The sequence below is a fragment of the Heterodontus francisci genome, chromosome 14, assembly GCF_036365525.1.
Source record: "Heterodontus francisci isolate sHetFra1 chromosome 14, sHetFra1.hap1, whole genome shotgun sequence".
Lineage (NCBI taxonomy): Eukaryota > Metazoa > Chordata > Chondrichthyes > Heterodontiformes > Heterodontidae > Heterodontus > Heterodontus francisci.
The window spans coordinates 102,156,262-102,228,350 of NC_090384.1; the positions used below are offsets into that span (position 1 = coordinate 102,156,262).

The window sequence follows — 72,089 nt, forward strand, 5'->3', positions numbered from 1 at the left end:
TCTTCCAGATGCTAATGAGGGGCCCACTGTTACCTCCATTCCAAAAACTGGACTGCCCCAAGCAGAAAGCTGTTATCACACCTGCCCGATTCAGGTATTCCAGGCAGATATGGCCTAGCGAGCAGCCACCATCAATAGAGATAGGCAGAGGTTTCAATCTAAAGCTGTTATCAAGCCAGTATCATAGAATGGTTACAGCACAGAAGGAGACTATTTGGTCCACTGTGTCTGTGCTGGCTCTCTGTAAGAGTAACTCAGCTAGTTCCACTCCCTCGCTTTTCCCCATAGCTCTGCAATTTTGTCTCTTCAGATAATTATCCAGGATGTTCCTGAATGTAAGGGTAATCCTCCCAGCTCTACAGTATTTCTGAGGGCAGCTGTTAACCCTGCCCCACTCATCCCCACCCCCATCATCCCAAGTTGTCCCCTAGCCCCCAACCCCCATCTTTGTGCTTTAACTCTGAGCCAGTGCCTGTGAGGCAAGCGGCCCAAAATCCTCCCGCTGAATTGGTGAACGGCCCATGGAGGTGTGACAGATGCTGCCGAAATTTCTGAAGTGAGGCAGAAAGCCCGATTTCGAATCAGACGGTGAAGGACCTCCCAGTTGCCGATTCTGGGCCCAATGCTGGAGTCGGAAAACTTTCATACCATATGAACATACTCCGCCAAAACCCTTAGTAGGAAACGCAGATTTTTTTTTTTCCAATTTTAGACTAGGGTTGCCAACAGCACGCTTTCTACTGATGAGGTTTGATAGGGGTTAATGCCACTCAATTAAATGATCACAGTCAGCTGAGGCCACACTAGAAGTAACACAAATCAGTGCTGTGCTTCACCCACCAACAGAGCGTCCTTGCTGCAGGCTGCACTCAGCATTCAGACGGCATGTTACTGAATGTGCTGCTTCAGTGCTAGTTCTGATTAGCTGCTGTCATTCAGCTTAATCACGGAGTGGATGGCTGCTTTGTTCAATACGTTCCATTCCATTTATTGTAGAACCTCAAACCGATGACAACTGGGAGATATTACAGCCCTTTGTTAAAACATACATAGGCTGTCAAAATTCATTCCCATTGTCTATGATAACCTTTTGTTCTTTGCCCTTTAAGAAAACAAATGTTTTCCTTCCCTCCTCACCCTCACTCTGAAAAAATTGCTATTAGAGAATAGTTTTGCCCAGATGTTAATTGGATGCAGTTGGACCATAGCATTTCTGTGTTGACCTGCAGGTCAGACATTGGAACTTTCAATCCCCTATGACAGTCGAGCCCGCCGAGGCTCATTTAGAAATCTGGAAGGGAAACTGTTGAATGTGGACGGGCACGTTATGTGGGCAAAGTAAAACACGCACAGCTGCCATGTCAGTCATGGCTCTCTGGGTAGCACTCCTGCCTCTGAGTCAGTAGATCATGATTTCAAGTCACACTCCAGAGGTTTGTGCCCATAATCCAGGTTAATGTTCCCAGTGCAGTACTGAGGGAGTGCAGAACTTTCAGAGGCCCCAATGTAGGGATAAACTGAGGCCATAACGATCCCATGGCACTATTCAAAGAGGAACAGAGTAGTTGTCCTGCTCAATATTTATCCCTCAACCAACATCACCAAAACAGATGATGGGAGCTTGCTGTGCATAAATTGGCTAAAGTGTGTCCTACATTACAACAGCGACTGGACTTCAAAAGGACTTCATTGGGTGTAAAGCGCTTTGGGACTTCCTTAGGTCACGAAAGGTGCTACATAAATGCAAGTTTTCTTTTCTTAAAATAAATAGATAATTTTTTAAAAATCTTTTATTTCTTTGCTCATGAGCCCAAGGATAAAGATACAAGAAGGACAATTCTTTTATCTGATGTCTTTCACAACCTCCGAGAATGTCCAAAAGCACTTAAAAAAGCCAACAGGTACTCTTTGATTAAACGTAGTCACTTCTACAATGTAGGGAAACTTTTCAGTATACTTAGTTAAAAAAAGAGTTGATTTGTAGTGAAGTCCAATCAGTCAAAGAATTTTACAGAGAAGAGTCATATATCCTTATCACAAAGATTGTTATCGAAATGGTTGAACAGTGAGATTGAGGGGTGCAGATACACAGTTGTTTCTTACAGCTGATATAGAGCAACAGCTATAATGGTGGTTAAACTGGATAATTGTTTCAGGAGTAGTGGAGTTTTTTTTAATTCTTTCATGGGATGTGAGCGTTGCTGGCTAGGCCAGCATGTATTGCCCACCCTTAATTACCCTTGAGAAGGTGGTGAGCCACCTTCATGAACTACTGCAGTCCATCTGGTGTTGGTACAGCCATAGTGCTGTTGGGAGGGAGTTCCATGATTTCTATCCAGTGAAGGAATGGCGATATAGCTCCAAGTCAGGATGGTGGGTGACTTGGAGGGGAACTTTCAGGTGGTGGTGTTCCCATGCATCTGCTGCCCTTGTCCTTCTAGGTTGGTAGAGGTTTGGAAAGTGCTGTCGAAGGAAGCGTGGTGAGTTGCTGCAGTGCATTTTGTAGATGGTACACACTGCTGCCACTGTGCGTCAGTGGTGGAGGGAGTGAATGCTTAAGGTGGTGGATGGGGTGCTCATCAAATGGGCCTTGTTGTGGATGATGTCAAGCTTCCTGAGTGTTGTTGGAGCTGCATTCATCCAGGCAAGTGGATTGTATTCCATCACACTCTTGACTTGTGCCTTGTAGATGGTGGACAGATTAGGGGGAGTCAGGAGGTGAGTTACACGCTGCAGAATTCCTAGTCTCTGAACTACTCTTGTAGCCACAGTATTTATATGGCTGCTGTTTCTGGTCAGTGGTAACTCCCAGGATGTTGATCATGGGGGAATTCAGTGATGGTAATGCTATTAAATGTCAAAGGGGAGATGGCTAGATTCTCTCTTATTGGAGATTATCATTGGCTGGCATGAATGTTTCTTGCCACTTATCAGCCCAAGACTGAATGTTGTCCAGGTCTTGCTGCATTTGGACATGGAATGCTTCAGTAGCTGAGGAGTTGCGCATGGTACTGAACATCATACAATCAGTGAACATCTCCACATCTGACCTTATAATTGAAGGAAGGTCATTGATGAAGCAGCTGAAGATGGTTGGGCCTAGGACACTACCTTGAGGAATTCCTGCAGTGATGTCCTGGGACTGAGATAATTGACCACCAACAACCTTTGTGCGTGGTATGACTCCAACCAGCGGAGAGTTTTCCCTGATTCCCATTGACTGCAGTTTTGCTAGGGTTGCTTGATGCGATGCTCGGTCAAATGCTGCCTTGATATCCAGGGCAGTCACTCTCACTGCACCAAGGCTTTAATGAAGTCAGGAGCTGAGTGGCCCTGGCAGAACCCAAACTGAGCATCTGTGAGCAGGTTCTCATTACCAATCCATCAGTGACAACCCATCGTTCATTATTAACCCTTCCATAACTTTGAAACCTTGCTTAACCATCATGCTCCACTTGCGTGTTTTTCCATTCAATGCTCATATATAAAACCCAGGATTATATTAGGTTTTTCTATCTACAAATGAACAGCTCATGAAAGAACTGATGCAGAAGATCCCTGACTCTGATCTTCCATGAAGATCATCAAGAGTAGACTGATGGGACAGTAATTGGTTGGGTTGGATTTGTCCTGCTTTTTGTGGCCAGGACATACCTGGGCAATTTTCCACATTATTGGGTAGGTGCCAGTGTTGCAGCTTTACTGCAACAGCTTGGCTAGGGGCACAGCTAGTTCTGCAGCACAAGTCTTCAGTACTACAGCTGGGATGTTGTCAGGTCCCATAGCCTTTGCAGTATCCAGTGTATTGCTGCGATATCTCCTGCATATTTGTGAATTAGGCATTGAGTTGTTAAATGCTTTATGGTTTGTTCTGGGTGACTCACAGTTGCACACAGGAGAGTTTTTTTTATTTTCCATTTGTGCATCAAGTATACTGATCTGCCATGGTTTGTGCGGATGCGGATTAGGGTTGGCTATGAGCTTCACAGAAGATCAGTCAGGGATCTTCTGTGTCAGGGCTTTCATGAGCTGTTCGTTTGCAGGTGGAAAAGCCTAATATAATCCTGGGTTTTATACATGAGCAATGAATGGAAAAACACGCAAGTGGAACAAGATGGTTAAGCAGGGTTTCAATTTATGGAAGGGTTAATAATGAACAATTGCTTTCACTGTTTCATTGGTAACAAGAAGGCATAGATTAATATCACTTGACGAACAGAAGCGAAAATTAGCAAAAATTAGCAAAATTATTATTTTTTAAATAGAATTTTATTGGGTTGTCGGAGGATTTACCACAAGCCCTGTTTGAGACAGCAAGGAGAATACCATTTGAAAGGAAATTTGATAAGTATTTGTAAAGGATGAATATAAAAGCTTATGGGAAAAGGGCAAGGAGATGGATTGGCATAGATAGCTCCAGTTGAAGAATTAGGAGAGGCAGAGGTACGATGGACTGAAGAGTTTCCTTCTCTGTTGCAACGTGCAACTGTTCCCTGCCTTCTGGTCCAAAGGTGGAAAACTGTAATCCTGAGAGGGGGGGAGAGGGAATGAGAAACTATCGCCCCTCACTGTAATGGAGTAGTGTCATTATTTCAAGTCATTAGTGGTCCATTGGGCACATATGGGCCAGGATTTTCCCCATGGGCTTCAGGACCCCGATGTCAGGGTCAAATGGGGATCAGACCCCACACTGTGTGGAAACAGTTACCCAGCTATGATTTTCCCTTAATTGGCCAATTAATGGCCAGAGGGCAGGCTCGCCATTCAATTCAGGACATCAGGTGTGTACTTGAAGCTAGAAGGCTAATAGGAGGCCCTGCAGCACTGAAGAAGCAGCTGGCTGCCTTTTCAGGTAAGTGAGAGAAAGAGAAACTCATTTTTGACGTTCTCCCTTCAACCTTTTAAAATGTTAAATAAAAAAAATCCCCAGCAGCCGAGCAACCATTGTGGAGGGGGAGCCCCTTCGCAGGGCGGCCTGCGACTGCAGCTACAACCAATCAGGTGGGGAGGGCCTCAAAGCCTACCTGGAGGGCTGACCCCCTCCCCCATCCCAAACCCCCCACCCAGTCTACCGCCGGGAGGCTGCCTATAGGGTACCTGGAGACTGACTGGAAAATTCCAGTTGGCCTCTGACAAAAGGCCTTCATAGACCTTTGAAGGGCCTCAACTGGCAACCCACCGCCAGCCCCTCCATCCCACCTCTGGAAAAATGGGCTGGGGGGCGGGATGGTGTTAGGAAGCTGGCACGCTGGTTGGAAGCACAAAATTCTGCTCCTATCTGCCTCTGTGCTCGCCCCCCCATCATGGCTGAAAAATTCAGCCCATGGCCTCTGTCATCCATTCTTCCCATGATGCAGCAGAATTTTGGATTTACCGGAGTTTCCAAACAGGCAGCCTAGGAATTTATTTTTTTTAGAGATACAGCACTGAAACAGGCACTTCGGCCCACCGAGTCTGTGCCAACCAACAACCACCCATTTATACGAATCCTACATTAATCCCATATTCCCTACTACATCCCCAACATTCTCCTACCACCTACCTACACTAGGGGCAATTTACAATGGCCAATTTACCTATCAACTTGTAAGTCTTTGGCTGTGGGAGGAAACCGGAGCACCCCGGCAGAAACCCACGCAGACACAGGGAGAACTTGCAAACTCCACAAAGGCAGTACCTGGAATTGAACCCGGGTCGCTGGAGCGGTGAGGCTGCGGTGCTAACCACTGCACCACTGTGCCGAAATTATCTTTCAATCTGGAAGCCAAGAGCTTTGTCTGGAACCTGTCCAGGAGGCAAGGGGTATGATTCAATTTAAATGGTTTTTTTTAAGCAATGTGCACACTGTCCATTCAGTAAGACATACAATACTTGTCTGCAACAGTATAAGGCAGGAAGATGCTGTCGCCCTCAATGTTCTCAGTGATACCGGATGCTGCGGGACCTGTTGCAGCTGACCCATGATGCTGAGAGCCAATTTTTTAGTCTTTCATGGGATGTGGGAGTTGCTGGCTATCCAACATTTGTTGCCCATCCCTAATTGCCCTTCACCTGTTCTTACTGTAACAGAATGGTATTTTTAAACACACTGTTTTTGGCTCCCCCTTGCTGAATCCTTATTCACCGCTTTCCAATTATAAGGCAAAGAAATTAGCACAAACAGGCTTTCTTAGGTTTAAAGAAGAAAGGTGAAATTTTATTAAACTTAAACTCTAATTCAGTTGATGCCTACGGATACACGACGTGCCCACGCTAGCATGCATACGCAATACACACATGCAAATAGAGTCAGAAAAGAGCAGAAGAAAAATAAAGAGGAAAGGTTTGAGGCAATATCTGAAGAGTAGTTGTTACGGTTCTTAGAGCTCACGGTAAAGGCCTGCTACCCGACCCGAACCCGACCGGACTCGACAACATGTGTTGGGTTCGGGTCAGGTCCTGGTCGGGCCAGACACACATGGTAAGTGCTCTGCTGGTAAGTATTGAAATTTAAAAAACTTACCTGAGCTGGGAGTTCGGGACGAAACCGAGTCTGCGCAGTGAGCGAGTGACGTCACTATGATGTCATCTCGCATGCGCTGCACCTTTGGTGTCAGAAAGGTAAGTAAAGGGATGGTCGGGTCAGGCTCAGGTCGAGTCGGGGTCGGGCTCAGGTCGGGTTGGGGCAAAATCGGAGGGACTCAGACCAGGTCAGCTCGGGACCGCTGTGGTTCGTTTGGGTTCGGGTCGTGTTCTTTTTCCTGACCTGAGCAGGCCTTTAGCTCACTGTAGAGTCCTTGATTGTAGGTAGATCTTGCTTTTCGTTGGGGCCCAGTATTCTTCTTAAACCTTATTCGCTGCAGGAGACTTTTCTCTCTTGGGGTTCATGTGTCATCAGTGGATTCAGAGACTGGTGAGAAAGAGATGGGAGCAGACAGGAGAGGCTGAGGTGAGCCAGCCAGGAGAGGTCTTTTCAATCCAGGAGGAAACTGCTTTCTGCCAGTTCAAACACTGTCTCTACAATTTAAAACTCCCCAAGTTGGCCAACAGGGTAGTCACATGACTGACTGGTATAACCACTTCTGGCTTTGTGTATTGTGTGTGTCAGGGAATGGTCCTTTGTCTACAAACACTGTCTGTTAATATGCAAAAAATGTCTTTCCAGCCAGGGGCCTGGTAACCCTTTGTTACAGGCCTTCTCTTCTTCCTAGCAACAATTTGAAATTTAATGTCCATATGGTGAAATTAATGTGCCTCATTCGAGGCAAGTGCGGGCCTGCATGATAATGGAGCTCAGAAAATGCAGGCATCCTTGTTCCACACTGGTTCTGCTCGACTTTCTTCTATTATGGGTCACCTTGTTTTGCAAGAGAGAGGGAAGAATGCCAATGTTTTTGTAACATACAAACATATAAATTCTGAGCAGGAGTAGGCCACTCGGCCCGTCGAGCCTGCTCCGCCACTCAATAAGTTCTTGGCTGAACTGATTACTCCACATTATCACCTACCCCTAATAACCTTTCACCCCCCTTGCTTATCAAGAATCTATCTACCTCTGCCTTAAAAATATTCAAAGACTCTGCTTCCACTGCCTTTTAAGGAAGAAAATTCCAAAGACTCACGACCTCTGAGAGAATAAATTTCTCCTCATCTCTGTCTTAAATGGGCGACCCCTTATTTTTAAACAGTGACCCCTAGTTCAAGATTCTCCCACAAGGGGAAACATCCATTCCACATCCACCCTGTCAAGACTCCTCAGGAGTCAATCAAGTCACCTCTTACTCTTCTAAATTTCAGCAGATACAAGCCTAACCTGTCCAATCTTTCTTCATAAGACAGCCCACCCATTCCAGGTATTAGTCTAGTAAACCTTCTCTGTACTGCCTCCAACGTATTTCCATCCTTCCTTAAATAAGGAAACCAGTACTGTACAGAGTACTCCAGATGTGGTCTCACCAATGCCCTGTATAACTGAAGCATGACCTCCCCACTTTTGTATTCAGTTCGTCTCTCGATAAACAATAACATTCTATTAGCTTTCCTAATTACGTGCTGTATCTGCATACTAACCTTTTGTGATTCATGCACGAGGACACCCAGATCCCTCAGCATCTCAGTGCTCAGCAATCTCTCACCATTTAAATAATATGCTTCTTTTTTATTCTTCCTGCCAAAATGGACAATTTCCCACATTATACTCCATTTGCCAGGTCTTTGCCCACTCACTTAACCTAGCTATATCCCTTTGTAGCCCCCTTATGTCCTCTTCACAAGTTACTCTCCTACCTATCTTTGTGTCATCAGCAAATTTAGCAACCATACCTTTGGTCCCTTAATCTAAGTGCCACATTTGGGTATATGCCTGCCACAACTGAATAGCTGGAGGTATGTGGAGGCTGCAAGAAGTGGGTGTGAGGCTAACAGCATTGGAAGATCAGTGAGGGTGAATATGTGAATGTTCGGCATGGGTCCTGAATGCCAGGGAGTGCTGTTGGGTGAATGATGGGCATGTGCGCAATGTGAGAGGTTGGTGATGTGTTGGGTAGGAGCCATCATGCAAAGATGCAGTCACTGACCTTGACTGTCTGTGTGAGGTCATTCGACATCCTGTGGCACTGCTGCCAGGTCCTCGAGTCCAGACTCTTGGAGTTGACTTTCCTGGCAACCTGCCCCTATTCCCTTCTGAGGTTGGCTCTTGAAGGTCTCCTGGCTGTCAGAGAAACTTCCAAACCTGTTTGTGAAGAAGACACTGAGACTAGGGTGCTTTGGTGGAGACTGTTTATTGCTTGCCACAGAACTTACTTCTCCGCTCCTAACAATCTCCAGCCAGTGCTGGCTGGCTGTTCTTTATAAATACATCTGAGAACAACTAACTAATCATCACCCAACACCTGTTCACCCTATTACCTTCAACTATTAGGTACTAAACATCCATCGACAGAACTTCTTCGACACGAACACTGGCTCCTCCTTTCTCGTGGGACCGCGGCATTTCCCCTCCTGCCAATTGCATCATTATGCCTCCAGTCCCGTCTCCATCAGTCTCAATCTCTCTAGTCTGCCCTTGTGTTCACTTTGCAAGAATTTCCATTGCAGCAATCCTTTTGTGCAACGTCCTTTTCAGAAGTACCACGCGGGATACGGGGCCTCCTGCGGTGTGTAGACCTTGCTGGCACTATCGAGAGGGAGAAAGCAGAATTGCAAGTGCACTGGCTAACACAGAAAACATTCAGATGAGGTAAAAGAAAAAAAATTTACATTTATATAGCACTTTGCACAACCACAGGATGTCTCAAAGCACTTTACAGCCAATGAAGGATTTTTGAAGTGTAGTCACTGTTGTAACATAGGAAACACGGCAATCAATTTGCACACAGCAAACACACACACAAGCAGCAATGTGACAATGAATAGATAATCTGTTTTTATGATGTTGATTGAGGGATAAATATTGGCCAGGACACCAGGGATAACTCCCCTGCTCTTCGAAACAGTGCCATAGGATCTTCTGCATCCACCCATGCAGGCAGATGGGGCCTTGGTTTAATGTCTCATCTAAAGGCCAACACCTCTGACAATGCTACATTTCCTCAAGATTGCAGTGAAGCGTCAGTGTAGATTTTTGCACTCAAGCCTTGGAGTGGGATGTGAACCCCGAACTTTGCGACTCAGATGTGAGAGTGCTCCCAGCTGAGCCATAGCTGAATGGGTGCAGGCAGGTTGCATTCGGGGCCCCAGTGCTGAAAAAGCAGGGCAAATGCATTTTGCACCCATAGTCTCACCATGCACATTGAGTTTTGTTATTGGACAGACCCAGGGTTTTCTCAGCATGAGCTGATCTGATCTGAAAGATTCTGTGGATGTTGACTGAAACCATGACACTTTGTGACGAGCAGCTCGATGGATGTAGTGGATGGTGCGAGAAGCAGGTGGTGCAAGTCAGAGATTGTCCCTATTGTGTCTAACTGGATGTGCCTTACCCCAAAGCTGGATGCAAGCATTAGCATTGTTATCCCAGACCATGAGAGCATTCAAGAGTAACTCCATCTCGAAAAGTAACAGGGGAGACAATGGTATAGTAGCATGTTACGGACAGGTGGTGATGGGGTGTGGGTTTCCACTGTTCACCTCCCAACTAATTGCAATTGTGTTTTGTTTAAAATGATGAGTTAGCCCCTGAGTGTTTTTAGAGTCAAATAAACAGACAAATGACAGGCTTTTGTGGTAGGTTTCAAACAGAAGATTAATTATTTATTGAACAATATTCAATTCCCCAAAATGTTCGCAACACCACTCATGCACGCATTCACTCTCACATACACTCTCAAGAGAAGATTGATGGAAGGTAAAGGGTAAGAGTTCAAGGTACTGTAGGTATTTGTGGTTTACGAAAAACCTGTTGACTCTTCTAAGTCGTCCAGTCTCTTTTAAAAATGCAGACCTGGGTATTTGTAATCTTGAACTTGTTCAGATGTTGTAGATTTCTGATGGTTAAGATTTCAGACTGAAGGTGGTGTTCATTTCAGTTCTTTGTTGCACCAAGTTGAAGTGTAGAATTAGCAACAGGTTATCTTCTTGTTTAGGCTGGGTCTTTCCACTGCCTCCAGCTGGACTGCCTTCTCTGTGATGTTGCTGTGATCTCTCCCTCTCTCTTCAGAGCTTTACCTTTTCAGGTCAAAATCCATTAAATTAGAGTTTCTGTTACTTGACACTTGGCTTTCTCCCCTGATGTGACCACACAATGGACCAGGATGTGGTATCCATGGTCATCTATTAATGTTTGAATTGGTACTATTCTGTTATGGTGTGTCTACTTCAGACCTTCTTGTCTTAGAAGAAATCCATTCAATTCAGGAATGTCTCTTGATGGTTTCAGGATTGGTGTATTCAACACCTCTTAATCTACAATGTATCCTTTTTTCCTTTAAGACAGTGAGACTGTTTGAATACACAGGACAGGTCGTCTGACCTTCAATGGTCAGGCCATTTCAGGGGGCAGTTAAAAGTCAACCACATTGTTATGGGTCTGGAGTCACATGTAGGCTGGACCAAGTCAGGACAGCAGATTTCCTCCCCTGACGGGCATGAGTGAACCAGATAGGTTTTTTACAACAATCCATTACTTTCATAGTCATTATTAATGAGACAATCTTTTTATTCTAGATTAATTAATTAATTAAATTCAAATTCCACCAGCTGCCATGGTGGGATTTGAACTCAGGACTCTGGAGCTTTTGTCCAATGTTTTGGATTACTAGTCCAGTAACAGTATCACTATGGTGCTGTTCCATTTCTCCTGTGCTGAATGTTCTAAAAGCACATCTCAATAATTCTAAAGTCAAATAATTCGAGAACAGAAAGAATTCTTTCAGTCTTCAGAATTGGTGTGAAGGGTTTGAAAGAAGCACGGGATTAATCTCAGCCATTTTACAAACTGTTACCAAGTATCTACAGCACAAAAACAGGCCATTTGGCCCAACTGGTCCATGCTGGTGTTTATGCTGCACACGGGCCTTTTCCCACCCTACTGCACCTCACCCTATCAGCATATCCTTCTATTCCTTTCTCCCTCATGTACTTATCTAGCTTCCCCTTAAATGGATCTATACTATTCACCTCGATTACTCTCTGTTGTTAAGATCTTCTACCTGATATACATGTGTACAATGGTGCTGCTGAATAAGGGATCTATATTAAGTATTGAAACCAGTAACAGCTATTTGCTATGGTTTTATTTGACTCCTTTTTTGCCATTCATATAGCATAAGACAAACAGGACAATGGGGATTTAGTGAATCAATGAGAGTCACTCCCCTTTTTTTGCTCTAACAATATTGACCAAGTGAGCTGTTTCACTCTGCACACTGAAGACACTTATTGTCCTCAATAGGTATAATAGCAAATCAATGTTGAGTGTTAAATGGAATATTCACTGAACTCAATTAGCATATTAATCAAACTTTTAACTAGGAGAGTGTATTGAATTGTAGGCTGGCTTCATATGTATTCTCAACATCAATAAGTACGTTTTCAGTGCATTAAGAGACTGGCCGGTCGAAACACTGCCTACCCCAGTTCTGTGGTTTTTCTAAGATTTGGCTTTACTTTAAGATCCTAAGTGTGATGAAAATTCTGTGCAAGAAGGGAGATCTGTGTACATGGAATTCCATCGAATTTTACAACACAGTAACAGGCCATTCGGGCAGTATTTAAGCTCCACTTAAGACCTCCTACCTTACTTCATCTCACCCTATTAATATATCCTTCTATTCATTTCTCCCTTGCAAACGTATCTTGCTTCCCCTTAAATGCATCTATGTTATTTGCCTCAGTTACTTCATCTAGTCGTGAGTTCCACATTCTAATCTCTCCCCAGTTAAAGAAGCTTCTCTTGAATTCCTTATTTGATTTATTAGTTGCTATCTTATTTTTCTGGCCCCGAGTTTTGGACTCGCCCACACGTGGAAAAATCTTCTCCAAGTCTACCTTATTGAACCTCTTAATAATTTGAAAGACCTTATGGAGAAAATCATCTAGCCTTTCATTGTTGTACCCTCTCAGTTCTGGTACCTTCCTTGCAACTCTTTTTTTTTGCACTTTCTCCAGTGCTTCCATATCCTTTTTGTAACATGGAGGCCAGAACTGTGCACTGTGCACAGATTGCAATGCTCCTTTGTCAATTAGTCTAATGCTGACGATTCGGTGATGACTAAATCAAGCTGCAGAGGCACGGCTTTTAGTTATTAATAGAAAAGTTCTTGTTCCTTTAAAACACGATTAACATTTAAGTGTTTAGCTTTCTGTGAAGTTGCAGGCTAGTGATTGGTACATCAGGAGCCGCACACAGAATAATAATAATGATCTCACATTCAGAAAACCGCAATTACCTTCATTATTGGGCACTGTGGAGAAGTGTTTCTGCAGAACACACAGAGAGATTTCTCCTTACTCGAAGCTTTTATCTTCTGTATTAAGACTGGCTAATATATTATGCACTTTAAACCTCTTCTTTCACCAATTTTGATTGCAACAGCTCTAAAGTGGTTTATGATTGCATCAATTTGTTATATACATAATGCTTGATCTTCAGGAATTAATTTCATAAACATGATGAGACTGAAAAGAAATTTGCAGGCAACAATCTAAATAATGTGGAGAATGAAAGTAAATTGAAATTAATACATTTGACATTCATCCCCCTCAAGAAAATGATTTTCAGAGCAGTGAACATATTGACTATTAATCAGAAGCTCTGTCCAAACACCTGAGGGGCTTGTGTCAGTAACTTTACAAGTCTTGCCTCCCACAACTGCCTAAGATTAGCCAACCATTTCCGCATACAGGCCACATGCTTCTCTCATCTGATTTTGTTTGAGTGCATTTTCTTCACCCACACGAGCGAATTAGCTGGACCCACTGCCCAGTAGCCCGCACATTTTTTCAATTCAAGTGCTTATCTAATTCCCTTTTAAGAGTCATGATTGAATCTACCTCCGCCACACTCTCAACTAGTGCATTCCAGATTGTAACCACTCACTGCATTAAAATGTTTTGCTTCATCTTGCCTTTGATTCTTTTGCCAATTAATTGAAATCAGAGTCCTCTGGCTTTCGACTCTTCCACCAACAGGAAAGTTTCTCTCTATCTACTTAGTCTAGACCCCTCATGATTTTGAACACCTCCAACAAATCTCTTCTGAAACTTCTGTGATGACCAGGTGAGGAAGGGGTCTCAGGCTCTCTTTTCGCCCCTTTTCTGGTTTGACCACAACAGGGATTATCCTTTTAACACTGTGATTTAACTTACCACTTCAGTGAGCACTTGCTCCTGTTCCTCTAATTATAATTGCAAATGAACCAATCAGACAGGTTTTCTTGAGTTAAACAACACAGTGCCGCAGTGGTTAGCACCGCAGCCTCACAGCTCCAGTGACCCGGGTTCGATTCTGGGCACTGCCTGTGTGGAGTTTGCAAGTTCTCCCTGTGACTGTGTGGGTTTTCGCCGGATGCTCCAGTTTCCTCCCACAGCCAAAGACTTGCAGGGTGATAGGTAAATTGGCCCTAGTATAGGTAGGGGAATTAAGGGAAAGTAGGGATGTAATAGGGAATATGGGATTAATGTAGGATTAGTATAAATGGGTGGTGGATGGTCGGCACAGACTTGGTGGGCCGAAGGGCCTGTTTCAGTGCTGTATCTCTAAAAAAAAACAAGAAAGATGTAAGTTTATTAACCTTATCACTCTAAACAGGTAAAAATTACTAAAATATGTGACACATCCATGCTCACATTCACATGAGAGGAACACATATACAAATAGATCACTGAGGGAAAAGAGAGTTGGGAGGTTGAAGTAAAGTCCGTAATAAATGAAATTCAAATACTGAGTCTCAGTGTCTTTAGTTGCAGTTAAAGTCTTGAAGTCCTCGCTGGGCCACGTGCTTGCTTCTCTGGTTCTGGAAGGCAGAGAGGAGCTTTATCTGTGTCCTCTTTGTTGTTGACTGTGAGGATCTGTAGATTTGAGGCTTAGCAGAGGCCGAGGCTTCCCTGGGACTTTGCTAGAGAGGGAGAGAGAGATGTTTCTTTCCAGGAGTTCAGTTACTGTTTGCCTTCAGAGACACAATTCGCAAACTCTCAGAGTTACACAGGCAGGCATGCCATGTGACCACCTCTTTGTTTGAAACAGAAGATTCCAAAAGGGTTTTTTTGAAATTCAAAGTTCTCCTCTCAAGCTGTGCAAATTTACTTGATGGTGGTGGTGGTGGGGGGGGGGGGGGTGGGGGTGCGCGTGGGGTGGGGGAGGGTTGACTCTTTCAAAGTCAATGGGTGTCGATGGCTTTTGACGATCAACATTGCCAAAACCATTCCAGGTAATTTAATCAGAGAGGGCCCCCATTATTCTGGCAAGACTGGTAATCACCTCTGTCTCCAGTCGGCCTTTGGCTTTTCAAGTGCAAATTCATATGTGCCATTTTTAGCTGCTCTGTCCTGCTTTTCTTAAAGTTATTTGTAATAATATCCAGTAAAAGTCTCAGGTAAAGTTCCATATGACAAAATTAATATTTCCATGTGGCATATGGGGTTTCCGTTACACCTCTGTACCACGCAGAATGAAATGCGACAATGGGGAACATTTCGTTATAAGTTAAAAAGAGAAAACACAGGAAAACACATATGCATTTTTTCATTCACTCTCATCCACTCAGAAATCTTAATATTGTTGCAGCTTGTCTTTTTCTCTCTGCAGCAGTGCTGATTTAAACTGCCGTTTTCCCTTGAGGTTGGACTGAGATGGTTAGGTGTTGTCCAATGGGTTTAAAGTTTCTTTAGTATTAGTTTGTAACAAGCTGGGGAAGGGCAGTTCAATAAACTTGCGGTTGCTGTGGGAACTTGTCTGCAAATTTCCATAATTTTCTCGGGTAAGTTCTCCTTTGTGCACAAGCTTTAACCCCTTAGCTGCTGTTTCTGCAACATGTGGTTTTAACCCTTCAGGTTCTAGTACCTTGCGAATTTCACGCCGAAGGGTAGTATTGGAGAATTAGTTGGTTTTTAGGCCCGGTGAGGTCTCTGAGATTTCCTCTAGCCCTTTGTTTGTGTTGAGTCTGAAGTAAGATTGTTGGATTTAATTAGCTCTGGGCTTGAGCTCTGATCATGGAAGTCTACAATGGGTAGATCCACTCTGACCTCACTTTCAGTATTCTGGTGAGCCATACAATGGCTGCTCACTTTAGGGCATTTTTGTTTCCCTGCTCTCTTGACTGTGGGGAGGGTCTCTTTGTTAATCTCCCCTATGTCCTCTGGGACATTCCTGCTCACAGGTATCTGTCCAGATTCCACTGCACGTCCCTGTGGCACTTCGACTAGGTGAGGCATCACCCTCACTGTTGGTTTGCCCTTTTGGGGACTTTCTTTGTCCCTGCAGGTTTCTGCAAATGCTGTCAGCAGCCCTAGTAGGATCCTTCTGTTGCCTGCATTTATGTAGGAGGGTGTGAGGTCTAATTCTTTCAACATTTCAGGGTTGGCTGACCGGACAGTAGGGAGTTCCATTTGGGAACCCTCCTCTAACCTGTCCTCTTTGTCCTTTTTGCTGCCTTCCTCCCTAACTGTCTGCCAGGCCTGTGCTTGTCTTTTGTTCTTGGCAGGGGTCCCTCACAATTCACCAACCTTCTGCTCGAGGATTCCCCAAAAGCCGGTACAGGAATTAGGAGTGCAGATTTTACTGCAGGTTGGGGCTTCCCCTCAACTTGGCACAGGTGACAAGCTTTACGGTACTCTACCACACCTTTGTAGAGTCTTGGCCAGTCAAACTGCTGTCTTATGCGGGCTTTGGTTTTTCATACACTGGTGTACAGCCATTGTAAGCTCATGGGCCATTCTTCAGATTCCCCTCAGTGGCACGACTGACTGGTGAACCACTGTCCACTCTTTGTTCTCAGGTCTTTCAGGAGAACTCCACTTCCTCATCAACACCTCATTCTTTACATAGTAGCACTCAGGGACTCCCTCTGCTTCAGTTTCATTTTGGGCAGCCTGTGCTAACTTCTTTAATACTGGGTCGACTTGCTAAGCTTCGACTAGGGAGGATTGGTTTAACCTATTCCCTCTAACTCCCCAAAGAAAGTTTCAGACAACCAGACATCATGGTCATCTATCTGCAGTGCCAGTTCAGTCTCCTCTGAGAGAAATGGTTTGGCCATGGTCTGAGTCACTACACAATCAGGGGAACTGCAGGGGACCGTCTCCTGCCACTGCCCTAAATCTCTTTGACCTCTTTCAGTCTCTCTACCACTACTGGGAAAGCAACCACCTTTGCCCCCGCCAGATCATTACCTAGGAGCTGGTCTACCCTGTCCACAGGCGAACTGGGGACAATCCCCACGGTCACTGGTCCCAAAACTAGGTCGCACTCCAAGTGCACCCGATGTAAAGGTATAGGCATACACTGCCCTCCGATACCATTCACTACAATCCTCATATTTACTACACTTTCTGGGGGAAAGGTCATGCCTTTTCCCAGCAAAAGGGATCTGGTGGCCCCTGTATCCCTGAGTATGACGATGGGCTTGCTTGCCCCACTTGAGGGGTATGGGGTTATTTTCCCTTTGGACCCAAAATCCTGAAAGCCTTCATGGATCTCATTAAATTTTCCTGCACCCACAGCAGCACTTTTTCTGGGTCTTACTGCTGCTGCAGTTAAAACCACAGTCTGCTTTCCAGCAGGGTCTCTTCTCCTGCAATGAGTGGGTGTGCCCTGATTAATGCTACAGACTTTCCCCATAGTTTCCAGCAGTCAGCTCTGACGTAACCTGCCTTATTACAATGGAAACACACAGGTCTCCGGGTCGCACTCCTGCTTTCAGCACAGTCTTTTTTGGCTTGAGGAGGGCCCCCTGTGTGTCCTGCTTTCCCTTCCCTCCCAGGACTGTTTAGGCTCCTATCACCTTCCCACCCTTTGTCTTTTTTAGGTTTGTGGGGGTGACTAGGAAAGGCTTTCCCTTGGGGAACTGATTTGTATATGACAGCAAACTCGTCAGCCAGAACTGCAGCTTCCCTCACTCTGTGCACTTTCTGTTCCTCCACATGAGCCTTTATAGAGTATTCTAGCAACACAAACCACAAGAAAACCTGTATTGAGGTCCTTTTTTTTTGATTGGGATCAATTTGGTTTCCTGCTTCCAATTTCTTGTTTGTCTGTGTGTACACTGTCTGATTAGAACCCCCAAATTTCTGTTATGACCAGGTGAGGAAGTGGTCTCAGGCTCCCCTTTCGCTCCTTCTCTGGTTTGACTGCAACAGGGTTTATCCTTTTAACCCAGTGATTTAATTTACCACCTCAGTGAGCACTTGCTCCTGTTCCTCTAATTATAATTACAAATGAACCAATCAGACAGGTTTTCTCGAGCCAAACAAAAAATATGTAAGTTTATTCACCTTATGACTCTGAAACAGTTAAAATTACTAAAATACGCGACATATCCATACTCACATTCACAGGAGAGGAACACACACACAAATAGATCACAGAGGGAAACAGAGTTGGGAGGTTGAAGTAAAGTCCACAATAAATGGAATTCAAATATTGAGTCTCAGTGTCTTTAGTTGAAGTTAAATTCTTAAAGTCCTCATTGGGCCACGTATACAATTCGAGCTTGCTTCTCTGGTTCCGAAAGGCAGAAGAGGTGCTTTATCCATGTCCTCTTTGTTATTTACTATGAGGATCTGTAGATTTGAGACTTAGCCACAGCCGAGGCTTCCCTGAGACTTTGCTGGAGAGGGTGAGAGAAAGAGTTGTTCTTTCCCTGGAGTTCAGATACTGGCTGCCTTCAGAGGCACAATTCACAAACTTTCAGGGTTACACAGTCAGACATGTCATGTGACCACCTCTGTTTGAAAGAGAAGATTCCAGAAGGGTTTTTTTGAAATTCAAAGTTCTCCTCTCAAACTGTGCAAACATACTTGGTGGCAGGGTGGGAGGTGGTTTGACTCTTTCAAAGTCAATGGGTGTTGATGGCTTTTGATGATCAACATTGCCAAAACCATTCGAGGTAACTTAATCAGAGAGCACCCCCATTGTTCTGGCAAGACTAGATAATTACCCCTGTCTCCAGTCGGCCTTTGGCTTTTCATGTGCAAATTCATGTGACCTCTTTAGCTGCTCCGTCTTGTTTTTTAAAAGTTATTTGTAATAATATCCAGTAAACGTCTCAGGTAAAGTTCCAAAAGACAAAATTTATATTTCCATGTGGCATGTGGGGTTTCTGTTTCACTTCTCTTTAAGGAGAACAACCCCAGCTTTGCCAATCTAGCCACATTATTGAATTCCCTCATCCTTGGGACCATTGTTGTGAATCTTTTCTGCACCCTCTTTAAAGCCTTCACATCCTTCTGAAAGTGTGGTGCCCAGAACTGGGCACAATACTCCTGTTGAGGCAGGACCAGTGTTTTATAATGGTTCATCATAACTTCCTTACATTCTTTACATTACATTCTTTATAAATACGTTTCTCCTGAATTCAAGTAAGAGACAATATTTTCAATGGTAATCAGACAGAGAGGAACTCACAGTGATCTTAAAGTGAACAGGATTGCTGAGGGAATACAACACTATCAGATGTGCTCTCTTTTGGATGAGATGTTAAACCAAAGCCCCGTCTGCCCTCTCAGGTGGGCATTGTATTATAATGTGTATAAACTGTTGCCGAGTAGATTATCTACATGGACCTAAAGCATCATCACAGGATATAATGTCACGAGTCAGTACCTCGTGTTGCTCAGTGTTAATGTAAATGCCTTAGAGATAAGACCCCTGTAAATAAACTCCTGTTACTTTGACCCAAAGTCTACGATTCTCATTTAATATTAACAGCACACTGACCAGTATAGTATATGGTGGCAGCGGTAAAAACAACGTTTGTCGGGTAAAGATGGAAGATATTGAAAACATCGGAGAGAAGTATGGAAAAGTCAATACCCTTGCTGGAGAGCTTTGAGCGAGTGGTGGGGCCCAATCAGTCTGAGGCGTGGCAGAGATGGATTCGAAGATTTGACATGTACCAGTCCGCGTCTTGTCTAACGGCACAACTGGACAGAAAACAGGTCAGTGTTTTACTGTATGCCAGGGGAGACAGTGCGGACAACATTTTAACCACCCTGGGGATCGATGAAAAGGAAACCCCATATGGCAAGGTAATAAAAACCTTGGAGAGATACTTTCAGATCAGATAGAATGTTAGTGGAAAGGGCAAAATTCAACAAAAACACCAAAAAAGATGGTGAAAGTATCAATTCATTCATTAATGATCTGTATAAAATAGCTGAGGATTGCGACTGCGGGAGTCTGTGAGAAGAACTGATTCAGGACAGAATAATAGACGGGGTTATAGACAAAGCGCTGTCAGACCAGCTTCAGTTTAAAGAGGATTTGACCTTGAAAAAAGCAATTCTGTTGAGCAGGCAGGCAGAGGTCTAAACATTTAATCGATTGCTAGTTCGGGGGGATCGGGGGAGTCCAGCCTCGAAAATTCTAGTCTGTGAAGAAGACAGAGAGTAATGGCGCCAGAAAGCCCGAGAGGTGGGAAAGACACCGACAGGCAGCAACACTGAATTGCAGTAGGTGTGGCCGGGAGAGGCACAGGAAATCGATGCCATGCTAAACCAAGGAGTTATCTCCGCAGTGGCTAAACCCACTTGGTGGTGCTCTGGGATGGTTCCAGTAAGGAAACCAGCAAGTCTATTTGGATTTGTATGGACCTTACCCAACTCAGTAAAGCTGTACAGAGAGACATTCACCTTATATCCAGTGGCAGGCTGGAAGATTGGGAAACTTTTAAAGATCAACAAAGGGTTACTAAAAAAGTAATAAAAGAGCAAAGGTAAATTATGAAAGAAAACAAGCGCAAAATATAAAAACGGATAGCAAAAGCTTCTATAAGTATATAAAAGGGAAGAGAATAGCTAAAGTAAATGTTGGTCCATTGGATGATGAGACTGGGGAGTTAATGGTGGGGAATGGCAGAGACACTAAATCAGTATTTTGCCTCAGTTTTCACGGTGGAGGACACTAGTACCATCCCAACAGTAACAGGTAATGCAGAGTTTATAGAAAGGGAGGAACTTGGCACAATCATCATCACTAGGGAAAAAATACTGAGCAAACTATTGGGGTTGAAGGCAGACAAGTCTCCAGGGCCTGATGGCCTACATCCTCGGGTCTTAAAGGAAGTGGCAGTCGAGATAGTGGATCCAAGGGTTATAATATTCCAAAATTCCCTGGATGTATGGAAGGTTCCAGTGGATTGGAAAAATGTTAACAAAATGTCCTTATTCAAAAAGGGAGGGAGGCAGAAAGTAGGTAACTATAGAACAGTTAATTTAACATCTGTCGTTGGGAAATTGTTAGAATCCATTTATTGAGGAAGTAATTTTTCTGACATTTAGAAAGTCAAAATGCAATCCATCAGAGTCAGCATGGTTTTATGAAGGGTAAATCATGCTTGACTAATTTTCTAGAGTTCTTCGAAGATGTAACAAGTAAAGTGGATAATGGGGATCCTGTAGATGTAGTATATCTGGACTTTCAGAAGGCATTTGATAAGGTGCCGCACAAAAGGTTAATACACAAGGTATGATCACATGGGGTTAGGGGCAATTTATTGGCTTGGATAGAGGATTGGCTAACCAATAGAAAACAGAATTGGGATAAATGGGTCCTTTTCTTGTTGGCAAGATGTAACTAGTGGGGTGCCACAGGGTTCGGTCCTATTTACAATCTATATTAATGATTTAGATGCAGGGTTAGAAGGTACTATAGTCAAATTTGCAGATGACACTAAAATAGGTGGGATAGTAAGTTGCAATAAAGGAATAAGAAATTTACAAATGGATATGGATAGGTTAGGTGAATGGGCCAAAATTTGGCAGATGGAGGTTAACGTGGATAAGTGTGAGGTTATCAATTTTGGTCAGAAGAATAGAAAGGCAAATTATTATCCAAATGGAGAGAAACTGCAGAGTGCTTCAGTGTAGAGGAATCTGGTGTCCTCATGCATGAATTGCAGAAAACTAGTATGCAGGTGCAGCAGGTAATAAGGAAGGCAAATTGAATTTTGGTATTTATTGCTAAAGGAATAGAGTATAAAAGTAGGGAAGTGTTGCTGCAACTGTACAAGACATTGGTGAGACCGCACCTGGAGTATTGCATGCAGTTTTGGTCCCCTTACTTGAGGAGGGATGTAGTTGCATTGGCAGTTCAGAGGAGGTTCACTAGATTGATTCCAGAGATGAGGGGTTTGTCTTATGAAGAGAGATTGAGCAGTTTAGGCCTTTACTCTCTAGAGTTTAGAAGAATGAGAGGAGATCTAATTGAGGTATATAAGATGATTAAGGGGATTGACAAGGTAGACGTAGAGAGGATGTTTCCTCAGGTGGCGCAATCTAGAATGAGAGGTCATAAGGGGTAGCAGATTTAAAACAGGGATGAGGAGAAATTACTTCTCTCAAAGGGTCGTGAGTCTGTGGAATTCACGACCCCAGAGTGCGGTGGATGCCGGGACATTGAGTAAATTTAAGGAGGAGATAGACAGATTTTTAATTGGTAAAGGGTTGAAGGGTTATGGAGAACGGGCAGGAAAGTGGAGTTGAGGCCAAGGTGAGATCAGCCATGATCGTATTGAATGGCGGAGCAGGCTCGAGGGGCTGAATTGCCTACTCCTGCTCCTAGTTCTTATGTTCTTATGTTCTGTGGCATCAGTTGACAAGTCTTGTCAAATTGGGAAAAAGCTCCATATTCACCAAATTAGATGCAAATAGCAGATTCTGGCAGCTGCCTTTAGACAAAGAATATAAATTGTTAACTACCCTCATCACACGCTTTGGTAGATTCTGTTTCAACAGATTGCCATTGGGTATTGTGTCGGCACCAGAGATATTCCAGCGGACGATCTCAACAATCCTAGAAGGGTTGGAGGAAATCATCAGCCACATGGATGATGTTCTGATTCTTGGAGCAAACCAAGAAGAGCACGATGCAAGGGTAAGAGCAGAATTACACAGATTACAAGAGGCAGGGCTCACATTAAATGAGAAGTGTGTATTCTCACAGTTGACAGTAAGATTCCTTGGTCACATAATTGATAGATTTGTCAGCAACTGCTCAATGATTACACCAAATTAGAAACCTACAGAAAGAGGACGAAGTTTGTAAAAAAAGTAATACAGTTTTGCCAAGAAGGTTGGCCAGAATATATGTATAATAACCTGGTTTTACGAAAGTATCATGAGCAACAAAGCCATCTTACTATTGTGGATGACTTATTGTCTACAACAAAAAACTTGTTGTTCCATGGGCTTTAAGGTTAGACATCCTAGAGGGCACTTAGGAATCACCAAGTGTATAGCAAGAGTGAGGAACTCAGTATGGTGGCTGGGAGATCAAAGACATGATTTCCAGGTGTATCACATGCACCACGACCAGACAGGACTCTAGAGAGCCCCTGATGTCATCTTCATTTCTGTCCAAGCTATGGGAGCACCTGGGAATGGACCTGTTTGAACATAAAGGGAAGATTTTCCTTATTGATTATTATTCCAGATGGGTTGAAGCCAAACCACTACATGGCCAGCGTTCTGAAGCCGTAATCAAATCATTAAAATAAATTTTCACCATACATGGCATTCCAGACCTGGTGATCTCCGATAATGGCCCAAAATTCGTGAATGAAGCCTTCAAAGATTTTGCAGACGTATGGGTTTGCCTATGTTACAAGTTCACCGAGGTGCCCCCAGGACAATGGAGAAGTGGAGAGAGGCGTTTGAACCATGAAAATACTACTGAAAAAGAATGAAGATTTTCGGCTGGCACTATTAAACCGTTGATCAACGCCACTCCAAAAGGGGCTGGCTCCATGTGCGTTGCTACTGGGTGGGAGATTGAGGACACAACTATCCACACTTCCAAGAACCCTTCAACCATGAATCGGTGCAGAGGACTGGGAAAGGGTAAGGGTGAGAGAAAAGAAAGGAAGGTCAACCCAAATGGAGAACCCTGATAGACATTACAGAGCAAAAAATCAAACAGACCTACGACCTGGAGATTTGGTTTGGATTAAAGATTAGGGTCGATATGGGGAAGTGAGGGAGAAATTTCCATATTCTTTGTTATACATAGTCCAGTCTGACCAGGGATGGATAAGGAGAAATAGAAGGTCTTTGGTACTGACATTACAGAAAAAACAAATGGGGGAAAAAATCAAGAGAATCAGCTACCAGGGCGAGCTGGTGAACCGGTGACACAACCAACAACAGATCACCCAGACGACAGTGAAGACAGAGAACCTGAGTCATCCAATAGTTCCACTCACCCACAGGAAAGTGAGGAAGAAGAACGAAAAGAACCAATGCCCCAAACAAGTGAAAGAAGTACACATGAGTAGTGAGAACCCCACAGCGTGACAGACCTGATGAATGAAATTAGAGACTTGGGGGGAGATGTAGTATAATGTGCATAAGCTGTTGCTGGGTAGATTATGCATATAGACCTTAAGCACAATCACAGGATGTGATGTTATGAGTCTGAACTTTGTGTTGTTCAGTGTTAATGTAGATGCCTTAGAGATAAGACCCCTGTAAATAAACTCCTGTTACTTTCACCCAAAGTCTACTATCCTCATTTAATATTAACAGTACATTGACCAGTATAGTACAGGTATAAATGATCCCATGGCAATATTCAAAAAAGAGCAGGTGAATTCTCCCCGGTGTCCTGGACCAATATCTACCCTATCAATTCCTTTAATTACCTTAAACACCTCAATTAGGTCATCCCTTAATCTTCTATATTCAGGGAATACAAGCCTACTCTATAATCTGTGCTCATAATTTAACCCTTTTAGCCCTGATATCATTCTGGCGCATCTATCTTTCTTAGGTTCAAAGTGGATGATCTCACACTTCTCCACATTGAACTCCATCTGCAACAGTTTTGCCCCCTCACTTGATCTATCAATGTAGATTTGCAACTCTCTACTTCCATCTGCACTACATACTGTGCCATCTAACTTGGTGCGCTCTGCAAACTTGGGGATATAGCTCCATATTCTTTTATCTAAGTAATTTATAAATATAGTAAAATACTGATGCCCCAGTATAGACCCCTGGCTGAGGTTCCCTGCAGACTAGCTTGTATCCATGGGTACAACTCTGACACCGCAACTCTTGCAGACCTTTACTGTTATATTCTGGAATGTATCACCAAAATATACATCAAGTTTACAGTGCAGGAATAGGCCATTAGGCTCAATAGGTCCAATCTTCCTTCTACCATATCTTTCTATTCCTTTCTCTCTCATGTGTTTATCTATCCTCCCCTTAAATTTAATTACATTTAAGTTAAATTTAAGCTGATTGGCAAAAGAAGCAGAGGTGACATGACAAAAATCTTTCTAATGCAACTAGTGGTTAGGATTTGAAATGCATTGCCTGATTGGCTGGTGGTTGCAGATTCAATAGTAGCCTTCACAAGGGAATTGGACAAATACTTGAAGGAAAAAACATTTACAGGGATTTGGGGAAAGAGCAGGGGAATCGGAATAACTGGATTGCTCTTCAAAAGAGCGTTGTAGATTCAATCGGCCAAATGGCCTCCATCTGTGCAGTACTGTTATATGAAATGCCACTATGGTATTTACCTCAACCACTCAATGTGTTAGTGATGGTGCGCTTATTCTCAAGGGTCCTTTCGCGCGTGTGTGTGTGTGTGTGTCTGTGTCTGTGTGTGTGTGTGTGTGTGTGTGTGTGTGTGTGTGTGTGTGTGTGTGTGTGTGTGTGTGTGTGTGTGTGTGTGTGTGTGTGTGTGTGTCAGGTGCTGCATCCGTGCACCATAACCAATGAACTCCAGTTCAATATCTCACTGGAGGACATGACCGGGGAAGTCAGTGTCATGGAAAATATTTTTCGGTTGGTGGGAAGTGATAAAATCGCCCCATAATTTTGTTGTGTATATTTTAAAGATTAGAAACTGCAGCCAGCAGCTCAAGCATGTTACGTTCCATTATGCCTATTTAATTAGCCTTAATGCGTCCCCTTAGCAATTCCAGGCTACAAGCAGCAAAAGGATTAATGCGCTAGGTAGCAAATTTACTGGCAGGCTAAAGTGCCAGCTCTTTTGGCCTTTTGCAACCCTTCTTTTAAGCATTTGCAAATTATGCTCCAGGGCAAAAAGAAAACCTAACTTGGTGTTGTCAGCAAACCTGGAGATACAACTCTATAATCTATCATTTAAGTCCAGGAGGAATGTTCGTCTCACAACTAACATCACTAAAGAGCAGCCTCTTATTCCAGAAAGACTGAATTTCTATGGCACCCTTCACGGCCTCAGGATGTCCCAAAGTGCTTTACAGCCAATTAAGTACTTTTGAAGTGTTGTCACTGTTGTAATGTAGGAAACACGGCAGCCAGTTTGTGCACAGCAAGCTCCCAAAATCAGCAGTGTGATAATGACCAGATCATCTGTTTTAGTGATGTTGGTTGAGGGATAAAGACTGGCCAGGACACCAGGGATAACACCCCTACTCTTCTTCCAAATACTGACCGTGGGATCTTTCACATCCACCTGAGAGGACAGACGTGGCCTCGGTTTTAACTTCTCGTCTGTAAGATGTTAGGAAGATCTGTTGGGACAAGAGCAGTAAGCAAATAAGGGCATCCAGCACCTGACAGCATTGAGCATAAATGTTTAATTAAAGATCCTTCCCCACGACAAAGAAAAGAAAAGCTTTATTATAAAGACTTCGGAGATTGAAAGTCTGTGGCAGAATCGAAATGTTTCAATGAGAAAAGAGTCCCTTTGGGAAGCAGTGTCCACCTATTTATACAGAACAAAAACTAAACCCTTTACCATGTCTTCTAAGATAAAGATGGGGAAGGTGTTTTCTGAAGAGAGTGCACTCAATGATTTACAGTTACAGCCAGCAATTCTAATTTGTGATCTTGACTCTGGACAAATGGAATTATTCTGGAGGGAAATCATTAGCCCTGCCTGCAGTCAGCATCCCATTTTATTACTTATTTATTTGAAATTGCTACTGTTCAGTGTGAGACATGCTGGCAGCAAGAGATCGTAGCAGACAAATCAGTCATCAGGTGCACTGCAATGTGTTTAGCTGTGGTTCGAGCAGCTATTCATACCCTGAAACACTGTGGCACAGTGAATTAATGCAGCACTCTAAAGGGCAGCCCTTTACTCAGCCAAGACTGCCCATTAACGGAATGGGGAAAGCAAGAAAAAACATTTATCCAACAGTATTTCAGAAAAATTAGTTCTTATGCACAGAGGGGACTATAAATCAATCTGGCTTTTAATTTATGTGTCAGTCGTGGCTCAGTGGGTAACACTCTTATTTCTGAATCGTTGTAGGTTCCACTCTGCAGACTTGAGCACAAAAATCTAGGCTGACAAGAACACAAGGAATAGGAGCAGAAGTAGACCATATGGCCCATCGAGTCTGCTCCGCCATTCAATACGATCATGGCTGATCTTGGGCTTCAATTCCACTTTTGTGCCCGCTCCCCATATTCCTTGATACTCCCAGTCCAGTACTGAGGGAGTGCTGCACTGTCACAGGTGCCATCTCCTGGATGAGACCTTAAACCTAGGCCCTGCTTGCCCTCTCGGGGGGATTTAAAAAAGGCCAGGGCACTCTCTTGAAGAGCAGGGGAGTTCTCTCCAGTGCCTTGGCTAATATTTATTTCTCAGCCAATATCAGTGAAGCAGATTATCTGGTCGTTACCACCTTGCAGTTTGTGGGAGCTTGCTGTGCATAAATTAGCTGCCAGGTTTCCTACATAACAGTGACTACACTTCAAAAGGTACTTCATTGACTTGTAATGCATTTTGGGACATCCTGAAAGGTTGTGAAAGGTGCTATATAACTGCAAGTCTTTCTTTCTTTAAGCTCTGAGTTACGGATTGTGAGATAGCAGAAGCACATGCTCTGAAAGGAAATTGATCCCAGCGCTGAATGATATTTTGATCTGATGTATGATTTTTTGCTGGCACATTCTCAGTCTTGCCCCTCCCATGGGACCTCAACTATCAGGAGATCACGTGCGCAGTACATGATTTTTCTAGCCATTTACTTTAACTGGATGGAAAGCTGGCCGATTCTGCTAGCATGATTTTACGATATGCATCACTAGTGGGCAAGATTCTGCACGAGAGGGATATTTAAGCTGTGGAGCTGGTCATTTGACATCAACATAATTGATCAAGTGCAGTTTCTACAAATTATTATATTAAAAATATTGTATCTACATCTACTTCCCATCAACTTTTCCGACTATTTATTTTACTTATTATAATGAAAATTATTTATAATTAAAATTGCCTATGTAAACTTGTCACGCTCTAACTACATTCTTCCTATCAGTGGTGGGACTTTATTCTGTATCCAATCTCTTCACTCTGCATTGCATAGAAGCTTCTACACTCCAAACATCTGTTTTTCTTTGCTTCTCAAACCATTGTAAGTTTTTTTAAATTTTATTTTAGAGATACAGCACTGAAACAGGCTGTTCGGGCCTCCCTGTCTGTGCTGACCAACAACCACCCATTTATTCTAACCCTACAGTAATCCCATATTCCCTACCACTTACCCACACTAGGGACAATTTACAATGGCCAATTTACCTATCACCTGCAGGTCTTTGGCAGTGGGAGGAAACCGGAGGACCCGGTGAAAATCCACGCGGTCACAGGGAGAACTTGCAAACTCCGCACAGAATCGAAGCCGGGTCCCTGGAGCTGTGAGGCTGCGGTGCTAACCACTGCGCCACTGTGCCGCCCAAGTTGTGCTATTTAATGATATAAAATCAAAGTAATATTGACTTCTCTGACCCTGTCTCAGCTCATCTGTTGCAGAAACCCTCGCCTCAATCTTTGTTACCTCTAGACTCAACTATTCCAATGCTCTCCTGATCAGCTTCTCAATTTTCTCCCAACATAAATTTGAAATCATCCAAAACTCTGCTGTCGGTGTCCTAACTTGCACAAAGTCCCCTTCACCTTATCATCCCTGTGCTCACTGACCTACATTGGCTCCTGGACTGGCAACACCTCCATTTTTAAATTCTTATTTTTGTGCTCAAATCCCTCCACGTCTTCATCCCTCAGCTCTACAACTCTCCAAGATCTCTGTGCTCTTCCAATTCTCCCTTCTTGTGCAATCCGGATTTCCATTGGCGGCTGTGGCATCAGTTGCCTCGCCCCAAAGCTCTGGAATTCCCTCCCTGAACCTCTCCACCTCTTTCTCCTCCTTTAAGCTTCTCTTTAAAATCTGCCTTTGAGACTCAGCTTTTTGGTCACCTGTCTTAATAGCTCTTTATACGGCTCAATGTCAAATATTGCCTGATCACGCTCCTGTGGAGCACCTTGGGATGTTTTGCTATGTTGAAGGCGCTATATAAAAGCAAGTTGTTGTTGATTATTGTAAAAGAAAATAAGGACAGGATATATGATTTTGAAATGGTGACTGATTTATGTTGGCATACCATTGACCCTTGCCCTCTAACCCTGCTTCACCTGAAGACTACATTTGGTCTTGCTTCTATGTCTACCATGCTAGCTAGGAATATAGAATTGGGTTTTGTTAATGTTATTTCGTGCCTTAAGATCAAGATAATGAAACTGTATGCAGCTCAAATCCTCAATGCTTTTGAAGAAGAGGGAGGAATCAGAGGGGAGAAAATTGTCAGGAAAGGGACATAAATGGTTAAAAGTGAATGTTAGAAAGAAAAAAGATATATGGAGAAGTTGTGATATAATTCAGCCAAAACTGAGCTATAAAAAGCTTTTAGATTGTAAGGAGGGGAGGAATACTTGGGGAATTAATGGCTTAGATTTTGCAATCGGTGGCAAAGCAAGGTTGCTCACTGCTGACTTTGAAGAAAGCTGCTCACAATGATCTAGCAGTCTCTGGGACTGGATTTCCTCTTTCCCGATGCCAGTTTAAATCTGACATCAAGTCCAGGGGATCTCTGGGCATGCAGCTGCAGTGATGTCAGCAAGCAGGTAAACAGCCAATCACACTGAAGTATTCTCATAGACAGCAAAGCAGGAAGTTAAAAGTAATTAATTCTTTCACTTTTAATTTACATTTTCAAATAGCGACGCAAATGATAATGATTAAGATAGAAGCTAAAATAAAGATAAACTTTAAATTTTTTGTTATTTTAAAAATATGTGGAATTTTTATCATAATGGAGAGATTTAACATTCCACAAATATGAAGTTAGCTTTACAGGACCAGTGAGTGTGTTTAGCATTAATTATGAAGATAGTACACTGTTAAAAATCCAGTCACACCTCATTCAACAAGATGCAATTTTTTCGAGGGTTTTTAGGGTTAGTGACATGAATAGTGTAAAAGGGAAAGATTCTGTCAATTGACTGAATGCTTTGAAATTATAATCCAGGGGAACCTCAACAGTACACTCTCTGGATCAATGTAGAATCACTGACATCAACTTCTGGATTTCCGTGTTATTCTGCACATGAGCAGACTCCAGAGGTTGCTGTGAATTTCAGTGGAGTAATGACCATTAATGCTGACAGTTTCACCTTCAATACTACTGCAATATTTGGGCCAATGAGTTCCATCGTTTACAAGTCCCGGAAAATAATGTCACTCTAATATTGGTGCCCATGGGATCCAGGGCAATTTGGCAAATTGGATCCAAAATTGGCTTAGTGGCAGGAGGCAGAGGGTGATGGTCGAGGGTTGTTTTTTTGATCGGAAGCCTGTGACCAGTGGTGTACCACAAGGATCGGTGCTGGGTCCCTTGCTGTTTGTAGTGTACATTAATGATTTAGACCTGAATAATAGGAGGTATGATCAGTAAGTTCGCAGATGACATGAAAATTGGTGGTGTCGCAAATAGTGAGGAGGAAAGCCTTAGATTACAGGATGATATAGATGGGTTGGTAAGATGGGCAGAGCAATAGCAGATGGAATTTAATCCTGAGAGGTGTGAGGTGATGCATTTTGGGAGGACTAACAAGGCAAGGGAACATACAATGGATGGTAGGACCCTAGGAAGTACAGAGGGTCAGAGGGACCTTGGTGTACTTGTCCATAGATCACTGAAGGCAGCAGCACAGGTAGATAAGGTGGTTAGAAAGGCATATGGGATACTTGCCTTTATTAGCCGAGGCATTGAATATAAGAGCAGGGAGGTTATGATGGAGCTGTATACAATGCTAGTTAGGCCACAGCTGGAGTACTGTGTACAGTTCTGGGCACCACACTATATGAAGGATGTGATTGCACTGGAGAGAGTGCAGAGGAGATTCACCAGGATGTTGCCTGGGCTGGAGCATTTCAGCTATGAAGAGAGACTGAAAAGGTTAGGGTTGTTTTCCTTAGAGCAGTGAAGGCTGACAAGGGGCATGATTGAGGTATACAAAAGTATGAGGGGCACTGATAGGTTAGATAGGAAGAAACTTTTTCCCTTAGCGGAGGTGTCAATAACCAGGGGGCATAGATTTAAGGTAAGGAGCAGGAGGATTAGAGGGGATTTGAGGAAAAAAAATTCACTCAGAGGGTGGTTGGAATCTGGAACACACTGCCTGAAGAGGTGGCAGAGGCAGGAACCCTCACAACATTTAAGAAGTATTTAGATGAGCACTTCGAAACTCCATAGCATACAAGGCTATGGGCCAAGTGCTGGAAAATGGGATTAGAATAGTTAGGTGCTTGATGGCCGGCACAGACACGATGGGCTGAAGGGTCTGTTTCTGTGTTGTATAACTCTATGACTCTATGACACTTTCAGTTTTAATTCCAAGAGATTGGTATATGTGACCCAGCTTCAAATTTTTATCCTTCTAAGTCAGGGTACGGTGATTTAATGGTTATGCTACTGGACTGGTAATCCAGAGGCCTCAACTAATAATCCAGAGAACACAAGTTCAAATCCCACTGTGAGCAGTTTGAGAATTTGATTTAAGCTTAAGGAATCTGTAAATAAAAAGGTTGGTATCAGTAAAAGTGACCATGAAGCTGTGGGATTGTCGTAAAAACCCGACTAATCCCTGAGGGAAAGAAGCCTTACTCAATGTGGCCAATTAGTGACTCCAATCCCATACCAATGGCATTGGCTCCGAAATGGCCAAGCAAGCCACTTATTTGTAGAAGAAGAATCCTCCACCACCACCTTTGCAGGGCAACCAGAGAATTCCCAAATCCAAAGAATGAATAAAGACATTAGGCTCTCATATCCCAGCAGTAGAATTGTAGAGTCATGGTATAGGAACAGGAGGAGGCAATTAATCCCTCAAGCCCATTCCACCATTCAGTGAGATTATGGCTGATCTGTGACCTAACTCTATATACTCAAGTTTGCCCCATATCCCTTAATACCATTGGCTAATGAAAATCTATCCATCTCAGATTTAAAATTAGCAAATTACCTGGCACCAATTGCAGTTTGTGAAGAGAGTTCCAAGCTTTTATCACCCTTTGCATGAAGAAGTGTTACCTAATTTCACTCCTGAAAGGTCTGGCTCTATTTTTTAGGCTATGTCCCCAGGTCCTAGACTCCCTAACTAGCGGAAATATCTGCCTTATCGGTTCCTCATGAAATATTATGTGATATAGTGAGTCCAAGTTATTCATGTCAACTTCAGGAGGTGACTTGCAAACCAGCGCCTGTATGGAAATCGCTGCAATAGGTGGGATTGAGCTGATTTGAACACATGGGCAAACGTGGATAGATGAAGTTAAGATACAGATCAGCCATGATATCGCTGAATAGAGGAACAGGTTCAAGAGGCTGAATGACCTCCTTCTATCACTATGACAATACAGCCAGGATACCGAGCACAAAGCTAAGGCCCAGGCTCACAAATAACAGATGGCCTGCTGTATCTCAGGAGATGTAAGAGGCTTGAAATTATTATCTTGGTGACACATAAGTCAATTTGTTGTTCCCATGGCATCTTCACAAGAGTTGTAATTGACAGCAGGTCATTTCTGCTGCCCTGTCATTCTATCTTGGGTTGACAGCTGACTGGTTTTGCACAGGGCATTTAAGAATCTCTGCTTGCTGCCAGTTCACTGTTTTAACTGGTACAACCAGGACTGCGCTAGGTAAAAATGTGTTCCGACTGCTTCAACATTAATAAAAATATGGAGAAGGACTAAAGAAAGAGTTTGCATTTACACAGCACATTCCACAACTTCAGGATGTTCCAAAGCACTTTGGCATAGAAGTTCACCTCAAGGTGTAGCACAAAACGGGTGGTATTGGATCAGCTGCCCGTTTGACACGGTGCCAGATATTTAGTTCCACAACAGCTTACATTTACATAGCGCCTTTAACATGGTAAAACATCCCAAGGCATTTCATAAGAACAATATCCAAATAATAATCATTGTTGTAATGTAGAAAACACAGCAGCCAATTTGTGCACAGTGATGGTTGTTTTTCCAACTGCAGGAAGGTATATACTGAGGTTCCCAGGGGTTGACGTTAGGACCCCCACTTTTCTTGATCTATATTAATGGCTCAGGGGGCAGGTTGTTCAACCTTGCCCGTCTAAGAGCGAAGTCCAAAGTACGAAAAGTCCTCATCAGAGAACTCCTCTTTGCTGACGATGCTGCTTTAACATCTCACACTGAAGAGTGCCTGCAGAGTCTCATCGACAGGTTTGCGTCTGCCTGCAATGAATTTGGCCTAACCATCAGCCTCAAGAAAACGAACATCATGGGGCAGGACGTCAGAAATGCTCCATCCATCAATATTGGCGACCACGCTCTGGAAGTGGTTCAAGAGTTCACCTACCTAGGCTCAACTATCACCAGTAACCTGTCTCTAGATGCAGAAATCAACAAGCGCATGGGTAAGACTTCCACTGCTATGTCCAGACTGGCCAAGAGAGTGTGGGAAAATGGCGCACTGACACGGAACACAAAAGTCCGAGTGTATCAGGCCTGTGTCCTCAGTACCTTGCTCTACGGCAGCGAGGCCTGGACAACGTATGCCAGCCAAGAGCGACGTCTCAATTCATTCCATCTTCGCTGCCTTCGGAGAATACTTGGCATCAGGTGGCAGGACTATATCTCCAACACAGAAGTCCTTGAAGCGGCCAACACCCCCAGCTTATACACACTACTGAGTCAGCGGCGCTTGAGATGGCTTGGCCATGTGAGCCGCATGGAAGATGGCAGGATCCCCAAAGACACATTGTACAGCGAGCTCGCCACTGGTATCAGACCCACCGGCCGTCCATGTCTCCGCTATAAAGACATCTGCAAACGCGACATGAAATCGTGTGACATTGATCACAAGTCGTGGGAGTCAGTTGCCAGCATTCGCCAGAGCTGGCGGGCAGCCATAAAGACAGGGCTAAATTGTGGCGAGTCGAAGAGACTTAGTCGTTGGCAGGAAAAAAGACAGAGGCGCAAGGGGAGAGCCAACTGTGCAACAGCCCCAACAAACAAATTTCTCTGCAGCACCTGTGGAAGAGCCTGTCACTCCAGAATTGGCCTTTATAGCCACTCCAGGCGCTGCTTCACAAACCACTGACCACCTCCAGGCGCGTATCCATTGTCTTTCGAGATAAGGAGGCCCAAAAGAAAAGAAAGAATTAATGGCTTAAACTGGGTGCACAGGGCGCAATTTCAAAATTTGCGGATGATACAAAACTTGAAAGTATTATGAACAGTGAGGAGGATAGTATTAAATTTTAAAGGGACATCGACAGGCTGGTGGAATGGGCAGACAAGTGGTTTATTAAATTTAATGCAAAAAAGTGTGAAATGATTCATTTTGGTAGGAAGAACGAGGAGGGACAACATAAATTAAAAGGTACAATCCTAATGGGGGTGCAGGAGCAGAGGGACCTGGGGATATATAAGCACAAATCATTGAAAGTGGCAGGACAGGTTGAGGAAGTGGTTAATAAAGCATACGGGATCCTGGGCTTTAAAAACAGAGGCAAAGAGCACAAAAGCAAGGACGTTATGATAAACCTGTATAAAACACTGGTTTGGCCTCAACTAGAGTATCGCACCCAGTTCTGGGCACCATACTTTAGGAAGGATCTGACGGCATTAGAGAGGATGCAGAAAAGATTCATGAGAATGGTATCAGGGATGAGGAACTTCAGTTACGTGGATAGATTGGAGAAGTTGGGGTTGTCTCCTTGGAAAAAAGACAGTGAAGAGGAAATTTGATAGAGATGTTCAAAATCATGAGGGGTCTGGACAGGATAGATAGGGGAAAACTGTTCCCATTGACGGAAGGGTTGGGAACCAGAGGACACCAATTTAAGGTGAATGACAGAAAAACCAAAGGTGAGATGAGGAAAAATGTTTTTACCCAGTGAGTGGTTAGGATCTGGAATGCACAGCCTGAGTGTGTGGTGGAGGCAGATTCAATCAAGGCTTTCAAAAGAGAATTGGATAATTAATTATCTGAAGAGAAAAAAATTGCGGTGTATAGGGAAAAGACAAGGAGTGGGACTAAATGAGTTGCACTTGCAGAGAGCTGGCATAAACGCAAAGGGCTGAATGGCTTCTTCTATGCTGTAACCATTCTATGATTCCATGATTCTAAGCTCAAACAGCAATGTGATAATGACCAGATAATATTGTTTATGTGTTGGTTGAGGGGTAAATATTGGACAGGACACTGGGGAGAACTTCTCTATTCTTTTACGTCCTGAGAAGGCAGAAGGAAGCATCGGTTTAACATTTCATCCAAAAGGTGGAACCTCTGACAGTGCAGCACTCTCTCAGTACTTCACAGGGTATGTAGGTCTAGATGGTTTGCTCGAACTCTCTGGTGCGGGACTTGAACCCACCACCTTCTGAGCCACAGCTAGCACAGAAATAAAAAACTGCTGCAGACTGAATAAAACTTTTCACTGCCAATTGATGATTGGCAGCAATTTTTGAACCCTGGTTGTGTGGTGAAAAACTGAGCAGATAGCAAAGTGGTAAATTGCCACCAGGAAATCTACCTTTATTTGCAGGTGTATCACCATTAAATTAAATAGAAGAGGATCACAGAGATACATATGGATGCAAAAGACCTTTTGACCCATCATTCTATAAAAGTATATGGTCTTTTCATCACCACATCTAACTAAGCTCGTAAATACTTAAGTAATTTTTTTTTTCTGCTCTCCTGCCTGGATCCCATCTTAGGTACTAGTCACCCCTACTGCGAAGCCATGCTTCCTGGCATCAATCCTGATTCTGCCTTTTATCAATTTGTACTTTGTTTAGGAGGAATTTATTTACACAGAGAGTGCTACCACATGGAATGGTTGATGTCGATGGCGTTGACATATTTAAGGGGAGGATTATATATGAACAGGAGGAGGCCATTTGTTGAGTTCTGATGAAAGGTCATTGATATGAAACGTTGGGTTGGATTTTACCAGCTCTTTGGTGATGGGGTGGTAGGCAGGAGGACTCATAAAATGGCGGCAGAAGGTGACGGGAGAGGAACCCAACGTCTCCTATCGCCATGGGATATTATCAATGGCAACGAAGGCAACAGCGTGGCTGCCCACTGATTGGAGGTGGGCGGCTACTTAAACCAATTAATTATCCAATTAATGGCCAATCTCCGCCCCCCTCCCCCACCGGCACTTCACCAGCGTTGCGACGGTAAACTGTGATGGCCTCCCAGCAGGTTCCTGGGCAAGGGATTTCCTTTATGGCTGCTCCATGGAGGTGCCCCTCTTCTCCCCACGCCTCCCCCCCCCCACCACCCAGGTGGCAATGGCCACCACCACAGCTCTGGCACTGCTGCTGGAGGGCTCACGCCTCTGATTGCCACGCACGCCTGCCTGGCTCCAGTTCATAGAATAAAAAATCCTCACCTGGCTTTCGAGGGCACATCAACATGGAGGCGCCCTGTTCTACCTGCAGCCTCAGCAGTGTCCACCTCTATCAGTGGCACTGCCGAGAGTACCGAGCTGCCGCCCCTCTGATTGGGCCAGCAGGTATTAGAGGCGGACTGACGTCCTTGATTGGATGGCGGTCCTTTTAATTGGCCACTGCCAGTAATATCCCACCTGGGGTCCGCACAGGTTCAGGACCCACTGTTGTTCCCAGCATTAGGACAACCTGGGACTTGACAGAATTCTCTCTCCACAGATGCTGACAGACCTGCTGAGTATTTCCAGTATTTTCAGATTTCCAGCTTGCGCAGTATTTTGCTTTTGTAGTTGTGCAGTTCATGTTGTTTATGAAGACTTTCAAAAATAATTTTATAAGGTAGCATATAATAGACTTGTGAGCAAAATGGAATCCATTGAATTAAAGGGCAGTGGCTGCATGGATGTGCAATTGGCTGAAGGCTGAAAGCAGCATTGGTGTTTTTCAGACTGGTGGAAGATAGACAGAGGTGCTCCCCATGGGTCAGAATTTGGACCACTGCTCTTTCTGGTATATATTAATGACCTGGACTTGTGTATACAGGGCTATTTTCAAAATTTGCAGAAAACATGAAACTCAGAAATGTAGTAAACGGTGAGGTGTACAGTAACAGACTTCAGGAGGACTTAAATTTGGGAAATGGGCAGACACATGGCAGATAAGGTTTCATGCAGAGAAGTGTAAAGTGAAACATTTTGATGGGAAGAATGAGAAAAGGCAATATAAACTAAATGGTGAAATATTAAAGTGAGTGCAGGGACAGAGAGACTTGGGGGTGTATGTATGTGTTCAAAATCATAAAGGGTTCTGATAGAGTAAATAAGAAGAAACTTTTCCCAGTGCCAGAAGGTTCAACAACAAGAGAATACAGATTTAAAGTGATTGGCAAAAGAACCAGAGATGATATGAAGAAACATGTTTTACACAGCAAACTGTTGTCATTTGCAATGCACTGCGTGAAATAAGGTAGAAGCATATTCAGTAATACGTTTCAAAAGTCAATTGAATCAATACTGCAAGGGGAAAATTTTGCAGAGCTATGGATAAAGAGCAGGGAGAGTGGGACTAATTGGATAGCTCTTTCAAATAGCCGGCACAGTCACCTTGGGTTGATTGGCCTCCTTCTGTGTTGTATGATTCTATGATTCTAATTCTTCTCTTAACCTTCTCTGCTGTAAGGAGAACAACCCCAGCTTCTCCTATCTCTCCACATAATTGAAGTCCCTCAACCCATGTACCATTCCAGTAAGTGTCCCTATGCACCCTATCAAAGACCTGAACATCCTTCCAGAAGTGTGGGGCCCAGAATTGAACACAATAACTTGGCTTTACTTTGTGAATAGATTCAATGATTTGATACTTGGTCACTCATAATCTATCACTGTCAGCCTCTTCCCCCAAGCCAGTTCAACCCCGACTATGATTCTTTTTCTCTGCAGTCGGTGTGTAATTCTTGCCACCTTCTTCAGGAAATGCAATCAAGATGAGATCAGAAAGCTACAGCTTGAGTCTTTGTCGAAGATTTTGAGGTCATTAATATCCTATAAAATGTGTCATTGTGCATTTCATTGATAAGATCAATGCTGAAAAGAAGCAAGCTTGCAAATTAACAATGCAGCATTTGAATTCAGTCAATGTTGGAGTCAACATCGCCAATGGTTGAGCAAAGGGAGTAGAAAATGGGAAAGAAGACATCTGGAATTAGCCATAGTTAGTAAATACAAGCATCAATTTTCCTTAAGATAACCACTACACTACCGTACCAGTTCTGTAGGATAATTTAGTATATAACAGGGGGGGGGGTCTAATTTTGCCAAAGGATTGTGACATCTTAACTACTCCTTTCAGAAATCTGAATTTTGTCTTACTTTCGGAATGTTCTTCTTTGAAGAGTTTTATGTCAGAAGGAAATATGGGCTTAGCAGAAATGGAGTTGCTCTGGAATATTATATCCCTGTTCGAAGATATACCACCTGCAGCTTTAAGTGGTTAAACACACCGCAATGAACCATTTCAAATGAAATTGTGGAGCACACACGCCTTGGAATCAGCATTGATTGGGGGAGAGGAAATAATTAAGGAATGAAAAGTTGAGAACGCCATATGTCACTTCAAGTGAACCTGTTTCAATGTATGCTTTGCACTATTACTACTGCAGAATGCATATTTTCCAACTCAGATGTCATTTACTGTTCATTGAAAAATTGACTCACCAGTTTCAACGGCATGTCGATGCACTTTAATAATTGATTTTTAAAAAGAGAGCGGAGGGACAGAAATGTTCAGGGAGTCGGTGAGGTGACATTGAGAGCTGAGTTGAAGGTGGAAAAAAGAAAGGCACAAAGTCAGCTTTGTAGAAAAAATGTATTTTTGTACTGAAAGTAATCAGGTTGCTGGAGCTGAGTCATAAGTAAGCATAAAAGGTAGGGAAGTCAGTCATTGGAAGAAGCTGAAGCAAAGGAAAGATAATGTGCTCGAACGCTTAGCTGGGTGGAATCTGCCCTTAAAATGTCAGGTTTTTGAAGTTATAATGAGAAGTAACCATGCCTTCCTTACAGAATGTTCTAGCCAGCTCCCTATAATCTGGCTGCCAGTACTGAGCTGCTAAATGTAAGATCAGAATGAAAGGTCCTGTCTTCTTACAAAACAGTTCTGTTGTGTAGGAATAAATGGGTGTAACAGATGTGTTACTGATCACGGAGTCAACTGCAATTGTCTTCATGGTAGTGGTATCAAAATTACTGATCGAGACATTGGCGAGATAATAATATGTTCCCATAACATTTATATAGTGCCTTTCACATCCTCAGAACATCCAAAAAATGCTGCACAGCAAATTAAGTAAATTTGTAATGTAATTACTATTGTAATGTAGGAAACATGGCAGCCAATTTTCACACTGCAAGCTCCCTCAAACAGCAGTGATTAATGGCCAGACCATTTGTTTTTAGTACTGTTGCTTGAGGGATAAATATTGGTCAGGGCACTGGGGAGAAATCCCCTGCTCTTCTTCAAAGTTGACCCTCTGAGTCAGAAGGTTGTGGGTTCAATTCTGACTCTAGAGACTTGAGCACATAATTAATGCTGAGATTCCAGTGCAGTACTGAGGGAGTGCTGCACGATTGGAGGTGCCTTCTTTTGAATGCAACGTTAAACCAAGGTCCCATCTGCTCTCACAGGTGGGTGCACATAAAAGATCCCATGGCACCATTTCGAAGAAGAACAGGGGAGTTCTCCCTCGTGTCTTGGGGCCAATATTTATCCTTCAACCAACATCACTAACCCAAATTATCTGGTCATTATCACATTGCTGTTTGTGGGATCTTGCTGTGCGCAAGTTAGCTGTTGCGTTTCCCACATTACAACAGTGACTACGTTTCAAAAGCAATTCATTGATTGTAAAGCACTTTGGGACATCCTGAGGTGGTAAAAGGTATGATAGAAATGCAAGTTTCAGGTGTTTACTATTCCATAATGCAAAGCTGGGTAAAAATGGGGAGTCAGGAAGAACATCCAATCTGGGGAGATTTAATTAAGTTTAAAATAAGAGAAAACTAACAGGAGAGGTGTAATAATGTGCTTTGTGGAAGTCTATGCTCTGAAATCTCTTGCTGCCTGCTCGCTTTTAATGAAACCCCTGACTTTGACCCCTGCTGTGTACCGCCAAGTGTACATGGGGGATTACAATTAAACCCTAGAGATGATACGAAACACAGCTGAGACCCTCCCTCGCTATAATCTATCATTAGGCTTACAGAGGCTGAGAGCTTTCTCTCTCAGAACTTCTAAATCCCCACTGCTGCCCCCATCACTGTGATCCATTTCACCTGCTGCTGTCATTTACGACAAACTTTTACAAAAAATTCAGTCTCGTGATGTGGGTGATGCTGGCAAAGCTGGCATTAATTGCCCCCAGTTTCCCTTTGAGAAGGTGCTGGTGAGCTGTCTTCTTCTCACACTGTTGCAGTCCCATGCAGTGAAGGTTCTCCCACCGTGCTGTTCGGGAGGGTGTGCTGCTTTAGTAATATAAGAATATAGGAAATAGGAGCAGGAGTCGGCTATTCAACAAGATCAGGGCTGATCTTCAAACTCAACTCCATTTTTCCACCCTATCCTATGAGTTTGCAAGTTCTCCCTGTGACCGCGTGGGCTTTCGCCGGGTGCTCCGGTTTCCTCCCACAGCCAAAGACTTGCAGGTGATAGGTAAATTGACCGTTGTAAATTGCCCCTAGTGTAGGTAGGTGGTAGGGAATATGGGATTACTGTAGGGTTAGTATAAATGGGTGGTTGTTGGTCGGCACAGACTCAGTGGGCCGAAGGGCCTGTTTCAGTGCTGTATCTATAAATAAATAAATAAGTCCCCATATCTCTTGATTCCCATAGAGTCCAGACATCCATTGATTTCAGCCTTGAATATACTCTATGGCTGAACATCCACAGCCCTCTGGGATGAAGAATTTCAAAGATTCACAACGTTCTGAGTGAAGAAATTACTCCTCACATCAGTGCTAAATGGCTGACCCCTTATCTTGAGAATATGACTCCTGGTTCAATAGCCTGCAGCCAGGAGGCAACAGTCTCTCAGAAGTTTGTATGATTCAATGAAATCACCTCTCATTCTTCTGGACTCCCAGGAATATAGACCCATTCCACTCAAGGTCTCCTCATATCCTCTCATTACATGAAATAATCTAATGAACCTTCGTTGCACCCTCTCTAAGGCAACTATAACCTTCCTTAGCGACAGAGGCCAAAAGCGATCTTAAAAGGAGATTTGCTAACCTGGAATACTTAGCTGTTAGTCAGGCATGTCTTGTAGCCAGGTCTCAGTGGTACCTACAAAATTGTACTACCCTTTAATGTAAATTTGAATTTCTAATTGAATTGTTTTATTTTATGTTATGTGTGTTTGTGTGCAGGATTATTATACCCATGTTAATCTCCATTCGTCCCTTTGTTACAAGAGGTTTTATTTTTTGTACTCAGAACTTAGAATTCTGTGCGCTCCAAAAACTGAGAAAAGGATTTTTGCTCATTAGAAGACACCTGCAAATAGTTGGAATTCCTGCAATGTTTTGAAAGGAAGTTCATAACAAAAGTTGAACTTTGTGGGTGCTTTGAAAGGAAGTTGAACTTGTACAAGGACAGGAAAGCCAGCAATTTCAAGGAAACCACAGGGGTTTGGTCTTCCTCAGAGTAACTTTTTTTTTGAAGGACAATGGACACTTTGTCTGGACATGTGACCATGTTCAGGAAGGTTTGTTTTATCACTTTGGACCCTTTAAAAAGCCAGTGTGTGGACAAAGATCAGGCTTTTGAAATCTTTGCTTTGACCTGCCTGGAGCAAGAGAGGAAGACCCAAACTAAAAGACCTCTCTCTGTAAAGGAATCCTACATCTCTTGAGAAGAATCCTTGCATCCAGTGTGGTTCCTGCTGCCTCCTGTGTTTTGGGAGATCCTGAAATTTCAAGAAAACTTCTACTGCTAGACTGCCACTTCAAAATCCAAGCAGACCTGTTGCTACACCCCTGATGGGAGACCTATGTGATGACTTCTGCAGTTAAATTGCCATGAACACCTACCCATCACAGACTATTCATCAACCTTGCTTGGAGAGACTGTGAGTAGCATCCAACTATTCAACTCTGGGACAACTCACCGTACCAAAAACATCATACCAGAATGTGATAAACTCAATTATTTTCTATTATTCCTTCTGTTCCTGAGAAGCAGCTGTAAACCAAAATCCTTTTTTCCTGGTTGACCGTTTGGTTTTGAATGTATATGTGTGTGTCAATGAGGGTTAAGGAATTAAGGTGTTTTTCATATATCGAGATTGATCTCATTAATAGTTAAGACCTATTATTTATTTTCTAATAGTTGATGTTGTTATTGAAAGAAACGTGGTTTCTGTGGGACAAATAGAGTGTCCAATTTGGCTATTCTTTGGTAAGTGGCAAAAGTATCTTGATATGTTGCGACCTGTGGAGTAGTGGGACTGAATTAACAGTGCATTACTTCCGCCTGGTCATAACACTATATGTCTTGACTTTTGGTGCTGGAGTTTCAAAGTGCATTGGGAGCGAGCAAGGGGACAAGCGTGAAATGAAAATTGTGCTCTTGGATCCCAATGCCTCCAGAACATGTTGTAATTTTCAAAGAAAGGCTTGACAGGGCGGTGGGTGGGTTTGGCTGGGTGGTGGTGAGTGATTGAGGGATGTTGCGAGCCAGGAACAGGCACTGCCTGTTAAGTTCCTTGATAGCTTGTTAACGGGCTGGGAATGGCCCGAAGGAAATTTTCAAAGAGGCGAGTGGGAGGAGCGAAAGGTCCGGTGCATGTAATTGATTAACTGTCGGGAGTCATTGTTTGATGTCAATAATTATTTTTATTCTTTCATGGGATTTGGGCATCACTGGCAAGGCCAGCATTTGTTGCCCTTCCTTAATTGCCCTTGACAAGTGAATGGCTTGCTAGGCCATTTCAGAGGGCAGTTAAGAGTCAACAACATTGCTGTGGGTCTGGAGTCACATGTAGGCGAGACCAGGTAAGGACCAGATTTCCTTCCCTGAAGGACACGAGTGAACCAGATGGGTTTTTTGACAATCGATAGGAGGTTCATGGAACCATTCCTGAGACTAGCTTTTAGTTCCAGATTTGAATGAATTAATTAATTAATTGAATTTAAATTCCACCAGCTGCCTTCCAACCTTCCTTCCTTCCAACCTTTCTTCCTTTCATCCTTCCTTCCTTCCATCCTTGTTCCGACCTTCCTTCCATCCATCCTTCCTTCCCTCCTTCCTTCCTTCCGTCCTTCCTTCCTTCATTCCATCCGTCCTTCTTTCCATCCTTCCATCTGTCCTTCCTTCCGAACTTCCTTCCCTCCTTCCTTCCTTCCATCCTTCCTTGCTTCGTTCTGTCCTTCCTTCCTTCCTTCCATACTTTCTTGGGTCCATCCTTCCTCTCCTCCGTCCTTCCATCCTTCCTTCCGTCCTTTCGTCCTTCCATCCTTCCTTCCCTCCATCCTTCCATCCTTCCTTCCGTCCTTTCGTCCTTCCATCCTTCTGTCCGTCCTTCCTTCCCTCCGTCCTTCCTTCCAACCTTCCTTCCGTCCTTCCTTCCCTCTGTCCTTCTTTCCAACCTTCCTTCCGTCCTTTCTTCCTTCCATCCTTCCGTCCATTCGTCCTTCCTTCCATCCTTCCATCATTCCTTCCTGTCATCCGTCATTCCTTCCTTCCCTCCGTCCTTCAGTCCTTCCTTCCGTCCGTCCTTCCTTCCCTCCTTCCATCCATCGTTCCTTCCGTCCTTCTGTCCATCCTTCCATTCTTCCTTCCCTCCCTCCTTCCTTCCATCCTTCCATTCTTCCTTGCTTCCGTCCATCGGTCCTTCTGTCCCTCCTTCCCTCCGTCCTTCCGTCCTTCCGTCCTTCATTCCTTTCCTCCTTCCGTCCGTCCTTTCGTCCTTCCTTCCTTCCAAGCATTCTTCCTTCCATCCCTCCTTCCTTCATTCCTTCCTTCCTTCATTCTGTCCTTCCTTCTGTACTTCCTTCCCTCCATCCTTCCATCTGTCCTTCCTTCTTTCCATCCTTCCATCCGTCCTTCCTTCTGCCCGTCCTTCGTCCCTCCTTCCGTCCTTTCATCCTTTCTTCCTTCCATCCTTCCTTGTGTCGATCCTTCCATCCTTCCCTCCAATCTTTCCTCCTTCCGTCCTTCCTTCCTCCCGTCCTTCCTTCTGTCCTTGCTTCCTTCCTTCCCTCCGTCCTTCTTTCCTTCCCTCCTTCCTTACATCTGTCCTTCCTTCTTTCTGTCCATCCGTCCTTCCTTCCTTCCTTCCTTCCCTCATTATGTCCTTCCTTTCGTCCTTCCTTCCTTCCTTCCGTCCTTCCTTCCTTGCTTCTGTCTTTATTTCCTTCCTTCCTCCTTTCCTACTTCTTTCCTTCCTTCCTTTCTTCCATCCTTCCTTCCATCCTTCCATCCCTCCGTCCTTCCTTCCTTCCGTCCTTCTGTCCTTCCTTCCGTTCTTCCGTTCTTCCTCCCTTCCTTCCTTCCCTCCATCATTCCTTCCTTCCTTCCTACCATCCTTTCTTCCTTCCTTCCTTCCTTTTCCATCATTCCTTCATAACGTCCTTCCTTCTTTCCTTCCTTCCTTCCTTCCTTCCTTCCTTCCATCCTTCCTTCTGTCCGTCCGTCCTTCTATCCCTACTTCCTTCCGTCCTTCCATCCGTGCTTCCCACCTTCCATCCTTTCATCCTTCCTTCCTTACAACCGTCCTTCCTTCAGTCCTTCTTACCTTCCTGCCTTCCTTCCTTCATTCCGTCCTTTCTTCCGTCCTTCCTTCTGTCCTTCCTTCCTTCAGTCCTTCCTTCCATCATTCCGTACTTCCTTCCGTCCTTCCGCCTTTTGTCCTTCCTTCCTTCATTCCTTACGGCCGTCCTTCCTTCAGTCCTTTTATCCTTCCTGCTTTCCTTCCTTCATTCCGTCCTTCCTTCCATCCTTCCGTCCGTCCTTTCTTCCATCATTCCATCCTTCCTTCCTACCTTCCCTTCGTTTCCTTCCTTCCTATCCTTCCATCCGTCCTTCCTTCCTTCCGTCTTTTCGTCCTTCCATCCTTCCTTCCCTCCTTCTTTCCTTACTTCCTTTTGTCCTTCCATCTTCCATTTTTTTCCTTCCATCCTTACTTCCGTCCTTCCTTCCGAACTTCCTCTTTTCCGTCCTTCCTTCCATCTGTCCCTCCTTCCTTCCATCCATCCTTCCGTCCTTTCGTCCTTCCATCCTTCCTTCCCTCCGTCCTTCTATCCTTCCTTCCGTCCTTTCGTCCTTCCATTCTTCCGTCCGTCCTTCCTTCCCTCCGTCCTTCCTTCCAACCTTCCTTCCGTCCTTCCTTCCCTCCGTCCTTCTTTCCAACCTTCCTTCCGTCCTTTCTTCCTTCCATCCTTCCGTCCATTCTTCCTTCCTTCCATCCTTCCGTCATTCCTTCCTGTCGTCCGTCATTCCTTCCCTCCTTCCTTCCATCGTTCCTTCCGTCCTTCTGTCCATCCTTCCATTCTTCCTTCCCTCCCTCCTTCCTTCCATCCTTCCATTCTTCCTTGCTTCCGTCCATCGGTCCTTCCGTCCGTCCTTCCTTCTGTCCCTCATTCCCTCCGTCGTTCCTTCCTTCTGTCTGTCCCTCCTTCTTACCGTCCTTCCATCCTTCATTCCTTTCCTCCTTCCGTCCGTCCTTTCGTCCTTCCTTCCTTCCAAGCGTTCTTCCTTCCGTCCCTCCTTCCTTCATTCTGTCCTTCCTTCCTTCATTCTGTCCTTCCTTCCTTCCTGCCTTCCTTCTGTCCTTCCTTCCTTCCCTCCTTCCTTCCTTCCATCGTTCCTTCCATCCTTCCGTCCATCGTTCCTTCCTTCCCTCCTTTCTTTCCTCCTTCCGTCCTACCTTCCGTCCTTCTTTCCGTCCTTCCTTCTGTCCTTCCTTCCCTCCAGCCTTCCTTTCTTCCCTCCTTCCTTCCATCTGTCCTTCCTTCTTTCCATCCTTCCATCCGTCCTTCCTTCTGTCCGTCCTTCGTCCTTCCTTCCGTCCTTCCATTCTTCCTTCCTTCCGTCATTCCTTCCGTCTTTACTTCTGTCCATCCTTCCTTCCTTCGTTCCTTCCTTCCGTCCTTCCGTCCTTTCTTGTGTCCATTCTTCCTTGCTTCATTCCTTCTGTCCTTCCGTCCTTCCTTCCTTCCGTCATTCCACCCTTCTATCCTTCCTTCCTTTCATCAGTCCTTCCATCCGTGCGTCCTCCCTTCCTACCTTCCGTCCTTCCTTCTTTCCTTCCTTCATCCTTCCGTTCTTCCGTCCTTCCATCCGTCTTTCCATCCCTCCTGCCTTCCATCCGTCCTTCCATCCCTCCTTCCTTCCTTTCAACCGTCCTTGCTTCCTTCCATCCTTCCTTCCATCCTTCCATCCGTCCTTCCTTCTGTCCTTCCTTCCTTCTTTCCATCCGTCCTTCCTTCCTTTTTTCCATCCTTCCTTCCATCTATCCTTCCATCCTTCCTTCCATCTATCCTTCCATCCATTCTTCCTTCCTTACTTCCATCCTTCTTTGCGTTCTTCCTTCCGTCTGTCCTTACGTCCGTCCTTGCTTCCTTCCTTCCTCTCTTCCGTCCTTCCTTCTGTCATTCTGTCTGTTCTTCCACCCTTCCTTCCGTCCTTTCTTCCTTTCTTCCTTCCTTCCGTCGTTCTTCCTTCCGTCCTTCCATTCTTCCTTCCTTCCATCATTCCTTCCGTCTTTACTTCTGTCCTTTTTTCCATCCGTCCGTCCGTCCTTCCATCCTTCCTTCCGTCCTTCCTTCCTTCCTTTATTCCTTCCTTCCGTTCTTCCTTCCCTCCTTCCTTCCTTCCTTCCTTCCTTCCTTCCGTCCGTCTTTCCTTCCTTCCTTGCGTCTTTCATTCCTTCCGTCCTTTCAATCTTCCTTCCTTCTGGCCTTCTGTCCTTCCTGCCTTCCTTCTGTCCTTCCATCATTCCTTCCGTCCTTCATTCCTTCGTTCCTTCGTTCCGTCCTTCCTTCCTTCCTTCCTTCCATCCTTCCTTCCTTCCGTCCGTCCTATCTTCCTTCCGTCCTTCCTTCCGACAGTCTTTCCTCCCTTCCGTCCTTTCTTCTTTCATTTCATCCGTCCTTCCTTCCATCCTTCCTTCCTTCTGTTCTTCCGTCCTTCCATCCTTCCTTCCTTCTGTCATTCCTTCCATCCTTCCTTCTCGCCTTCCTTCCTTCTGTTCTTCCTTTGTTCCTTCCATCCTTTCTTCCATCCATTCTTCCTTCCTTCCTACTGTCCGTCCGTCCTTCCTTCCATCCTTCCGTCCTTACTTCCATCCTTCCGTCCTTCCTTCCTTCTGTCCATCCTTCCTTCTGTTCTTCCGTCCTTCCATCCTTCCTTCCTTCTGTCATTCCTTCCGTCCTTCCTTCTCGCCTTCCTTCCTTCTGTTCTTCCTTCGTTCCTTCCATCCTTTCTTCCATCCATTCTTCCTTCCTTCCTACTGTCCGTCCGTCCTTCCTTCCTTCATTCCATCCTTCCTTCTTTCCGTCCTTCCTTCCTTCGTTCCTTCCTTCCATCCTTCCGTCCTTCATTCCATCTGACATTCCTTCGTTTGTTCCGTCCGTCCTAACTTCCTTCCATCCTTCCTTCCTTCCATCCATTCAACGTTCCGTCCTTCCTCCTTTCTGTCCTTCGTTCCATCCATCCTTCTGTCCTTCCTCCTTCCTTCCATCCGTCTTTCCTTCCATCCTTGCTTCCTTCCTTCTGTCCATTCTTCCGTCCTTCCTTCCGTCTTTCCGTCCCTCCTTCCTTCCATCCTTCCTTCCATCCCTCCTTCCTTCCTTTCAACCGTCTGTGCTTCCTTCCGTCCTTCCTTCCATCCTTCCACCCTTCCTTCCGTCCTTTCTTCCTTCCTTCCGTCGTTCATCCTTCCGTCCTTCCATTCTTCCTTCCTTCCGTCATTCCTTCTGTCTTTACTTCTGTCCTTCCTTCCTTCCTTCTGTCCATCCTTCCTTCCTTCGTTCCTTCCTTCCGTCCTTCCGTCCTTTCTTCTGTCCATTCTTCCTTGCTTTGTTCCTTCTGTCCTTCCATCCGTCATTCCACCCTTCTGTCCTTCCTTCCTTTCATCGTTCCTTCCATCCGTGCGTCCTTCCTTCCTACCTTCCATCCTTCCTTCTTTCCTTCCTTCATCCTTCCTTCCTTCCTTCCGTTCTTCCGTCCTTCCTTCCGTCTTTCCGTCCCTCCTGCCTTCCATCCATCCTTCCATCCCTCCTTCCTTCCTTTCAACCGTCCTTGCTTCCTTCCGTCCTTCCTTCCATCCTTCTATCCGTCCTTCCTTCCGTCCTTCCTTCCTTCTTTCCATCCGTCCTTCCTTCCTTCTTTCCATCCTTCGTTCCTTCCTTCCGTCCTTCCTTCCATCTATCCTTCCATCCATCCTTCCTTCCTTACTTCCATCCTTCCTTCCTTCCGTCCGTCCTTCCTTCCTGTCTTCCTTCCATCCTTCTTTGCGTTCTTCCTTCCGTCTGTCCTTACGTCCGTCCTTGCTTCCTTCCTTCCTTTCTTCCTTCCTTCCATCCATCCCTCCTTCCTTCCATCCTTCCGTCCTTCCTTCCTTCCTCTCTTCCGTCCTTCCTTCTGTCATTCTGTCTGTTCTTCCACCCTTCCTTCCGTCCTTTCTTCCTTTCTTCCTTCCTTCCATCGTTCTTCCTTCCGTTCTTCCATTCTTCCTTCCTTCCGTCATTCCTTCCGTCTTTACTTCTGTCCTTCCTTTCTTCCTTCTGTCCATCCTTCCTTCCTTCATTCCTTCCTTCCTTCCATCCTTCCGTACTTTCTTCTGTCCATTCTTCCTTGCTTCGTTCCTTCTGTCCTTCCGTCCTTCCTTCCTTCCATCATTTCTCCCTTCCGCCCTTCCTTCCTTTCGTCATTCCTTCCATCCGTGCGTCCTTCCTTCCTACCTTCCGTCCTTCCTTCTTTCCTTCCTTCATCCTTCCTTCCTTCCTTCCGTCCCTCCTTCCGTCCTTCCTTCCTTCCGTCTGTCTTGCCTTCCTTCCGTCCTTCACTCTGTCCTTACTTACTTCCGTCTTTTCTCCATTCCGTCCTTTCTTTTTCATTCCATCCTTCCTTCCTTCTGTCCTTCCTTCCTTCCTTCCATACTTCCTTCATTCCTTCCTTCCTTCTTCCATCCTTCCTTCCGTCCGACATTCCAACATTCCTTCCGTCCTTCGTCCCTTCTGTCCTTCCTCCTTTCCTTCCTTCTGTCCTTCCTTCCGTCCTGTCTTCCTTCCTTTCTTGCTTCCTTCCTTCCGACCATCGTTCCTTACATCCTTCCTTCAGCCCTTCCTTCCTTCTTTCCTTTCTTCCCTCCTTCCTTCCGTCCGTCCTTCCTTCCTTCCTTCCTTCTGTCCTTCCCTCCTTCATTCCATCCTTCCTTCCCTTCTTTTCCATCCTTCCTTTCCTCCCGTTCTTCCTTCCGTCCTTTCTTCCCTCCCTCCTTCCTTCCTTCCTTCCGTACTTCCTTCCTTCCTTCCGTCCTTCCTGCCAACCTTCCCTCCGTCCTTCCTTCCGGCTGTCCTTCCGTCCTTTTTTCCATCCGTCCGTCCTTTTTTCCATCCGTCCATCCTTCCTTCCGTTCTTCCTTCCTTCCATCCTTCCTTCCTTCCGTCTTTCCTTCCTTTATCCCTTCCTTCCGTCCTTCCTTCCTTCTTTCCTTCCTTTCTTCCGTCCGTCTTTCCTTCCTTCCTTGCATCTTTCATTCCTTCTGTCCGTCCTTCCTTCCATCCTTTCAATCTTCCTTCCTTCCGGCCTTCTGTCCTTCCTGCCTTCCTTCTGTCCTTCCTTCCGTTTTTCCTTCCTCCCGTCTTTCCTTCCTTTCTTCCTTCCATCATTCCTTCCGTCCTTCATTCCTTCGTTCCTTCGTTCCCTCCTTCCTTCCTTCCGTCCTTCCTTCATTCCTTCCTTCCATCCTTGCTTCCTTCCTTCCTTCACAGTGAAAAATATTGGGAAGGGGACAAGTAATTTTTAAAAAGACAAGCCTTAATATTTTGTGCCTTAAAGCGCGGAGCATTCGCAATGAAGTGGATGAATTCATCGTGCAAATAGATGTAAACGGGTATGATATAGTCGGGATTACAGAGTCATGGCTGCAAGTAGACTAGGGATGGGAAATGAACATCCAGGGGTATTCAGTATTTAGGAAGGACAGACAAAAAGCAAAAGACGGTGGAGTTGCATTGCTGGTTGAAGAGGAAATTAATGCAATAGTGAGGAAAGATATTAGATCCGACGATGTGGAATCTGTATGGGTAGAGCTGAGAAACAGTAAGGGGAGAAAACGTTAGTGGGGGTTGTATATAGACCCCCAAACTGTAGTGGTGATGTTGGGAATGGCATTAAACTGGAAATTAGAGATGCATGCGATAAAGGAACATCTGTAATTATGGTTGATTTTAATCTGCATGTAGATTGGACAAATCAAATTAGTCACAATACCATAGAGGAGGAATTCTTGGGGTGTATATGGGATGGTTTTCTGGACCCATACGGTGAGGAACCAGCTGGAGAACAGGCAATCCCAGACTGGGTATTGTGTAATGAGAGAGGAATAATTGACAATCTAGTGATGCAAGACTCCTTGGGGATGAGTGACCAATTCTTCATCAAGTTGGAGAGTTACATAATTGATTCTGAGACTAGCGTCCTGAATCTTAGTAAAGGAAACAACAAAGGTATGAGGCGTGAGCTGGCTATGACAGATAGGGAAACATTACTTAAAGGGATGATGGTGGATTGGCAAAGGCTAACATTTAAAGAGCGCATGGATGAACTGCAACAATTGTTTATCCCTGTCTGGTGCAAAAGTAAAACAGGGAAGGTAGCCAAACCATGGTTTACAAGGGAAATTAAAGATAGCATTAGATCCAAGAAAGAGGCATATAAATCTGCCAGAAAAAAAAACAACAGACCTGAGGATTGGGAGTAGTTTAGAATTCAGCAAAGGAGGACCAAGGGATTGATTAAGAAGGGGAAAATAGAATACGAGAGTAAGCTTGCGGGGAACATAAAAACCGACTGTAAAGGTTTCTATAGGTATGTGAAGAGAAAAAGATTGGTGAAGACAAATGTAGGTCCCTTACAGTCAGAAACAGGGGAATTTATTATGGGGAACAAAGAAATGGCTGACCAACTAAATGCATACTTTGGTTCTGTCTTCACAAAGGAGGACACAAATAACATATCAGAAATGGTGGGGAACACAGGGCTTAGTGAGAGAGTGGAACTGAAGGAAATCAGTATTTGTAGAAAAATGGTGTTGGGGAAATTGATGGGATTGAAGGCTGATAAATCCCCAGGGCCTGATGATATGCATCCCAGAGTACTTAAGGAAGTGGCCCTAGAAATAGTGAATGCATTGGTGGTCATCCTCTGAGATTCTATAGACTCTGGAACAGTTCCTACAGATTGGAGGGTAGCTAATGTAACCCCACTATTTAAAAAGGGAGGTAGAGAGAAAGCAGGGAATTATAGACCAGTCAGCCTGACGTCGGTAGTGGGGAAAATTCTAGAGTCCATTATCAAAGATTTAATAGCAGAGCACTTAGAGAACAGTGGTAGAATCGGGCAGAGTCAGCATGGATTTACGAAAGGGAAAGCATGCTTGACAAATGTAGTAGAATTCTTCGAGGATGTAACTACTAGAGTTGATGAGGGACAGTCAGTGGATGTGGTGTATTTGGACTTTCAGAAGGCTTTCGACAAAGTCCCACATAAGAGATTAGCATGTAAAATTAAAGCGCATGGGATTGGGGGCAGTGTATTGCGATGGATAGAAAATTGGTTGGCAGACAGGAAACAAAGAGTAGGGATAAATGGGTCTTTTTCCAAATGGCAGGCAGTGACTAGTGGGGTACCACAGGGATTGGTGCTAGGACCCCAGCTATTCACAATATATATTAATGATTTAGATGAGGGAACTAAATGTAATATCTCGAAATTTGCAAATGACACAAAACTGGGTGGGAGGGTGAGTTGTCAGGAGGATGCAGAGAGGCTTCAGGGTGAGTGAGTGGGCTAATGCATGGCGGATGCAGTATAATGTGGATAAATGTGAGGTTATCCACTTTGGATGCAAAAACAGGAAGGCAGATTATTATCTGAACGGCTATAAACTGAGAGAGGGGAATATGCAGTGAGACCTGGGTGTTTTCGTACACCAGTCGCTGAAGGTAAGCATGCAGGTGCAACAGGTGGTAAAAAAGGCAAATGGTATGTTGGCCTTCATAGTGAGAGGATTCGAGTACAGGAGCAGGGATGTCTTGCTGCAGTTATACAGGGCCTTGGTGAGGCCACACCTGGAATAATGTGTACAGTTTTGGTCTTCTTATCTGAGGAAAGATGTTCTTGCTATAGAGGGAGTGCAGTGAAGGTTTACCAGACCGATTCCTGGGATGGCGGGACTGACGTATGAGGAGAGATTGAGTCAGTTAAGATTATATTTGCTGGAGTTCAGAAGAGTGAGGGGGGATCTCATAGAAACCTATAAATTTCTAACAGGACTTGACAGGGTAGATGCAGGAAGGCTGTTCCCAATGATGGGGGAGTCCAGAACCAGGGGTCATAGTCTAAGGATACGGGGTAAACCTTTCAGGACTGAGATGAGGATAAACTTCTTCACCCAGAGAATGGTGACCCTGTGGAATTCACTACCACAGAAAGCAGTTGAGGCCAAAACATTGTATGTTTTCAAGAAGGAGTTAGATATAGCTCTTGGGTTTAAAGGGATCAAAGGATATGGGACAAAAGCGGGAACAGGTTACTGAGTTGGATGATCAGCCATGATCATAATGAATGGTGGAGCAGGCTCGAAGGGCCAAATGGCCTACTCCTGCTCCTATTTTCTATGTTTCCTTCCGTCCTTCCTTCTGTCTTTCCTTCCTTCTGTCCTTCCCTCCTCCCTTCCCTCCTTCCTCCCTTCCGTCCTTCCTTCCATCCGTCCTTCCTTCCTTCCATCCTTCCTTCCTTCCTTCTTTCTGTCCGTCCTTCCTTCCGTCCTTCCTCCCTTCCGTCATTCTTCCCTTCCGTCCTGCATGCCTTCCGTCCTTCTTTCTGTCCGTCCTTACTTCCTTCCGTCTTTCCTTCCTTCCATCCTTTCCTTCCTTCCTTCCCTCCTTTCCTTCCTTCCTTCCGTCCTTCCTTCCTTTCCTTCCTTCCTTCCGTCCTTCCTTCCTTCCTTTATTTCCTGTCCTTCCTTCCTTCCTTTCCTTTCCTTCCTCTTTCCTTCCTTCTTTTCTTTCCTTCATTCCTTTCTTTCTTTCCTTCTCTCTCTCTGACTGCCTCCTACTCCACAGTGCCTTGGTTAACCTTCTGGCCCACCTCCCCCCAGTCTTCTTCCCTATCCTCACAGGCACCAAGTACATTGTACCTTTTGGACAGAACCAGTTTCTTACTCTGCCTCCACTAGGTTAACCCCTTAGCCTGCTGACCACCGGACATACACTCCTCTTCCTATACCTGTGTGATAGAATAGGTTTGATATTTAAAAAATCCTTTGTGATTTTGGTTATTCTATTCACAGTTGTTACTCTACTTTTGTTTTTTGATCCTGGTTAAAGAGCACGGACATCCATTTTATTATCGAGTCACTTCGTTTCTGAGCACCTGTCATAAAATACAAAGGACCACATGCTTCATTTAAAAAGGGAACAAAATTCATACAAATCAAATAACAGCAACAGAGTATCCTGACAATTTGATAACACCTAAATTAGCTTGACAAAGCCAAGCTGAAGCTATAATTACATAGTATGACTTTCCCAATCTGAGTGTTCTAATCAGTTTATCATCATTCATGACCTGAATGGCAACTGTTTGTGATGGGATGGCCCAGGCTGATTTAATTAGTGGCTACGTGCCAATGTCGAAAAATCGGGTTAGTTAATGTTTCTTTAAAACAAAGCTTTAAACTTGGCAATAGGACCAGTCATCACAAAGCAGTCTTTACTCTAGACATAGACTTGCTCTGTGAAGCCTCCATCATACAGGGAGCAAGTTTGAAAAGATTCCCAAATCCAAAAAAGCTTAATTCTGTGCCTTATTCTGAAGCTAAGGAGCTGGGACTAAGGCTTCCTCTGAAGTTGCCATGGCAATTAGATGTAAGGTGAAATATTGCAGAGTTGTTTTATTTAATCATTCTTCAGGATCTGTGTCGCAGGTAAGGCTAGCATTAATGACTTTCCTGGTTAAGATTGGCAGGGGCTCCATGTCCATAAACAGTCCGGCTTTGCCACCCCCAACCAGGGTCATGCTTCCTCCACCCACCCAGTAAAAACTGAGGCCATTATTTTAGTGGTCTATCTGTGGACCAGGCTCCCTATGCGAACAGTGGAAGCAGTTAGTATTGATTTATTCAAATGCAAATTAGATAGATTGCTTTCAGAAAATAACCTTTTGGGATAGAGTACATGAGTAATTTAACAAATTGTTATGCAAATGTTGTATTCTTAGGGGAACAGATGAATATCCTATGGTTCCCAAAGCTCTCCAGGTCTGGAGGTTTTCCTCACTTTATGTCTGGGTCTGATGTAGACTCATTGATAAAGATTGATCGTTGTGATTATTCAACAACTCCAGTATCATTGGATTATGTGACGATCAGGATGAACTAAAGAGGTTGGATTTATTTCATCTAGCAGTACCTACGCTCCTAAATTGAAATGTTTTACTCTGTTAAAAGTCCTGTATAAAAGTGAGTTGTTGAAATATTATGACTATTACACAAAATCAATTATACAGAAAGATTCAGAGCAGATCTAGCAGCTCAAAACCGGACATCCATGAGGTGATGAGGGCTATTAGCAACAGTAGAATTAGGGATGGGCAATAAATGCTGGCCGAGCCAGCGATGGCCACATCCCATAAACAAATTTTTTTAAAATGTATTCCACCACAATCTGTAATGTCATGGCCTGACATATCCCTCACTTTAGCATTAGCATCAAGCCAAGGGGTCAACTCTGGTTCAGTTAGGAGTGTAGGAGGACATGGCAGGAGCAGCACCAGGCATACCTAAAGATGAGGTGCCAACCTGGTGAAGCTACAACACAGGACTACATGTATGTTAAACAGCAGAAGTATCATGCGATAGACAGAGCTAAGCGATCTCACAACTGATGGATCAGATAAAACTCTGCAGTCCTGTCACATCCAGTCGTGAATGGTGGTGGACAATTGAACTAACCGGGGAAGGAGGCTCCATGAACACCCTATCCTCAATGATTGGGGAGGCAAGCACATGAGTGCAAAAGACAAGACTGAAGTGTTTGCAACCATCTTCAGCCAGAAGTGCTTATGTCCTCAGCATCATAGATGCCAGACTTCAGCCAATTTGATTCACTCCACATGATATCAAGAAAGGACTGAAGGCATTGGTTACAGCAAAGGCTATGGGCCTATAGTGCCGAAGACTTGTGCTCCAGAACTAACCATGTCCCTAGTCAAATTGTTCCAACACGGTTACAGCACTAGCATCTGCACAGCAATGTGGTATACCCCAGTATGTCCTGTCCACAAAAAGCAGGACAAATGCAATCCAGCCAATTACTGCCCCATCAATCTTCAATGCTATCAAGCATCACTTACTCTGCAATAACCTGCTCACTGTTGCTCAGTTTGGGTTCTACTAGGACCACTCAGCTCCAAACCTCATTACAGGCTTCACCCAAACGTGGATAAAGGAGCTGAATTCCAGAGGTGAGGTGAGAGTGACTGCACTTGACATCAAGGCATTTGACCGAGTGTAATGTCAAGGAACACTACTAAAATTGAAGTCAATGGGAATTAGGGAGAAAACTCTCTGCTGGCTGGAATCATACCTAGCACAAAGGAAGATGGTTGTGGTTATTGGAGGTCAATCATCTCAGCTCCAGGACATCACTGCAGGGGTTCCTCAGGGTAGTGTCCGAGGCCCAACCATCTTTAGCTGCTTCATCAATGACCTTCCCTCCATCATAAGGTGAGGGTGGGGATGTTCACTGATGATTGCACAATGTGCAGCATCATTTGTGACTGCTCAGATACTGAAGCAGTGGCAAGATTTGGGCAACATTCGGGCTTGGGCTGCTAAGTGGCAAGTAACATTTGCGCCACACAAGTGCCAGGCAATGAGCTTTTCTAACAAGAAAGATAATCTAACCATCTCCCCTTGATGTTCAAAGGTATTAATATTGCTGACTCCCTCACCTTCAACAACCAGGAGGTCAACATTGACCAGAAACTTAACTGGACCAGCCAGAAAATATACTGTGTCGACAAGAGTAGGTCAAAAGCTGGGAATTCTGCAGCGAGTAACTCATCTCCTGACTCCCAAAGCCTGTCCACCATCTACAAGGCACAATTCAGGAGTGTGATGGAATACTCTCCACTTGCCTGGATCAGTGCAGCTCCAACAGCACTCAAGAAATTTGATATCATCCAAAGAAAGCAGTCCACTTAATTGTCACCCCATCCACCACCTTAAGCAATCACTCCTTCCACCAACAGTGCACAGTAGCATCAGTGTGTACCATATACAAGATGCACTGCAGCAACTCACCAAGGCTCCTTCGACAGCACCTTCCAAACCCAGACCTCTACCATCTAGAAGGACAAGGGCAGCAGATGCATGGAAACACCACCACCTGCAAGTTCTCCTCCAAGTTACACACCATCCTGACTTGGAACTATATCTCTGTTCCTTCACAGTCGCTGGGTGCTGCAGCGGTTTAAGAAGGCAATTCACGCTGCCTTCTCAAGAGCAATTAGGAATGGACAATAAATGCTGGCCTTGCCAACGATGCCCACATCCTATGCACTAATTAAGAAAAGGCACACCATGAGGAAAGTACCACAAAGATTCCAAGTGCCCACAGAATTAGACACCTACTTGCCTCATCTCAGGCAACAGATAGAGAAAAAACTATTTCCTCTGGTGGGGGAGTCCAGTACAAGGAGACCATAAGCTTAAAATTAGAGCAAGGTGGTTCAGGGTGATGTCACGAAGCACATCTTCTTACAAAGGGTAGTGTAAATCTGGAATTCTTTCTCCCAAAAAGCTGTTGAGGGTTGGGAGGTCAGCTGAAAATGTCAAAACTGTGATTGATAGATTTTTCTAAGGTAATGGTATTAATGGTGATGAAATCAAGGTGGGTAAATAGATTTATGATCCAGATCAGCTGTGATATAAATGAGGTTCGAGGGGCTGAATGACCTCCTCCTGTTCCTATTTTATTTTATTCATTCATGGGATGTGGGCGTCGCTGGCCAGGCCAGCATTTATTGCCCATCACATTGCCCTTCAGAAGGTGGTGGTGAGCTGCCTTCTTGAACAGCTGCAGTCCATGTGGGGTAGGTACACTCACAGTGCTATTAGGAGGGGAGTTCCAGGATTTTGACCCAGCGACAGTGAAGGAACAGCAATATAGTTCCAAGTCAGGAACGTGTGTGACTTGGAGGAGAACTTGCAGGTGGTGGTGTTCCCTTGCATTTGCTGCACTTGCCCTTCTAGTTGGTAGAGGTCGCGGGTTTGGAAGGTGCTGTCTAAGGAGCCCTGGTTCGGTGCTGCAGTGCATCTTGTAGATGGTGCACACGGCTGCCACTGTGCGTCGGTGGTGGAGGGAGTGAATGTTTGTGGATGGGGCGCTAAGCAAGCGGGCTGCTTTGTGTCGGATGGTGTCGAGCTTCTTGAATGTTGTTGGAGCTGCACCCATCCAGGCAAGTGGAGAGTATTCCATCACACTCCTGACTTGTGTCTTGTAGATGGTGGACAGGCTTTGGGGAGTCAGGAGGTGAGTTACTCGCCACAGGATTCCTAGCCTCTGACTTGCTCTTGTAGCCACGGTATTTATATGGCTACTCCAGTTCAGTTTCTGGTCAATGGTAGCCCGTAGGATGTTGATAGTGGGGGATTCAGTGATGGTAATGCCATTGAATATCAAGGGGAGATGGTTAGATTCTCTCTTGTTGGAGATGGTCATTGCCTGGCACTTGTGTGGCATAAATGTTACTTGCCACTTATCAGCCCAAGCCTGGATATTGTCCAAGTCTTGCTGCACTTCTACACAGACTGCTTCAGTATCTGAGGAGTTGCGAATGGTGCTGAACATTGTGCAATCATCAGCGAACATCCCCACTTCTGACCTTATAATTGAAGGAAGGTCATTGATGAAGCAGCTGAAGATGTTTGGGCCTAGGACACTACCCTGAGGAACTCCTGCAGTGGTATCCTGGAGCTGAGATGATCGATCTCCAACAAGCACAACCATCTTCCTTTGCGCGAGGTATAACTCCAACCATCAGAGAGTTTTCCCCCTGATTCCCATTGACTTCAGTTTTGCTAAGGCTCCCCTTGATGCCATACTCGGTAAAATGCTGCCTTGATGTCAAAGGCAGTCACTCTCACCTCACTTTGTTGCAATGCTGGCAGCATCATGGAACCTAAAAAAAAATAGTTGATGGGGCTATTATATCCTTAGGCCCCTTATCATCTGCTGAAGCTTGCTATTCCTCATCAAAGGTACTTGGGAATATGTAGGAAGAGATCATGTGACAGTACTGTTGTAGCCTGTCCTTCAACAAGCAATTGCCGACTGCAGCACTGCTGTCAGGTGACATCAGCAGGGAAATCTCACTCCTCCCTTCCTGAAGGAGCTCTGAGAACCCTCTAAAGGGGAAAAAAACCTTGATGGCTTTAAAGCACCAGCTATTTGAAACAGTCGCAATATTTTACGCACAAGGGACTCAATTTGGATAACTCGATAGTCACAGAAAAATTAATATATTATGAAACTCATCAGAGTTGGCTTAATGAATATTTAATAAAGCACTCACAAAAGATCTATTCCAAGAGTTTTTTTTTAAAGGGGTTAGTTCAATGAGGAGTGAAGCTTCTCTATTGGCAAGTGAGAGGGCTTGAAAGCCTAAATTCGGTCACGCAGTTTCTGGCTAAATGCTGATATAATGGCCCAGATTTTGCTGGAGCAGGGCATCTCATCGTGTGCCTTGGTAGTTAGACGTAGCTACTCCTACCAGTAGATCTGCTGTCATGATATGTCACACTCGTCCATCTTGCACCATCCTCATACATCCACTGTAGCTTGTCTGCAAAACCTATGTGCAGCCCATCGTCCAACTACGCATAGGTAGAGAAAGAGACGAAAGTGGTTGGGGATGGGCTCGGTGGTGGTGTGGGGGGCCCGTAAAATGGCAAAAAAGGCCAGGGGAGTGGAGTGCCCATTGTTTTCCCACCGCCATGCCATCTTGGGGAAGGTGGTGGATGGGCCGCTCACCCAAAGGCCAATTGAGCCACTTAAGTGGCCAATTAAGGACTTCTTCCCACTGCAGCTGTCATTGTAGCAGGGACAGGTGGGACCTCCACCATGTGGGGAGGCCACCAGGTAAACCCTAGCAGCCTCCCAGCTCGGGAGGGGTGGTACTCTCCTATTTGGGTACACTTTGGTCCATGGAGGGGCCCCCTGGTGGAAATGGTTGCACCCCTTCCCCAGCAACGATGCCGCCTGCCCTCACTACCCCCACTTGCCCCCTCATACCGGGGCCTGCCTCACTGGCCCAGGCGATTCCAAACTCCACTTATCTGGTTGGGACGGCAGCGTCCTTTCTTGGTGTCATCTTCTTCCAGGTGCAGTCCCAGCAGTGGCCGCTACTCCCAGTGGTGCTGCTGAGACTGACGAGCCAATGGGCCCCCGATTGGCTGGCAGCTCCTGGGGGCAGGTAACCATCTGTAATAAGGACAGCTGCAATTGTCTGACCCCAGTAAAATGCATGTCCCAATCCCACAGATGGCCAAAGCGGGGCTACCCCCAACGTTTGGACCAATCCTCGGGACCTCCACTGCGAAAAGAAAATTCCAGCCAAAGAGAAGGAAAGACTCATTAGATTGAGAGGAAAAAAAGGGCAAAAGATAACAAATTTTAAATTTGACATTTTAAAATCTTCTAAAACTATTCAGAACCTGAGGTAATGAGACTCCACACTTTTAATTATTCCTTTTTGGACAAGAGAGGTTGATTGGCAGTCATGAAGAATTATCACATCATTAAAAAGGTATTTGCGTTGTTAATTACTAGACTTAACTTTCTGCGATGAGTTTAATGGGTAATTCATCTCTCCTTTGGTTCTTTTACCAATTCCCTTAAATGCATATTAAACCTGACAAATTCACTTGGCTTAGTGCCGTTATCTCATGTGGGCGAGAAATCAGAACACCATTACTCACAGCGGTAAACTTGCCAACGATGAAAATCCAAGCTCCTGGCTCCTATATCAATGGAAGTATTTTCAACTGCTGTGAGTCATTCTCTTTGCTCTTTTTATACTTTTATTTCCAAGTAAAACTCTTTGGTATTGTTTATCCCTCTTTAGGGCCAACTTGGTGACTACATGGAATAAACATGCTTTCAAGTGCGACTCAACTTGTTGGCTAAGGAAGAGCTGTGGTCTGTGTTGACCTTTATTGAGAAAACCATGACTCCTCTAAAGAGGAGTTCTCCTTGCCTTGGACCTTCAATTTGAGCTTAACCAAAGGGATATAACAGCTTGACACAAAAATATTGAAGGACTGGGAGCTAAGACAGGAGATAGGTGCAATCAAAGTTACAACTTAGCCCACTTGCTACCACTTGTCAGCATCTTATAAAGGGCCAGGGTCAAATATACCCTCTCCTCTGCTAAACCTTGCAGCTCATATGGACCTGTGCACTCTGATTAGCTGGGTTAGAGTCACCTATCAATAAAACCTCTTGCCTTATGTGTCTTTTGCCAACCAGCACCTTCCCATTCCTAGTGGGCACAGGCACAGACTGAATATCAAATGAATACTTCTTTCTGTGCTGTAAAGCCAGCGGGGAGATGCTTGTTAAAATCTAGCCAGTTTAACATTTTCAGAAGCTTTCAATTCCATTCAACAGATGTGAAAAGTACAGCAAGGTGTCCACAGCATGGGAGAGTCATTCTACTCACTGCACTGAGTCATACATATTCAACATGATTTTCAACTCTCGGTTGCACAGAGCCATACATCTTTTCTCCGAGGTGGCTTGAAGTGCTGAAGATAGTTCGAATAAATTCAGCTGACTGGAATAATGCACAAGTGCCTGTTAATGTTGTGTACAGGGCCATAAGCACTTTAGAACTTCAAAAGTGAAGTCCATTTTTAGTTGATTTATTTTTTTTCTTTCGCCCTTTTCTTGCATTAACAAGCTGAATTGCTGACTGAGAAGGCTGGAATAATCAAGCATACCGAGATCACCTGTCTACCTCACACTTAGGATGCCTCACTCGTGGAGGTTGATTATCTTTGAGGCACATGCTTTATATGCCGAATCCATCCAGCTAGTCACCATGGTAATGGGCCCTTTGCTCATGGATGTGGGCATTGCTCGCAAGGCGCACATTTATTCCCCATCCCTTTGCTGCCCTTACTGAGTGTCTCGCTAAGCCATTTAAGAGGGTAGCTTAGAGGCATCCATATTGGGTTTTGGGATAGAAATGCAATAATGTACTAATGTGCCTCCTGGCTTGCCATAGTCATGTGATCACTACCATGAGGCACTCACTGCAGACCGCCATCACAAGCAAGACTGTTGTCCTGGGAGCTCATAACATAGCGTCAGAGTGGAGCTGAGATTAAGTGTTGAAGAGCTGTAGAGAAGCATAGCAGCATAGCTACTAAAAGAGGAACACAGAATGTTCAGAGCTGCTAAAAGCTGCTAAAAGCCACAGGAAGCCACGGGAAAAATACAAAGAAGCAGGCCACAGCTGAAAGCACTGGGTAAGACACAATGGCTGCAAATTTTCCTCCCCTGATGCCAGTCAAAATGAAAGGTGATATGAAGCAGAACTGGCAGTTTTTCTACTCGCAATGGCAAAATTATGAAATTGCAACAAATTTAATTAACAAACCACAGCAGCTATGAGTAGCTACACTTGTATCACTGTTGGGGAGAGACTGTTACAAAATGTATTCTACCCTAAATCTCTCCAAAGAACAAAAAAAAGGTCAGCAGAAATTTTGAAAGCCTTGAAGGCATGCTTTGAACCCCAAGTGAACATAACTTATGAATGGTATGTATTCAATATTAGGGCCCAAGGTGAAAAAGAGTCCATTGATCATATGTGACCGCATTAACAAAGCTCGCAGAATCATGTGAGTTTGCGCAACTAAAAGATGATCTAATTCAAGACAGGATTGTATTAGGCATAAGAGATCCTGCAGTGAGAGCATGTCTATTGAGAGAGGATAAACTTACTCTCAGAAAAGTGATCGACATGTGCAGAAGCACTTTAGGTTGTAATTCAGCAGCTAGAGCATGTTCATGGCAGAACAGACCAGGTCTTGCATTATGCTGATAGACATTCCCTGCCAAGAGGGAAGAAAAATCACAGACAAAGGGCAGGTTGCAAATACTGCGGAGGACATCGTGCACAAGAAAAGAAGTCATGTCCAACGTGGGGAGAGCAGTGTTCTCACTGCAAGATGACGAATCATTTTGCACACAAGTGTTTGGCGAGAAGGAAGCACAACAAGCAGATACAGATGACCACTGGAGAGCTATCAGCTAAAGATTCTGACGAATCACTATACACCATACAACAGGTTGGTTCAGTCAGGTCGACAGGTGATAGGTTTGTGACTGTTGGGATGATGTCTGCAGAAGGAGACTATCAAGTCAACATAAAGCATCAGATAGACACTGGTGCGTCATGCAACATCATGACCTTCACCGACCTGTGCGAAGTGGCTCAATATGGCAGTCCAATAATGAAACCCTCAAAAGTAACATTGAGGTTATCTGATGGCACCATACTAGTGTCAAGAGGACAAATTACTCTGAGAGCCCAATGCAATGGCAAGAACGAAGATCTGGAGTTCCAGATTATAGACGGCAAGCAAATGCCATTCATCTCAGCCGGAGCAAGTCTAAAGCTTAGACTGGTAATCCTCAACGTGCAAAAAGAGATTTGCAACGTGTCGCAGCACACTAAACCATTGACCGCAGAACAGATCCTCGAGGAGTACAATGATGTGTTTACAGGTTTAGGATGTGTTCCTGGAGAATATCATTTCGAAGTAGATGAGAGAGTAAGACCAATTCAGCATCTGTCGAGGAAAGTTCCAGCTGCCCTCAAGGCCAGCCTGAAAGACAATATAGAAGAGTGGAAAAAGAAGGGAGTAATCAAGAAAATGACAACACCTACAGAATGGATGAGCAGCATAGTAGCAATGAAACAATCTGGAAAACTGAGAGAAAGGATCTAAATAAAGCTCTGAAGAGATCTCACAAACCCCCATGCCAACCATTGAAGGAATTTTGCCAAAACTTGCAAAGGCAAAACACTTCACTACCCTGTATGCCAAGGATGGTTACTGACAAGTAAAGCTGGATGAAAGCAGCAGTTTTCTAACTACATTCTGGGTGCCGTTTCGGAGATACAGATGGTTACGCATGCCATTTGGTATTTCCACGGCTGCAGAGGAGTATCATCACAGACAGCATGAGATAGTTAGTGATCTTCCCGGAGTGGAAGCTATAGTGGATGATCTGCTAGTTTATGGATGTGGAGACTCAATGGAAGAAGCCATTGCTGACCACGATCAAAATTGAGTGCGACTGCTGGATGGAGCTTGCCAGATGAACCTGAAGCTGAACAAGAAAAAATTGCAGTTAAAGATGCCCGAGGTCAAGTACATAGGTCATGTACTGACAGCAAAAGGTCTCGCCCAGACCCCGAAAAGGTGAAAGCAGTAGCAGCGATGCAGTGACCAACAGATGTAAAAGCAGTGCAACGATTTGTTGAATTCGTCAATTATTTAGCAAAATTCTTGCCCAATTTGTCGTTGGAGTGTGAACCATTACACCAACTCACTGCCAAGGATGTGCAATGGTATTGGGGCACAGAACAAGAAGCAGCGTTCACTAAAATCAAGCAACTGGTGACGGCAATTCCAGTGCTGAAAAGCTATGACGTAAATGATGAAGTCACCCTGCAGTGTGTGGCCAGCGAGACAGGACTTGGAGCAACCCTAATGCAGCAAGAACAACTGGTTACATTTTCATCCAGAGCGTTAACGCAAATGGCACGACGCTAGGCTCGGATTGAGAAAGTGTGCCTGGCCATTGTCTTTGCTTGTGAACATTTTCATCAATACCTACTTGGAAGAGACAAAGTGACAGTCAAATCCGACCACAAGCCACTTCAAAGCATTTTCTTCAAGCTGCTACTCTCTGCTACAAAGTGTCTGCAAAGAATGTTAATATGGTTACAGAGGTATCATCTGGGCGTGACATACAAGCAAGGGAAACAGATGTACATCGCTGACATGCTGTTAAGAGCAGCACAACCTATAATGAAAGTAGAGGATGCTACGACAGGGTGTGAAATCTTCCAGATCCAATGTGAAGCTGCAGCTTGACATGCTCTGGAAGTCAGCAACCCAGCAGAGACATTAATTTAACAGACAAGCGCCTTGCTCAAATCAACAAGAACTACCCAACAAGATGCAACTCTCCAACTGTTACAAGAAGTAGTGATGAAAGGATGGCCTGAAAGCATCAAGGACACTCCTATGGTTACAAGAATGCACTGGGCATACAGAGATGAATTGACAGCCCAAGATGGCATCTTGAATAAAGGAAATAGAGTCATTATCCCTAAGGAGTTGAGAGGAGAGATGCTAAAGCGCATCCATGCAAGCCATCAAGGAATTGTGTCGAGTCTGAGGAAGGCAAGAGAAGTGCTCTACTGGCCAAACATGAGCAATGAAATCAAGGACCACATCAGCTAGTGCAGTGTGTGTAATGAGTACCAAGCTAAGCTAGCTTAAAGAGATGCTGATGATACATGACATCCCAGACAGACCACGGATGAAACTGAGGGTAGACCTCTTCACTCTCACAGGAACTAATTATCTTGTCACCATAGACTACTATTCTGACTATTGGGAGGTAGACCAGCTGACCTCAATGACTACCGGTGAGATTGTAGAATGCCTGAAAGCACACTTCGGTTGTTACGGCATTCCAGACATTGCGATGAGCCCTCAGATCACAAGTGAAGAATTCAGCCGCTTCATAAAGGATTGGGAAATTCAACACCATACATCATCTCCACACAATGGGTGGCACAGTGACGCAGTGGTTAGCACCGCAGGCTCACAGCTCCAGCGACCTGGGTTCGGTTCTGGGTACTGCCTGTGCAGAGTTTGCAAGTTCTCCCTGTGATCGTGTGAGTTTCCTCCAGCTGCTCCAGTTTCCTCCCACACGCCAAAGACTCGCAGGTTGATAGGTAAAATTGGCCATTATAAAAAAAAATTGCCCCTCGTGTAGGTAGGTGGTAGGAGAATTGAGGGAAGGTGGGGATGTGAGAGGAAAAATGGGATCTATGTAAGATTAGTATAAATGGGTGGTTGATGGTCAGCCTGGACTCGGTGGGCCAAAGGGCCTGTTTCAGTGCTGTATCACTCAATGACTATCCCCAGTCAAATGGAAAGGCTGAGGCAGCAGTGAAAATCACCAAAGGAATCACAAACAAAATGAGCAAATCCAGCACAGATGTAAACAAGGCAATCCTTGAGTGGAGAAACACACCTACTGAAAGCATGGAAAGTAGTCCAGTACAAAGGCTAATATCATGCCGCGCCTAAACTACTCTTCCAATGGCAAAAAAGCTATTGAAGCCAGAAGGAGTAACAGGCGTGAGTGACAAAATCAAGGTGAAAGAGCAGAAAACCAAATTTCATTTTGACAAACTGCCAAACCATTGCCAGAATTGAGCATTGGAGAGTGAGTCAGGGTGCAAACCTTCAATGCTCTCAACAAGAGTCAGCCCAAGTGGCAACTTGGGACTTGCGTAGAGCAGTTGTCACCTCAATTGTACACAGTGGAAGTGAACGACCAGATATACCGTCGCAACCATAGGCTCATACGTACAACTGGAGAAGCTGTTCCTGCACTGAAGACCGCCAATCAGGAAGATGTGAACTCACACATCACATAGATGTGAACTCACTATCTGCACAGACCACAGAACAACCATCAGTCCCAGAGGTCCACAGCACCCCAACAACGGAAATGGAACAACAACAATTACCACGACAACAATTGACAAGGGAACGACGCTCGCCGGAGAAGACAAATCAACCAGATGAGCAACCAACGACAACGTGCACATGCACCATTAAGAGGTCTGCACTATGTGTGCAATACATGTACAGAGACTAATGAGAATAACAAATTGCTAATGCATGAAAACAGTTGTGTGCAGAGTGGGTAACTTGGGCAACTCACAGTGTAAATGATAATGCATGAAAACAGTTGTGTGCAGAGTGGGTAACTTGGGCAACTCACAGTGTAAATGATAATGCATGAAAACAGTTGTGTGCAGAGTGGGTAACTTGGGCAACTCACAGTGTAAATGATAATGCATGCAAATTTTTTTTTTGTTTTTTTTTGTTTGAAAAGGGGGATGTTTGGGATAGAAATGCAATAATGTACTAATGTGCCTCCTGGCTTGCTGTAGTCATGTGACCTCTACCATGAGGCACTCACTGCAGGCAGCCATCAGAAGGCAGTTCAATAAAGACACAGTACAGGGAAGACTGTTGTCCTGTGAGCTCGTAACATTGAGTGTGTGACTGGAGTCACATATAAGCCCAGACCAGGTAAGGACGACAGGTCTCCTTCCCTAAAGGAAATTAGTGAACCAGTTGGGTTTTTACAACAATCTGACTGCTTCCTGGCTGCCCTGATACAATGGAAAATAAACTTATATTCTCCAGAAAAATAGACCAAGCTTCTGCATCACATCCAGTAACAAAACCAGAAAGATAAAGCATCCATTTTTATGGCAATTTTATCAACCTCAGGACATCCCGAAGAGTTGTCTGGCCAATTAAATAGTGTAGTTACTGTTATAATGTAGGAAACACAGCAACCAATTTGCACACAGAAAGCTCCCACAAGCAGCAACGAGATAATGACCAGATAATCTGTCTTAGTGATTGAAAGGTATTATTGGTCACTGGATTGTTTTTGATAACACTTGAATATTGTACCTTAAATGGCAATGGGTTGAGTTCTGTAATTTTTTTGACTGTTTTTCTATTTTTTCTTTTACATGGATGTTGACAGTTTTTCCCAGAATAGATGGAGCTCCTTTAAATGGCAGTAGTGTACATGAAATGTGAGTTTCTCTGTCTGATTCCAGCACTCCTTTTTACACAAGGTCTGTTCACCGTGTGGAAAATTATCTCATTTATTTTTCTGTCTCCTTTTTTTTATGCCCAAGATTAGTTCAGCATTCCCGATGATTTCTGCAATGTGTCTTTTTTTGATGAGCATAAAATGTCATATTTCACACACTGACCTTTCGAGAGAAATTTCACGGACTGCTGTGCAATATGAAAAGGGACTTGCAAATCAGCAACAGCATTTGAAGGGAAAGTCACGCACGAAGGCAGCACAGAAAAGATTGGCGTGAGGGGACAGGTTAGTGTGTGTGTGGAATTCTGCTTACTTGCGGGATGCGGCTGTTTGTGCAGACCAAGAATGTTTGGGGTTTCTTGGAGCAGCGAAGTCTTTCTGAGATTTATTCGCGTCTTCATTCTTCTTCTTCATGCCTCATAAATAGTGATCGATGAATTTAATTTTTTTTAGCTTAATTTTAGTGTCTTACTCTTGGATTCGGCAATTTCATGGCTATTAAGCAAGGAATAATAAAAGAAAAGAACAAAGCTGCTTTCGGTTCCCCAAACTCTCAATTGTGAGACGTGAGAAGGATATATAAAAAAAAATCGTAAAAGCTTAACATACGGAAAAAGTGAGACAAAATTATTGCAGAGAATTCAGTCTTTCCTTTCAGCATGGTTTTCAAACAAAGCGAGCTTGCTGTTATCTAAAGTTTCTGGTATACCGGGCTCCTTTTATTACTTGCTTTGATAGTTTTCGAAAGATAACATGCTAGATTGAGGTCAATGGTCTTGGGAAGCTATATGGCTGCATAATGAGAGTGATAATACTGTACAGGACTATTGTACTGGTGCCACCAGGGTAGGTGGTGAGATTGAATTCAATAAATCTGGTAGGAGCTCAACTGGTTCACTAATGTCCTTCAGGGAAGAGGAACTTACAGCCATGATTACGTAGCTGCCACCTTCTGCTGTCTCAATGACTGCATTTCAAAAAGCAATTCACTGGTGTAAAGCACTTTGGGCTATTCTGATGATGTGAAAATGTCCTGTGTTCGCCAATAAACAGTTCGTCCTAGAGTTTTCCCTTACAGCAGAACTTGAGGCATTAGAAAGAAAAAAACTTGAATTTATATAGTGCCATTCACGTCCTCAGGACATCCGAAAGTGCCTCATAGATATTTGAAGCATTGCCATGGTTGTAATGTAAGGCGAAAGCCATTTTGCACACAGTAAGATCCGACAAACAGCAATGAAATGATCTGATTTTGGTGCTGTTGGTTGAGGGTTAAACATTGGTCAAATAATTGAGTCATAGAGTTATACAGCACAGAAAAAGGCCCTTCGGCCCACCATGCCTGTGCCGGCCATCAAGCACCTATTCTAATCCCATTTTCCAGTACTTGGCCCATAGCATTGTATGCTATGGCATTTCAAGTGCTCGTCGAAATACTTCTTAAATGTTGTGAGGGTTCCTGCCTCTACCACTCCTTCAGGCAGTGTGTTCCAGATTCCAACCACCCTCTGAGTGAAAATTTATTTCCTCAAATCCCCTCTAAACCTCCTGCCCCTTACCTTAAATCTATGCCCCCTGGTTATTGACACCTCCGCTAAGGGAAAAAGTTTCTTCCTATCTACCCTAACTATGCCCCTCATAATTTTGTATACCTCAATCAGGTCTCCCCTCAGCCTTCTCTGCTCTAAAGAAAACAACCCCAGCCTATCCAGTCTCTCTTCATAGCTGAAATGCTCCAGCCCAGGCAACATCCTGGTGAATCTCCTCTGCACCCTCTCCTAGGGATCATTGGCGTCCACCTGAGAGGGCCAATAGGGCCTCGATCAATATGCAAATTGTAAAAAAAAAGTCCCTGAAGGTCTGGCAGGGCCAGGAAGTGCAGTCCTTGACTCTACAAGGGTGACAGTCATGGCCTGACATTGACGTCCCTGCTCGGGCAAGCTGCCTGTGGAGGTGCGCCCAGTGCTGGCAGCTGACTTCTGAGTGTGCTGATGGGGCTAAAAGGGTTAAATTAAGTGGGTAGATTGCATAGGTGTACAGTAGCATAGAGGTAGTGTTACTGGACTAGTAATCCAGAGAACTAGACTAATACTCTGAGAGACATGAGTTTAAATTCCATCATAGCAGCTGGGGAATTTAAATTTAGTTAATGAAATAAATTTGGAATGTTTTTTTACAAAAGGCAATTTCAGTAACTGTGACCATGAAACTACTGGATTGTCATAAAAACCCTTCTGGTTCACTAATGTCCTTTAAGGAAGGAAACCTGTCGTCCTTACTCATTCTGGTCTACATGTGACTCCTGACACAGAGTCAATGTGATTGAGTCTTAACTTCCCTCTGAAATGGCCCAGCAAGCCACTCAGTTGTATTCAAGAAGGTGGCTCAGCATCACCTTCTCAAGGACAATTAGAGATGGGCAATAAATGCTGGCCTTACCATCCACATGAATTAAAAACATAGACTAGACTTGTATTCCCTTGAGCATAGAAGTGTAGAGCGATGATCTAATTGAGGTGTTTAAGAAGATTAATGTCATTCACATAAATGCTGTGCGACATGAGCAGGTCAGAGGCTGGGAATTCTGTGGCAAGTAACTCATCTCCTGTCTCCCCAACGTCTGTCTGCCATCTGCAAGGCACAAGTCAGGGGTGTGATGGAATACTCTCCACTTGCCCAGATGGGTGCAACCCCAACAACATTCAAGAAGCTTGACAACATCCAGGACAAAGCCGCCCACTTAATAGGCACCCCATCTACCACCTTTAACATTCGGTCCCTCCACCACCGACGCACAGTGGCAGCAATGTGTACCATCTACAAAATGCAATGCAACAACTCACCAGAGCTCCTTCGACAGCACCTTCCAAACCCGCGACCTCTACCAGCTCGAAGGACAAGGACAGCAGATGCATGGGAACACCGCCACCTGCAACTTCCCCTCCAAGCTACACACCATCCTGACTTGGAACTGTATCGCCGTTTCTTCACTGTTACTGGGTCAAAATCCTGGAACTCCCTTCCTAACAGCACTGTGGGTGTACCTACCCCACATGGACTGCAGCAGTTCAAGAAGGCAGCTCACCACCTTCTCAAGGGCAATTCGGGATGGGCAATAAGTGTTGGCTTAGCCAACGATACCCACATCCCACAAATGAATAAAAAAATGATGAAAGGATCCAATAGGGTATGTAGCAAAAAAACTATTTCCTCTCATGGTGGAGTCCAGATCAAGGGAACATAACCTTAAAATTAGAGCTAGACCATTCAGGGGTGACATCAGGAAGCCCTTCTTCACACAAAGGATTGTGGAAATCTGGAACTCTCCCTTCAAGAAGGGTGGAATAGTTCATTGTTATTGGTAGATCTTCCATGGCATTGCTCAGAGATAGCCTGGGGACAGGAGCCTGGTTACTGATTGATAGATTTTTGTTAGGAAAGGGTATTGAAGGATATGTAACCAAGGTAGCAGGTAGAATTAAGATACAGATGAACCATGACCTAATTGAGTGTCAGAACAGGCTTGAGGGGCTGAATGGCCTTCTCCTGTTCCCATGTGAACAAAATAAGTGATTTGTATGCTGAGCTTTTTGTTGGTTAATAGTGGCTATGTTCAGTTCTTGCACATAAATTATCCATTAATGCATCTGATTGACTTAACAGTTAATGTTTATTTATTTATTTAAATTAGGCCATGTACCACCCATTTTCCAGGCACTATATGGCCACCTGAGGCCTAAAAATAGTGGACAGGAAGTACGTGCTCACTAGTTTCTACCCTGACAAATTTACAAAAGTAGTTTCCAGTATAATATCATAACTCGTCATAGTAAAAGTCGACTGGAAGTGCTTGAAACCGTAAGACTTTTCACACACTGTATAGATAGCTCCGTATAACATATACCCTTGAATAATTAATGCTTTATGTGCGTTGACACGCGAGCCTTTCCTACTGACATTTAAGATCTAATGAGGTCTGAATTAAATTCAGGCACTCTGCTCTGCTTTTACTTTCAATGCTGAGTTGCCTTATTAAGGAGTTTCGCCAGCCTATCCAGGCCCAAAAAGCCTCACTGATAATTATGTTTCTGCGATGCAACAACCAAAACAGTAGGCTGGCAAATGTCAGAGCTTGTCTTTGGCTGCCAAGTGTTGGAGTAATGACCTTTTCATATTTTTAAATTGTTACCAAGTCTCTCTGTGATTTTTCAAGAAAATATTTTGATTCAGTCGCCATTGGGTTGATCTTAGTTCACTCTGCAATTGTCAAGTGAGGCCTGAAAATAGTGTCAACCTACTTCACACCATGTTTAGGCCAAAAGTCCTGCATTGGTCATCTTGGATTGGGTCCAGAGATGGGTGGCCAGGTTTTTACATGTCACAATATTCTGTGTGTATTTCTATGTCAGATCCTGCACATCTTCCTATGTCTGATTCTGCATAAGAACATAGGAAATAGAAGCAAGAGTAGGCTATTCAGCCTCTCGTGCCTGTTCCGTCATTCAACTCGATCATGGCTGATCTTCTACCACAATGCCATTTTTCTGCACTATCCCCACATCCCTTAATATCTTTAATATCTAGAGATCTATTGATCTCATCTTGAACATACTCAATGACTGAGCCTCCACAGCCCTCTGGGGTAGGGAATTCCAAAGATTCACCACCCACTGAGTGAAGAAATTCCTCCCCATCTCAGTCCTAAATGGCCTGCTCCTTATTCTGAGACTGTATCCTCTAGAACCCCCAACCAGGGGAAACATCCTTCCTGCACCTACCCTGTCGAGCCCTCTAAGAATTTTGTATGTTTGAATGAAATCACCTCTCATTCATCAAAACTCTAGAGAATACAGGCCCAGTCTCCTCAATCTCTCCTCATAGGACAATCCTGCCTTCCCAGGAATCGATCTGATGAACC

The 72,089-nt window shown here is 44.3% G+C and overlaps 3 protein-coding genes across 3 annotated transcripts; all 3 read right to left on the reverse strand.

Annotated features, from left to right (window-relative positions):
* Window positions 1-45,093: 45,093 nt before the first annotated feature.
* LOC137376920 (S-antigen protein-like) lies at window positions 45,094-45,990 on the reverse strand. The gene has a single exon (XM_068045875.1). The coding sequence runs from the start codon at window positions 45,988-45,990 to the stop codon at window positions 45,094-45,096; it is 897 nt and encodes a 298-aa protein (XP_067901976.1).
* A 1,066-nt stretch (window positions 45,991-47,056) lies between these two features.
* Window positions 47,057-47,500, reverse strand: LOC137376921 (immunoglobulin G-binding protein A-like). The gene has a single exon (XM_068045876.1). It carries the CDS (start codon window positions 47,498-47,500, stop codon window positions 47,057-47,059), a length of 444 nt encoding a protein of 147 aa, XP_067901977.1.
* Window positions 47,501-47,511: 11 nt separating this feature from the next.
* LOC137376923 (S-antigen protein-like) lies at window positions 47,512-48,708 on the reverse strand. The gene has a single exon (XM_068045877.1). It carries the CDS (start codon window positions 48,706-48,708, stop codon window positions 47,512-47,514), a length of 1,197 nt encoding a protein of 398 aa, XP_067901978.1.
* Window positions 48,709-72,089: the final 23,381 nt, after the last annotated feature.

Coding starts and splice junctions, on each gene's coding strand:
- LOC137376921 (XM_068045876.1), bottom strand. CDS start 47,500: ATGGAAGGAAGGAACGAAGGAAGGAAGGACGGAAAGAAGGAAGGATGG.
- LOC137376923 (XM_068045877.1), bottom strand. CDS start 48,708: ATGGACAGAAGGAAGAAAGGAAGGACAGAAGTAAAGACGGAAGGAATG.
- LOC137376920 (XM_068045875.1), bottom strand. CDS start 45,990: ATGGAAGGACGGAAGGAAGGACGAAGGACGGACAGAAGGAAGGACGGA.